General features: G+C 44.9%; 3 protein-coding genes across 10 annotated transcripts; 1 reads left to right on the top strand and 2 right to left on the bottom strand.

Moving 5' to 3' along the window:
- The first annotated feature begins 4502 nt into the window (after positions 1 to 4502).
- On the top strand, positions 4503 to 14566 carry RBM4B (RNA binding motif protein 4B). Of its 5 annotated transcripts, none has more exons than XR_009504731.1 (5): positions 4506 to 4627; positions 5297 to 5720; positions 10780 to 11456; positions 13065 to 13286; positions 13970 to 14566. XR_009504731.1 is itself a non-coding variant. In XM_059932099.1 (4 exons), exons 2-3 carry the CDS (start codon positions 5309 to 5311, stop codon positions 9591 to 9593), a joined length of 444 nt encoding a protein of 147 aa, XP_059788082.1. In that variant the 5' UTR covers positions 4503 to 4627; positions 5297 to 5308; the 3' UTR covers positions 9594 to 9609; positions 10780 to 10866. The 5 variants fall into 5 exon arrangements, 3 of the variants coding, with proteins under 3 accessions (XP_059788082.1, XP_059788081.1, XP_059788080.1); XR_009504730.1 differs by having other exon boundaries at positions 13889 to 14566; XM_059932099.1 differs by lacking the exons at positions 13065 to 13286; positions 13970 to 14566 and adding an exon at positions 9562 to 9609 and having other exon boundaries at positions 4503 to 4627; positions 10780 to 10866.
- Positions 14567 to 33165: 18599 nt separating this feature from the next.
- On the bottom strand, positions 33166 to 40493 carry LOC132371014 (RNA-binding protein 4-like). The gene is given in 5 exon segments (XM_059932096.1): positions 33166 to 33581; positions 35276 to 35657; positions 35659 to 35963; positions 39105 to 39528; positions 39880 to 40493. Coding segments are annotated over 3 exon segments (1098 nt in total). The 5' UTR covers positions 39517 to 39528; positions 39880 to 40493; the 3' UTR covers positions 33166 to 33581; position 35276.
- Positions 40494 to 40638: 145 nt separating this feature from the next.
- Positions 40639 to 56388, bottom strand: RBM14 (RNA binding motif protein 14). 4 transcript variants are annotated; one of them, XM_059932092.1, is made up of 3 exons: positions 55946 to 56388; positions 48971 to 50435; positions 47312 to 48194 (listed from the first exon to the last, which is right to left on the bottom strand). In XM_059932092.1, the coding sequence occupies exons 1-3, from the start codon at positions 56280 to 56282 to the stop codon at positions 47987 to 47989; spliced, it is 2010 nt and encodes a 669-aa protein (XP_059788075.1). In that variant the 5' UTR covers positions 56283 to 56388; the 3' UTR covers positions 47312 to 47986. The 4 variants fall into 4 exon arrangements, with proteins under 4 accessions (XP_059788078.1, XP_059788075.1, XP_059788076.1 ...); XM_059932093.1 differs by having other exon boundaries at positions 56207 to 56388; XM_059932094.1 differs by having other exon boundaries at positions 48077 to 48194; positions 50325 to 50435.
- Between the last annotated feature and the right edge of the window lie 880 nt (positions 56389 to 57268).

Below are 57268 nucleotides of genomic sequence, written 5' to 3'. Positions count from 1 at the left end.
ATTATCCCTTTCTCTTAAGAAGAGCAGATTCAGTATGCCAAAGTAAACATGTGGATAATGTAACTGGAATAATCTGTCGTGGGACTAAATGGAGTACTACATCAGCACTACACAGACACCTTCTTTTGTTCTTCAGGTATAACTGTAAAATCCCCACTGTATGAAGGAAGAGAAAGTCACACATTGCGGCGTGCTCAGGGAATCTGGGTATTTGTACTCCATGGTGGCAAGCCTGGGGGTTGGAGGAGAAAGCAATAACTGGAGATTTTAGAAGGAAATGTATATGGGGGTGAGGAACCAATGGAGAAGTTATCATTTTAACTTGTAAATAGGGCAGCCAAGTGAAGCAGTCCTGCAGAATGCGGTCAGACATTGTGAATGGAGACGTAATAAAAATATGGTTTGAGCATTTATGAACACATGGTAGCTGAAGCTACCTGAGTCCATGAATCCTTAAGGACAGGACATAGAAGAGGATAAGCATAAGCATAAGGTCAGGAAGTAAGTCTTGGGAGACACCTTCGGGAATGAGTGGAAGAAAGGGAAAGTTCCAGGAAAGATGACAGAATGGAATGGAGTGACGGATATGAGGCAGATTAGAGCACAAAAATACAATAATGCGGGTTCCACAAATCAATGGGGAAATAGGGACAGATAAAAATGGATTAATTATTTAGAGAAAAATGTTTGCATTCTTACCTAACCCCACCCCCAAGGGTGAACTCTAGATCTGTGCTATCTGGTATGGTAGCCACAGGCCATACGCGGCTACTAGCCACTTGATACGTGGCTAGTCCAAATTGAGATGTGCTGTAAGTGTAAAATGTTTTCTGGAGTTTGAAGACTGAAGAGGAAAAAAAAGAATTTAAAACATCTCAATAATTTTTATACTGATTATATGTTGAAATAGTTTAGCTATATTGGATTTTGAAAATATTAAAGTTAATTTCAACTGTTTCCTTTTATTTCTTAAATGTGTTTACCAGAAAATTTTGTATATGTCGCTCACATTATATTTCTATTTGGACAGCACTGCTCTAAACGGACTACAGGCCTAAATGTGAAAGGTAAAAACATTAATGTTAATAGAAGAAAATGCAGGAGAACATATTTGTGACTCAGGGGGATGGAAAAGGACATTTTATAAAAAACTTCAAAAGCACAAACTTTAAGACAAAAATTGATTAAATCGATCACATAAAAAAATTAAGGATTTCTGTTCAGTGAAGGAAGGACTCCGTGGACAAAGTTAATAATTTCGTGGAATGAGAGAAGATATTTGAAACCAATAAGAGATTAATATCTAGAACATACAAGAAAATCCTGCAAACAAAAAGGAGACTGTAACCTGACAAGAAACACGGGGAAAAGATACGAATAGGGAAGTTACAGAAGAGTCAACCTCCCACGCTTAAGAGAAATAAGAGATGCTTAGAAGCATTAGTGATCAGAGAAATGCAAATTAAAGCAACAATGATATACCACTTTATAGCTATTATACTGCCCCAAATTAGACAACTGGATAATGGCAAACATTGGCAGAGACACTGAGATGCAGGGCCCCTCAGGTGGGAGGGTAGACTGGTTTCCAGAGGACAACCTGGCACTACTTGGACTAGTTAGTTCCAAGTAGTTAGTTCCAACTAACTTGGACAAGTTAGTTCCAAGTATACCCTACGACCCAGCAACCCAGCAATTCCACCCCTGGGCTTATCTCCCCTCAAATTCTCACACCAAACCATTAGGGCACACAGAATTAACATAAGGATGTCCACTGCAATCTTGTTTATAACAACACTAAGGAGTTGGGAGGCAACCTGAGTGTCCTATGCTGGGAGATGGATAGGCAAAATATGGTGGTTGCACACTGTGGAGTATTACTCAATAGTTAGACACCACAGAGTAACTTAGTGCTTAGTGAAAAGAGTAAGAAACAGTGAGCTACGGTGCTTTGTGACCACCTAGAGGGGTGGGATGGGGAGGGTGGGAGGGAGGGAGATGCAAGAGGGAAGAGAAATGGGAACATATTGTATATGTATAACTGATTCACTTTGTTATAAAGCAGAAGCTAACACACTATTGTAAGGCAATTATACTTCAATAAAGATGTTTAAAAAAAAAAAAAAAAAGAAACAGTGAGCTATACAACACAATTTACATAAACATTTGCAAAATTAATTTACCCAAATGAACAATGGGCGGGCTTTGTCTATATCCATATTAGGAGAAACCAAATGTAAAAGGGGATACTTGGGACAATCTAGGAAAATTTTAAATATAAATATTAGATGAAATTAGCATAGCAAAGAGCTGATGTTTTAGAGGCAGTTAGTGAAAACCTTACAGGCGAAATGACATTATGTCTGGGATTTGCCTTAAAAAAACTCCAGCCCACCCACCCACACACAAATAGAGGGGCTACACAAAATAAGATCAGCAAAATGCTGATAACTGTCAATGCTGAGTAAGGGGTCCATAGGAGTGCATAATATTCTCTATTTGTGCCTTTTTGAAATTTTCCACAATAAAAGTTTTTTTAAAGGGAAAAAGTAAATGTGCACTAAAAAGACATGTTTTGTAGAAAACAAACTTACGGTTACCAAAGGGGAAGGTGGGGGAAGGATAAATTAGGAGTTTGGGATTAGCAGATGCAAACTACTGTATATAAAATAGATAAACAACAAGGTTCTACTGTATAGCACAGGGAACTATATTCAATATCCTGCAATAACCTATAATGGAAAAGAATATGAAAAAGAATATACGTATATATAAAACTGAATCACCTTGCCGTATACCAGAAACTAACACAACATTGTAAATCAACTATACTTCAATTTAAAATAAAGACATGTCTTGCAAGAACACAAACAAACAAAATAATACACACTAAACTCATTTACTGGTTGCCTATGAGGGAAGGGGAAGGGAAGTAACAGGGAATAGATAAGAACAGGGAAATAGATGGGGGGAAGGAGATGTAATGGTATAGTCACAGCTATGAGGAGGAACAGCATAAAAACACAGGAGAAAAGGATGGTGAATGAATGAAAATTTTAGAAGGATGAAAACTGTTAAAAGGACATTCGTTTTGGTGACCTCAGAAAACTTGGGGCATTGGAGAGGAGGACAGAACCCGAAACACAGTGCACGAAGGTGGGCGACAGCAGGTTCAGACTCTGTTTGTGGAAGTCTGTCCTGGAACACAGGGAAGAAACCCAAGTTAAAAAACCGTAACAGTGAAGATGAGTGAAAGCTATTTCAGAAATGGGCAAGGAGGTCCCTATACATGTTTTAAAAGTCTGAGTGTAGAGAGAAAGTGGAAACGACCAAGAGGAGAAGGAAAGGGGAGAGGTAAATAGAAGTAGGTGGGAGACAAGCATGAGTGTTATCAGAATTGGAAGGACAGTGCCTCTTCTGAAATTGCTGGGAAACAAAGAATTCAGTGAAAGAAACATAACAAAGTAGTTGGAGAGGAAGAGGTCAGCCTGCAGAATTTGTGCCTGACAGTATCAGAAAGCATACCAAGGAGGAATGGTGATTGACAACCACCCTGGCATGCTCTACTTGGAGATAAGCTCAGTCCATCAATCTCCATAAACTTCTATTCTTTGTTCAAAGGTGACAGAGTAATCCACCTCAATATCTTCCTTTTTGCCACCAGGAGGTGCCCTTGGACCACAGCTGAATTTTGAAAGCCGGAAAGTGCTCAGGGACTCAAGTTGCCCAGTCCTCCAGCAGCTTGGTGTGGACATGGAGACCTGGCCTACCCCCAAAACAAGAAACCTCTCTGGGCCTCCTTTGGTGTGCTCACCACGGATCAGGAACTGTGAAGGACACACAATTAGAGCTTAATTCTCTAGCTAGGGAGAGAAAACCAGCCTTCATGTATATGTGACAAAACTTGACTGATTAAGTGCAGCTAGGATAGAATGCCTCTTAGAGCTATCTCGGCTCTGCCATCTTTGGTTCTCCTTTTCCTCACCAATGCATAACGTGTTTGCAATTTTAAAATTTTAAATTATGTATAAAAGCTCTACCAAAAAAAGACTAGGTTAGCTTAAAATGTGGCGCGCCTCTATTGCTAAAGTGTTGTCCCAAACTGCCATAGAGGTTGGCAGGCGCAAAGAAAACCCCCTTTTAAGGGACCCAGTTAGATAACCCTTTGTCATCAGCAGCCGCCTTCCACCCCCACCCCCGCTCCCCCACAGGGCCCAATAGCACGATCCATTGTGATGCTTAGTGATTCTCCCGGGTTTCTGATTTCACCAAGTCAGTGGTTGCGTCCAGGGCCCTTCTGACGCTTGAGCGACGACCGCCCACCTTCCAAGGTGGTGATTGGCTAGTCAGGCCAGAGGGCGGGCTGACCTCCGCTCCGCAGCGCCGTCACCAGTCGGCCCCGCCCCCGTATCGGGGCGACTGCGAGCAGAGCCCGGGGGCAGCCATTTGTATGCGGCCGCGGGATTGGTCGTCCGGCTCCCGCGAGGGTGAGGGGGGGGGCAGCGCGCACTCGCGCGTGCGTGAGCTGGCGCGCGAGAAAGGGCCCGGTCGCGCTGAGGCTCGAGCGGCCGTCGCCATTTTGCAGGGTTCTCTCTGACGCGGGAGCCGCCGCCGCCGCCACCCGGAGGTGCGAGGGGTTCTTGTGGGTGTGTGGGGAGCCTAGGAGAGGGCCGGGCCGGGCCTTTGGCGGACGGGGTTGGCCCAGGGTTAGGGTTTCTCCTCTTGCTGCGGGAGGTCCGGGGAAGACACCGGGAGGAGGCGGGGCCGGGTTTCCGGAGGGGGCGGGGCAGAGGTCGGGTCGAGTCTTTGTTGGGGCGAAGGAACTGGAGTTGGGCCGCTGGGGCGCGGGTGTCCCAGGTTGGGGCAAAGGGGGCCTTTTAATTCTTAGAGTATCTTGAAAGGTGATGCCGCACGGAAGAGAGGTACACAGATTTCCCTCCAAAACCTTGTTACCAGGGACAGTAAGATATATGCCTCTTGACCCCTGCTTGGACTCTTCTCTTACCTGCCCCCCAAAGAGAGTATTTTCAGCTAACCCTGTTACTAAAAATGCGCCTCATTTAACGGAGATGATGGGCTGTGCACTGCCTGCTGACACCCGACCTGTTCGCGTGTCACACACAACTCACACTACTCCTTAAGAGTAAACCTTTTCTCCCGCTATTGAAAACATAATGAACGTCTCTGTGAGGATCTTGATGGTGCCAGGAACTTTGGAGGATTAATCCAAAATGCAGTGCACTGAAATTTTTCCCTCCACCCCTAAGTTTTGGAAATCTCCTTTCTTCTTTTCCAGGCTCTTGTCAGGATGGTGAAGCTGTTCATTGGAAACCTGCCCCGGGAGGCCACAGAGCAGGAGATCCGCTCACTCTTCGAGCAGTATGGGAAGGTGCTGGAGTGTGACATCATTAAGAACTACGGCTTTGTGCACATAGAGGACAAGACGGCGGCCGAGGATGCCATACGCAACCTGCACCACTACAAGCTGCACGGGGTGAACATCAACGTGGAAGCCAGCAAGAATAAGAGCAAAGCTTCAACCAAATTGCATGTAGGCAACATCAGTCCTACTTGTACCAACCAAGAGCTTCGGGCCAAGTTTGAGGAGTATGGTCCAGTCATCGAATGTGACATCGTAAAAGATTATGCCTTTGTACACATGGAGCGGGCAGAAGATGCAGTGGAGGCCATCAGGGGCCTTGACAACACAGAGTTTCAAGGTGAACTGCTCTGGGGCCTGGGTGGCAAAACTGAGTGGGGTCTAGCTCTAGACAGAGGCAAGAACACAGGACCATGGGGCTGGCAGGGTGGTTTCTTCCATTCCGTTTTAGCCGGAAGTAATAGAAAGATTGTATGTTTACCACGCTTAAGCACAGCTTACTCTTGGAGAAGCAAACACTTCTCCTTTTCAGATTTGCCGAGGTGTTTCTCAGCAACTTTGTAGAATCACAAACGGTGGGTTACTTTATCCTGCAGGCCATCATTCATTTGGGTGCTGTTGGAAGTTTAATCTGCCTGGGCAAATGAGTATCTCATGGGAGAAGGGAGGATAAAGGTCTGTGGGTTACCTGCTTTTTCTGTTATGACAAGGAAGCTTTATATTTGAGAGTTTAAATGCTTAGGGTTTATACTCTTTACTGCCTTGGGTGATGGGCTGTGGTGGGAAAGAACAACGAAGACATCTCGAAGAATCCCTATATTATAAATCTGGGTGGTGAATCTGGATTTGGGGAGTATCTTTTGAGTACTCAGGTTTGTTCGGTCTGAACTATACAAGCAGAGCCAAAAGCCATGCCATGGACTGTTCTGCCCCACCTACTATTATTTAACCCTAAGGAGAAAAAAGGAAATTTCTAAAAATATTAGGTTGAATGGGAACGATGTTCCTGCTTTTGAGGAGATTCCAGTAAGGGTGTTGTATCGAATTATTTATGTCATTAATAAACGTACATATGTTGTCATTAATACCACAAGAGGTTGACTGAAGACTCTCTAGGACTGTGCTAATATGGTAACCACTAGCCACATGTGGCTATTAAATTGAAATTAAATAAATTTAAAAATTCAGTTTCTCAGTTGTGCTGCACACATTTCAAGCACTCAGAAGTCGTATGAGGCTAGTGGAGAGTGTATTCGTGCAGTTATGGAACGTTTCCATCGTCACAGAAAGTTCTCTTGTACAGCGCTGTTCTACAGGTTTTTTGTTGACACTATCTTGGACCGCACGTTTATAGCCGCTTTTCAGGTTCATAAATTAAGACCATTTTTTCTGAGTGCCACTAAAAGGGTTGTTAAGAAGTACTTAAGGGTCCTCTACTAAACCTAGAAAACAGAAAAGAAATGAGGAAGAGGAAAAATTGACCAGAAAAGGGTAAGAAAGTGTGCAAATAGTAGATTACAAATGGTGCGTCAGATATCTTTGGCCTCAGCCAGTGTTGTCTTGGCCTTTAGCTACTCTTTAAAGCACAGGGCAAAAGTTGTAGATACTTTCTACCGTTAACTTGTCATATGACTTTGGACAAGTGTTTTAACCTCTCAATGCTTCATTCTCCCCACTTATAAAATAGAATTAATGATCCCTGCCATACCTCCTTCACAGGATGGTAGTGAGGCTAGAATGAGGTAATAAGATGTGAAAGTGTTTTGACAGTAAAAGCACTGTATGATGAAAGGTGAGTGGTGTTTGCAACAATGAGTGTTTCTGTTACGGTTAGAAACTTATTTAAAATGTAATAGTCGGCTTTCATTATTAGCTGTTGCACTTCAGACAGCTTTAAAAATATTCTTAATTATTTTCATTTGATGAGAGAGGGGATCATGAATGGACGGTGTTGGGGAAATGGGGGTTCTCTCTTGACAAGTAACAAGCAAAATGTAAAAAGTGCAATTAAAGTCAGGTACAAAGTGCAGAGGTATTCTAGTATAATACTGCATGTTCTTGCCTTTTTAATATGCAATTGAATAAAAGGGTAGGGGCCAAAATAAGTATATGGAAATCAGTTAATTGGGGGGAGTGGACTTGATGAAAGGAATGTTTGTTTTAATATAGTGAGTTTAATTACTTCAGGAAGCAGATATCTGAGTAACGCAATGATCCATGAGATTTTTTTTTTTAATGTCTTTATTGGAAGAAAAGGATCCTTTATTTGGTTTTCATGTTATTAGCCTGGGCCCCTGGAAAAAGCACTCAACGGCGTACGTACGTACAGACATTTTTATAACCAGCTCTGTTTTTTTCCCAGATGACAAGAGAAAGTTTAGCATTGGATAATAAGTTGCAGTTTTACAGAAAATACAATCTAGATACCAATTTGTCACATTTTTCCATAAAGCCTTTTCAGTCATCTAATGAAGGGGGCCTCTTAAGAGTGCCACTTTGGGCATCTTTTGAACCTTTGTGTTAATGGCTGCCATAGGCTTCCTCATTGTATGACTTCTGAAAGAAAGCAGCGGAATCTGAGTTTACCTGGGTCTTTCAGGATGTTTCCTCTCCACAGGCAGCAGTGAACTGAACCACTATTGAGTTAGCAAACAGTTTGCATTGGAAGACCCTAAAGAAGCTATTCCCAAGTAACTACTCAGGCAGCTGAATTGGGAATGATATGTAAGAGTTTAGACGTTTCATTTTTCCCCAATATGTAAACAAGCATTAAATTGGAGTACAGTTGTATATCAGCTATATCCCTAATCTTCTCTGGATCCTGGCACTTGATAGGAGCTCAGCAATGAGGACCCCAAGTTGCCCGCCTCTTTGTTTCAAAACAAAACACTTTTGCGGGGGCTGGTTTTCTGGGAAATGTTGGCGACACATCTCAGTAATTTTTTGGAGATCTCAGAAAATCTTTAAGCTTTTGGCCTCTCCAAGTGTAGTAGAGTGGTAGAATTTAATCTTCTTTCAATTTTATTTGCCCTGGTTCCTTAAGGTAATAGAGAAGCACAGTATATTTCAATTATAAGAACTTTAGGGCAGGGGTCCCCAACCCCCGGGATCTAATGCCTGATGATAGGAGGTGGAGCTGATGTAATAATAACAGAAATAAAGTGCACAATAAATGCAATGAGCTTGAATCATCCAACCCCCACCACCACCACCATCACCCTGGTCTTTGGAAAAATTGTCTTCCACAAAAAACGTCCCTGGTGCCAAAAAGGTTGGGAACCGCTGCTTTAGGGGATTTAAATTAAAAGCCTAGTTACAACCTCTGGAAAGATTATGTGAAAAAAAAACTTGTCACTTCTGTTGCAGATCTTTTAGTTCTGGGTAAAAAATTTTTTTACCTGAATCCTTTTCACAGCTACTACAGGGGTAGATTTCGCCACAGATGTTTATAAACTTCTGAGTTCCGCTCTAAATAAAGCAGTGGTGAAGACTGGATGTATTAATAGAAACATCAAGGTGGGGGCAAAAAAAACTGGGTTTTATTTCTCAAAAAAAATGGACCCATAATCTATAAAGGAGCAAGTTAAATATTCTCCTTAAAAATGTACTTCTAGGTTTCTGGATTGGCTGCTTTTTAGATTGGCATTGTTACACTGACTTCAGAATTGGAGCAGTTTGTGTCTTTCACACAGATTAATGTCACCATGCATGTTTGAAAGCCAAGTTAACATGTAATCCTCCAGTCTAAATTATAGGGAATTCTACATTTGGGATATAAATTGGGGCAAAATCAGTGTGTTTCTGTTCTCAGCACAGTTAGCATTTGGCCCATAATAACTTCTAAGAATGGGAATATCTAAATCTCTGAAAATACTGGGATGGCTAACTGCTGCTTTCAGAGAATTATTGCCATTTAGTATTTGTTGACGGTATCAGCGTTGATGGTGGATGCTGCCTCTCTACTAGCAGCTGGAAGTAACCTTTGAGCACCTTTGTTTCTGCTAAAGAAAGGGTTTTAAGTTTGAGGCGGCAACTGCTAGAAACTGGGGTGGTAGGAGTGTTGGACATTGGGCAGAACTGAGTTTGACTAAAGTGATATTACTGCACTAACCCGCTCCCCTCTCAGGGTCAGTGCATGGCGCTGTTCTGGCTGCCGTCCTGAATCGGGCTGTTTCCAACAGGATGGTGGAGCACGAGGCCTCCTATCGCATAGCTGCATCCAGAACAAGGTCTGTTAAAGAGAGAGCAACTTACTGATCGCGGAGGGGGGATTTGTTCTGAGCCGCCCTTTAGAGTGATGTTCTCTACGTCTGTACTGGCTGCCTTTTGGCTACAATTTGTAAAGCATTGACTTGATCTCCAGAGTCTTAGGCAGTTTGGCACTAAATGCTGCCAAGAATATGCCTTTTCTCAAACTGCTTTTAAAGACCTTGGATGCTTTCATTAGTAAGGGTCCCTTGGCTTGATGGTACACACGGCCAGGGCAAAGATTGTTTCTTCTCTTAGCTGTTCCTCGTTCTGGTCATTTTCTGGAAGTATGGATGTGGCTTGTTTGTATGGGTGCCCAGAAGCCTTTAGGCAAATGCTGCGTTTTTCTAACAAGTAGATAATCCCCTATAAAGAATTGTAAACTACATAGCAGGATGAAATGCCGATCATTGCATTACATGGAAGCACACTGTCCCTGAGAAACCAGTACTGCTTCAAGACCTAATTCTAACTGTTGACAGGCCTAGATCAAGTAGTTTTCTTTTCCACAGTAGGCATGGGTTCACCCTTGCTGAAAAAAGTGGGGGTGGGGTTGAAATGTGGAGGGTCTTATAACTAACTCTTAGAGGTACTAGAGTTGAAGCAGATGATGAGCCAGGTATGATTTGTGTACCCAACATAGCCTTCTGGTGACACCTGGAAAAATGGCTGGAGGAAACAAGATGGACAGCATATTGCTGTGGTTTTTAAGCTACAGTAAATGCTCAGGCCTTATGTGGCCCTGAGTAAATCAGTGAGAGGTAGGATGCTTTCCTCTGTCATAAGTGAGGTTTTGTTGGATATTTGATTCGGAAAAACGGTCAGGTTTTGAATGGTTAGAATTAATAATAGTAGTGAAAAGTGGAAACTTTCTCAATTTCTGTGTTGGAGAAGAAAGTTGTGGAGATGGAAGTAGGAGGGAATCCTGATCTACTGGTGTAAGTAGAAAGTACTGACTGGTTTCTGAGGACTCAAATTTTCTAGCTCTCATCTGTTAAAACTTCAGCTTCTTTTGGAGGGGATTGCTGAAATAGGGTTGCAGGAGTGTGCGTATGTTTGTGTGTCTTTTGCCAACTAGTTCACTTTCATTTTGGGGAGGATAAAGAATGTCAATGAGTTATAATAAATCTTCTTACGTCTATTTCCTCAAGGCAAACGAATGCACGTGCAGTTGTCCACCAGCCGGCTTCGGACTGCCCCTGGGATGGGAGACCAGAGTGGCTGCTATCGGTGTGGGAAAGAGGGGCACTGGTCCAAAGAGTGTCCGGTAGATCGTACGGGTCGCGTGGCGGACTTTACCGAGCAATATAACGAACAGTATGGAGCAGTGCGCACACCTTACACCATGGGCTACGGGGAATCCATGTATTACAACGACGCGTATGGAGCGCTCGACTACTATAAGCGTTACCGAGTCCGTTCTTATGAGGCAGTGGCAGCAGCAGCAGCAGCTTCCGCGTACAACTACGCAGAGCAGACCATGTCCCATCTGCCTCAAGTCCAGAGCACAGCTGTGACCAGTCACCTCAACTCCACTTCTGTTGATCCCTACGACAGACACCTGTTGCCAAACTCAGGCGCTGCTGCCACCTCAGCTGCTATGGCTGCTGCCGCTGCCACCACTTCCTCCTATTATGGAAGGGACAGGAGCCCCCTGCGTCGTGCTGCCGCTGTGCTCCCCACAGTTGGAGAGGGCTACGGTTATGGGCCAGAGAGTGAGCTGTCTCAGGCTTCAGCTGCTGCACGGAATTCTCTGTATGACATGGCCCGGTATGAGCGGGAGCAGTATGTGGACCGAGCACGGTACTCAGCCTTTTAAAAACTGGAGGTGAGAGTGGGGTGGGTGTGGTTAAGAGATTCCGTTTAGTTCCCCAGGAGGGAGACCTGTGCCCCATAGAGGAGGCTAAAGCCACCTGTTTGCTGTCAGGACAGTATCCAAAAGGTATAAATTGCATGTTAGTCTTAAGTATTTCTCTAACTTAGGCCAGGGGTTCATTTGGCCTGTTGAGGTTTTAGTTTGCAACTCGAACCAACCATTTGTTCCTTCTGAGAGAACAACAGCAACTCAGTTTGTTAGTAAGAATATTGTTCTTTAATCAAGTGTAAGCAGATCTGGGTTACAGAGACATAGTTAAGAGAACTAACACTTGTTGAGTGCCCTCTTTATACATTATATCATTTAATCATACAGCTAGCCTTTAAGATATTTTCTTTTATGGAGAAGGGAACTAAGGCTCAGAGGGGTTAAGTACTTTGCCTAAAGTCATTTGGTAACTGAGAGGTAGAGCCAGAATTCAAACTCAGGCGTGCCTGAGTCCAAAACCACTTTCTCTTTGCACCACAAAAGTCACTGTAGTGTATGCTGAAGAGTACAGGTTCAGGAGTTAATAATGAATGTCACCAGTAAGAATTTAAGCTATAACTTCAGGCTTCCAGTTTGCTAATAAAACTACTACTTCGGTCATGAGCCTTTATCAGAGGAAACTCTTCTAATATATCTATAAGCCACATAAAATCCTCTAAATTCTAGGTGTTTAGTTCCAGGATACTTGCCTGAAAGCAGAACGTTTTGATGCCACTGTCCCATGGTGTCCCTTCCTTGTTAGTAATCCAGAGCATCGTGTTCTGTGTGGGCACTTAAGCCGTATTTCTGCATGGCTTATGCTATCATTTAGAGCCTGACACTTCCCATTTCTTCCAGCAAATTTTGTTTTTTTTGTTTTGAGAGGAACATTTAAGGAGCTAGATAAAACAGGTAATTTTCTGATGTGTGTAAGTCCCATTGGTGGTAACCCTGCAGTTTTTCCTACTTCAGAAAATGTATAGCAAAGATGTTCGAATGTCAAGAATAATTAGGAGTATCTAGAGATTGATAAAACTCTTCATCTTAGTGGAAATTGCATCATCTTGTACCTTGAAATTGAGCATCAGTAGAACTGGAGGCCTCGTAGCAAAGTTAAACTGAGTTACCACTGAGTTTTCAGGGTTCCTGAGTACCCCTTTGGTACATGTGTAGAAGAAAACCAAGTGACAGGAATTTGCCCTTTTACGTAGTGGGAAGCAAATATGATGTGAACCTGTGATAAGTTATGTCCTATATGACCATGACAAGACAGATCCCCTGAGACCGCTGTGTAGTGTGTGTTCATGTGCATGAAGAGGATAATCTTAAAACTAGTGTAGTTTGCCATTATTTTTACTTTTATTGCTGCTGGATCTGCCATGAAGTAGGATATGCCTCTAAAGTAAGGTGGTATCTTCTATTGGATAACTTATATTTCTCTCAAATATGTTCCAAAGTTAAATATTAAAGTAGTGTATATTGTGGTCTTTAAAGGGTATTGCTAAGGTATTTTTAAGTGATTTTTGACTGCGAGCAGTGGTTGTTCAACTAACCTCTTTTTAGTGATGACTTTTAAAGAAACTTACCTTCCAGGTGTGAACCTCAAATGGACTGAATAACCTTGAGTTGGTTGCAGTCCCAGGAGCCTGATGTTAATGAGGCTGCCAGGATGAAATACTCCAGAACTGCTGGGGATCCAAATTCGGGTCTCACCCTAGCAGAACTGATTCAAGAACGTCACAACTTTTGAAGTCGATTGGCACAGATCAAGACCAAGATTTGGCCCTTTGTCTGTAATAAGTAGAGGAACTTGGTGTGAGTTAACTTTTTTTTTCCCCCAGCCACTGGTGTCTGGAGTTCCCATCATCAGTGGAAGAATTAGAGAATTTAGGATTTCTTCTTTTGATTTGGTAAGGGAGATTTGGTCAATTAAAGGAACTACTGGAATTATGGCTCTAAATCTGTGACAGTATGATATGCAGATATGTTGGAGGATGAATGAACCACTCCTTGAAACCCTTTGTGATTGTCATTTCTGAAAATTTGTTCACTATGAAAGATTAAAAATGAGACAAATTTAGAAGAGTGCAGTTGGCCATATTTGAGACCTTGGCATCTTCTGATTTTTCTGGATAAATTATGGTTCTTGATAATATCTGTATGCCCTTTGTTGCAGCGACAGTAGCCTTGTATCACAGAAGTAGTCTTGCCTAAAAGATTGGTAAGAAAGTGAGAAAGATATGTTTATCACCAGCACAGCAGTCTTCCAGATAGACTGCTTCTTCTATATATAGCTAAAAGTAAACTCCTGTATATAGCCATAGTAGACTCCTAGGTAATTATATGAGTTGTAAGTTTGATCCGGTCTGACTTGGTTTTGTTTTGTTCTGTTCTTTTTTTTCCCCCCTGGAATACAGGACGGGACCAGGGCCCTTGTACTCGGAGCCAAGCTGCTCTCCAGGCATTGTGTAAGCCTCTTGTGTTGTGCTCTCTTTCAGGTAGGATAATTGCGGACTGAACCCTCGGGCTGCGGTCATATATGAGAACTTGCTCCGCGCGGTCCCCTTTGCCGGGATGTTTCCATTGCTTCATGTTTCAGTAAACAAAGGAGTTTGTGACCAACTATGTTTTCTTTCTTAATTTAATTCTTCTAAGTTGACTTTTCTTTCCTCCTGATACTAGTCTCTGTAGCCTTTCACTCTATTCCTTATGTTCTCAGCCTCTGAGCAGCCCTAGGTAAGGATTATGCTGGCATCCCCTTTTTCCTGTACAGTGGAGTCCCTCTTATCTTGCTTTCCTTAGGAGTTGAACCCTTCTCCCTGTCTACCTGCAACATCTCCTTTCCCTTTAAAATGACCATGTAGTGGCAAGCAGCCTTTTACTCTTCTCTGTTAGCTCTGGACTCTAACGTTGAAGCTAATCTTCTGAAATTGCTAGGACCATTGGGGTTTTGGTTATTGTTTTGTTTTGTTTTGTTTTTTTATGTCTGACCTGTGATCATGGTACAGCATTGGCTGAAATTTAGCCTTGTTTTACTCCACTTCTCCCCCTTTTTTTTTTTTTTTTTAATATTTTGACAAATAAACGTTTCTAACACTTAAGTATCTTTGTATTTGTGTGACTGTTATTTACCACCAATATCTTCTGGTTCTTTCTCAGTTGTGCTCAAACCACAAACTTCAGTGACAGAATAGATATCTGAAATTTAGATGTACAAGGAAGGATTTAGTCAGATAAGTAATATGGCTGCAGCAATAAGTGGAGATAAGTTAGCCAACATCTTGAGACATTGATAAATATGCTATACCTGGTAGTCAGCTGCTTCTCTCTAAATAACCAGAGCTGCTTTTTCCCTTTTATAGGCCAGCAAACCCAGGTTAGTAGTGATAGAAGTAAGCCCCACAGAGAGAACCCTGGATCAGGAAAAGGCTGATCCAGAACAAAGGACCTGTCAGAGTCTCAATTTGACTTCATAGTATATGTTCATTTAAATTCACAATTTAAACTAGGATTAGACTTTGGCTAAAGTGAATACAATAGTTATGATGATATGGGGAAACGTGTCAGTATTTTGAGCAGAAAAGCAAGTAGGGTATTCATAACTGGCAGTGATAATATTCTGCAATAAAATGTGTCCTCTAGAAATTTTTTTTAAGGATTTATGGACATATTTTCTTATTGCTTAGATCCTCATAAAACAAGTTTAATGATGGACTCAACCCCACTTAAGCTTTATTGTATCCTGTATCACATGGTGATATAAATTCTGTGAACCTTTATCTAACAATTATACAGTACTTTCCCCACATATTTTGTATTTAAAATACTTTTGACATAGGTGAAGCAAAACTTTTCCTTGATTTTTGAGGGTAGGATACAACAATCTAGAGAGGTTAATCTCGCTATGCACACACTCCAACTAGTGATGATGTACATCCAGTACCTACGTTAGCTCCAATATTCCCCAAGGAGGCGGGATTGTCCTTGTTTTACAAAAAAGAAGGCAAAGATACTGAGATTTCCTTGTGATTGATCTGCAAGGCATCGGACAGAGCAAAGAAATAAAATATGTACAGCTTTTGTTAGCCTCACCAAAATCTCTGGTCCTTTGTGCTAAGTTAACATAGAAATTTAACATATCTTGATTTCCATATCACTGGCAGGACAAGCTAGAAAAAAAATTGGATTCTGCAAAACAGTTTTACATCAGCACTGTCCAGTAAAACTTTTGGCAGTGTTGGAAGTGTTCTATATCTGTCCTGTCCAATTTGTAGCTACTAGCCACATGTGCCTGTTAAGTACTTGAAATGTACCTAGTGAAGCTGAGAAACTGAAGTTTTTATTTTAATTAGCCACATGTGGCTAGTGGTTACTGTATTGCACAGCACAGTTTAAATGGTAAAGTAGGGACTTGCGGTGGTACAGCGGTTAAGATTCTGCACTTCCACTGCAGGGGGGCACGGGCTTGATCCCTGGTCGGGGAACTAAGATCCTGAATGCTGTGTGGTGTGGCCAAAAAAATAATTTAGAAAATAATAAATGGTAAAGTAAGTTTCTTAGGAGGAGAAAAGCCTTGAAGAATCATATAAAATATTTCTCCCTTAGAAAATCCTTTCACTCTACCCAAAATAGATGACACTGGGAAAGGGGTTAGTTTTCAGCCAGCGTAAGAGGACTGTTGAATAGGAACAAATAGGTTTATTTCTAAACCTCCGTTTAGAAATTGCATGTTGTGGGTAAAAAATTCCTTTTATTCACCAAGACCAAGTTCTTCATTATAGACCATTTTAGAGTCCCACGAGGCCTCTCACACTAAAAGCTCTGGAATTCATTCATCAGTGATTTGAATTCCTTCTGGGCCAAGATTTGGGTGATGAATGAGACATATGTGATTCCTAGTTGAGAAGCAAACTTTGACCACGTCTCTCATAAGCACAACAGAGAGACAAGTACAGGGTGCCTTGAAAACGTAAATAGTGACTGACTTTGGGGGACAGGTGGAGGGGGGCAGTTGCTATTCCAGGTTGAAACAGCATATGTGAAGGATCCTGATCAAGGAAGAGTGTGGTGCCCATTAGGAACCAGAAAGGGAGCTCTGTGGCAGGAGAAATCTGTGTGGCAGAAATCTGAAGAGGTAAGTTCCAGCACAGTTGACGAGAGCCTTGTGGGCTGTGTTAAGGAATTTCATCTTTAAGACTAACGGGGGGGCTTCCCTGGTGGCGCAGTGGTTGAGGATCTGCCTGCCAATGCAGGGGACACGGGTTCGAGTCCTGGTCTGGGAAGATCCCACATGCCGCGGAACAACTGGGCCCGTGAGCCACAGCTACTGAGCCTGCGTGTCTGGAGCCTGTGCTCCACAACAGGAGAGGCCGCAACAGTGAGAGGCCTGCGACAGTGAGAGGCCCGCGCACCGCGATGAAGAGTGGCCCCCGCACCGCGATGAAGAGTGGCCCCCACACCACGATGAAGAGCGGCCCCCGCTTGCCACAACTAGAGAAAGCCCTCGCACAGAAACGAGGACCCAACACAGCCAAAAATAAATAATTTTAAAAAAGAAAGTATTTCATTTAAAAAACAAAAAAAAAGACTAACTGGGGGACTTCCCTGGTGGCGCAGTGGTTAAGAATCCACTGCCAGTGCAGGGGACACGGGTTCCAGCCCTGGTCCGGGAAGATCCCACATGCCGCGAAGCAACTAAGCCCGTGCGCCACAACTACTGAGCCTGCGCTCTAGAGCCCGCGAGCCACAACTGAGCCTGCATGCCACAACTACTGAAGCCCACGTGCCTAGAGCCCGTGCTCCTTGACAAGAGAGGCCGCCACGGTGAGAAGCCCGCGCACAGCAATGAACAGTAGACCCCGCTTGCTGCAACTAGAGAAAGCCCGCGAGCGGCAATTAAGACCCAATGCAGCCATAAATAAATAAATAAATAAGACTTAAATGGAAGCTATTAAAGGGTTTTAAGTTTGAAGGTAACAGGATCAGATTCATTTTTCCTGAAAGATCATTGTGATTGGACAGAACAAAAGTGAATAGCATTACACTCCAATGTTCATAGCAGCATTATTTACAATTGCCAAGGTGTGGAAACAACCTAAATGTCCATCAACAGATGAATGGATAAAGAAGATGTGGTATATAAATATATATAATAGAATACCACTCAGCCATTAAAAATGAAATTTTGCCGTTTGCAGCAACATGGATGGACTTGGAGGGTGTTATGCTAAGTGAAATAAGACAAAGACAAATACTGTATGATACCACTTATATGTGGAATCTAAAAAATACAAATAGTGAATAAAACAAAAAAGAAGCAGACAGCGATACAGAGAAACCAACTTGTGGTTACCAGTGGGGAGAGGGAAGGGAGAGGGGCAGTACAGGGGTGGGGGGGGGGAAGTGTTATTATAGGATTATATGAAATCGTGTGAAACTTCTGAAAATTGTAAAGCACTATTGAATTTAAAGAATTCAATTTTTTTTTTTTTTAAAGATTTATTTATTTAATTGATTGATTGGTTGCTATGTTGGGTCTTCGCTTCTGTGCTAGGGCTGTCTCCAGCTGCGGCAAGCGGGGGCCACTCCTCATCGCGGTGCGCGGGCCTCTCAGTATCGCGGCCTCTCTTGTTGCGGAGCACAGGCTCCAGACGCGCAGGCTCAGCAGTTGTGGCTCACGGGCCCAGTCGCTCCGCGGCACGTGGGATCCTCCCAGACCAGGGCTCGAACCCGTGTCCCCTGCATTCGCAGGCAGATTCTCAACCACTGCGCCACCAGGGAAGCCCAAGAATTCAATTTTTTAATTTAAATTTTTTAAACTTTTTAAAAGTTTAAAAGAAGTGAATAGCAAGATTTGCCTGACATATAACAGAGGTCTCTCCCCTAATCATGAAGCTGATAGAGTTGATGTTTTGTTTTAAAGGAAGAAAAAAATACCTCAAAGACAGGAAAAGAACCATGCATAAGGAAATGTGATTCAAGGGGGCACGGTTTAAATCCTGAGGCTGACTGATCTAGCCTTTACAGGGATGGGTTGTGCCTCTCCCACTCTAACATTGCTAAGCACCTGTTGCGGGCCAGGCCCTACCTAAGGGTTTTACACTAGGCACCACTGAATGCTGAAGGGCGAAGGAGATGAGATAGATCTCAGAGATCTTAAGAGATGAGAAAGTATGACCAAAGCAGTAACTGCTATAAGAAATGTAAGGCTTCCCTGGTGGTGCAGTGGTTAAGAATCCGCCTGTCAATGCAGGGGACACGGGTTCGAGCCCTGGACCAGGAAGATCCCACATGCCGTGAAGCAACTAAGCCCGTGCGCCACAACTACTGAGCCTGCGCTCTAGAGCCCACGGGCCACAACTACTGAAGCCCATGCGCCTAGAGCCTTGCTCCGCAACAAGAGAAGCCACCGCAATGAGAAGCCCGCGCACCACAACGAAGAGTAGCCCCCGCTCGCCGCAACTAGAGAAAGCCCGCATGCAGCAACAAAGACCCAACACAGCCAAAAATAAAATAAATTTATATATAAAAAAAGAAAAAATGTAAAAGCATTGTGAGAGTTCAGAGGACAATTATTTATGCAATCCTACCAAAACTCTACAGCTTATTCTTGGTGCCTTAAGATTAAAACTTTTTTTAATATTTCTCTCCTTTGAAATGAGAATACTTACCAGTAGTCCACAAAGAGGGTGAAATGTTTGCGAGGGGTGAAGGCCGAGAGGACATCCCTGGCCCAGTTTGGAGAAAAGAAAAAGCTAGAATAATACCCGAGGCCTTCCATCTCCATGAATTTCTTCCTGAGCCCTCAGCTATCTGAGGTGGGGTTCTGGGCACCACTCAAGCAAGGCCCAGCCACAGCAGCAGCACTCTGAGGTACTTCGGGTACAAGGCAAAAGAAACCGCAGACTGATTCAAACACTGCAGCTGGGAGAAAAGCATCCAGATTCCCCCAGGTGGTGTCTCTGAACTCCTGGCTGTTACTCAACACCTTCCTTAGGGCGGTGGGGGAGACAAACAGCTGCGGAGCCACAGCTCCAACCTGGCAAACGCTGAGACCACTGCAGCCCGAACCCTGCCTCTTAGGCCTGTGGCGGACTCCAATCTCCCCTTACCTCCAATCTCCCGCCACACGAAGAAGTTAGACAGTGTGGCACAGAGAGATAAGAGGCCCTCAGGGCACTCAATGCACTGCACAGAGCTTGTCCAAAGGGCAGGAAAGGGTTTGCTGGCTGCAAGGTAGCCCAGGAAAGGGAAGCAACGTGCCTAAGATTGGCTTCATGGCTTGTCAAAATTTGGCTCACAAATCTGGGCCTAAGAGTTGAAGTCTCTGGCATACCTGGGAGGAGGAAGGAGGAAATAAAAATACATTCCTAGGAAGAGCTGTCAGCTTTGTCAGAGGAATCCACCTCAAGGCTTTCTTAAGATCAGGGCTATGCTCTATTGCCAAGGAGAACCGAAGTGCAAGAAATGACAGTTCAGTCCCAGGAACCCACAAAGGAAGAGGGAAAGGTCTGGAAAGATGATTTCAGTCAGCAGTGTCTTAGGTTTGCAGGCTCTCTGAGGATCCAGGCCAAATTTAAACCGCACAGCAGCCCTACGGATTTAATGACACCCATTATCTCTAATCCACAAGAACCCAAAGAGGTAGCATCCTTTGTCTCCCCTGGTAATTAAAGCAACTGAGGTTTAGAAAGGTTAAATAATTTGGCCACCCTCCCCACACACAAACAGTGGTGAAGAAAAAAGACCCCCGATTCCTACTGCCTATTCACCACAGCAGAAAGCCAAAGAAAGAAGCTACTGAAATGGAGACGAACAGCTGGCAAAGGCACCCAGCAGTCCTAAGGCTAGACTCTATCTACCCTACTCAGGGGCGGGGTAAGCCTCTGCATTTGGCAAGGTGAACTAGACTTCCACTGACAGTGTCCCTGGCCCACCCTTGGCTCTGGTATCTCAGAGGCAGGACAGTTATTATGAGAATTAGGAAAATGAGTGGTTAGGGAAAAGGCCCTCCCCACCCTAAGTACCATTATATTCCCTCCACGTTGGGGCATGGCCAGTACGCTTCAGTGGCTGTGTTTGTGAATCATACCTCACCTCTCCATAGGGACACAAAGAGGTATTTGGGCCAAGACCACCTAAGCTGAGTAAGTGGCCAACACTCCAGAGACCATGCCACTGCTGCCACACGCCCACCCCACCCCCCCACCCGGAACCACACTGCACTGAACCGGACAAGGTGAGTCAAGCTCAAGATGGGCCGGCGCAGGTCTGGCTGGAGGAAGCTCGGAGGTCCGGACCCTGCAGGGAAGTCAGAACCCCGAGTGCGACTGGGAGTGGAGCTCGCACTGCCACATGTCTCAGGACACTCACTAGACTAATCGATGAAATTCAGGCTCTGGAGCTGGACTTAAATTAAGCCAGAACTTAAATCCAAGCCCTTTCTGTGGTCTTAGACATGCAATTTAACCTTTCAGAACCTGTTTCCTCATCGTAAACTTCCTCTTAGAGTTGTAAACTTCCTCTTAGAGTTGTTCGGAGTAAATGCAAAGCACTCAACTGGCCATCATTATCACAGATGAACTGTGATGTGTGCAAGCAAAAGAGAGGGTTCCACCCTATCCATGTAGGGAGCTGGAGGGAGGAGAGCTGTCATCACTCCCTCTTCAGTCTTCAAAGATTCCAGCTCCCCCTCCTTTCTTTCCCAGCTGTGGGACCTAGACACAAACCCACTCAAACTCTGCCCTTAGGGATCACCAAATCTCAAAGCTGAAGGGCCCTCCTAGGTTATCAGTTCTGCCACCTCTGTCTTTCTTGACTGCTGACTTATGGGATGGGGCACAACACCAACCCTAACAGGGGCCATCCAGGAATCCTCCGGTCCCACCCCCGGGTCTGGTCCTATGCTGGCACTCAGTTTCCTGAATGACTGGTAACTGCTAGGGCAATGAATGGATGAGGGCAAAGGCAGAGGGTAGTATGTTCCCAGGAGGAGCACATCATTCAAATGATAGCTTACATATATACATATTTATTATTAAATGCCTGTTACATGTCAGGCACTGTTGCCAGGCACTGGGGCAGTTTCCTATCCCCCTAACTACAATTCTGTGAGGAAAATATTCACTAAATGAGTAAGCAAAGAAATTGAGATAAGTACCACAAAATACAAAAACTGGGCAAAATGGTAGGGAAGAATAAGGGGGCATCTCTTAGAGGCTGTCAAGGAGGGCGCTCCGATGCTTGATCCTGAAGCTATGACCTGAAGGTAAGAAATTAGTCTTAAAGTGGTCAAGGGGAAAGTCCTTCCAGGTAGAAAGAAGGCCCTGAGGCAAGAAAGTTTTTGGTGAACAGGTTCTGAAAGGAGGGCCAGTGTGGTTAGAGAAAGGCAGGTGGGGAGCCTGCTGATGACACTGGAGTGCAGGGTAGAGGCCAGATATTTCAAGGCCTAAGGACTGGCGTCTTAAACACAATAGGAAGCTGGAGTTATGGAGTGACAATCTAATTTATATCTAACAACACCATCTCAGCTACTGAATGGAGATTAAATTGAAGGATGACCAGAGGAAAAAAAGGAAGGAGGAAAAGAGAGGCCAGAATGCCACTGCAATAGTCCTGGTGGGACTGTATGGTCTCCACTGTGGTGTGGCAAAGACATGGACAGAAGTGGCAACATTTGATATAAAATATGCTAAGGGACAGACAAGGGGGATAAGAAATGAGGGAAGAATCAAGGATGACTACCAGGAATCTGGCTGGAGCGGCTACGTGGACGGTAACACCATTTAAAGAAATAGGGAAGGTTGGAGGAGAAATTATTTTGGAGTGGGGAGACTCAGGAGTTCCATTTCACACGCATCAAGTTTGAGATATTCTGTTAAGACAACCAAGGAGAATGCTCAAGCAGGTCTTTGGATTCCTGAACTTTGAGCAAAAAGAGATTTGGGAGAAGAGATGTAAATTTGAGTCTTCAGCATCTAGATCTGCATTATACAACAGAAATATAAAGTGAGCTGCAAAAGCCACATGCGTAATCATTGAAAACGACTAATAGCCACGTTTTTTAAAGTGGAAAGAAACAGGTGAAATTGTATTATTTTTAATAATGTATTGTATTTCACCTAATATATCCAAAATATTATTTCAACATATGATCATTAAAAAATGAGTATTTTTACATTCTTTTCCATACGAAGCTTTTGAAATCCCATGGGTATTATATACTCACAGCACCATATGTGCCTGTGGCTCTTATACGGGACAGCACAACTTTAGATGGTACACAAAGCCAAGGCGGCTAATGAAATCACTTGGAGCAGGGTTTCCACCTCGGCACTGCTGCTCTTTGGGGCGGGGTAGTTCTCAGTGCGCGAGGGGGCTGTCCTGCGCATCGCAGGCCGTTTAGCAGCATCCCTGGCCTTCACCCAGTAGATGCCAGTAGCATCCTCCCAACTTTGACAATTAAAAAGGACTTCAGACATTGTCAACTGTCCTAGGCAAAGGGTGAGGAGTGAAGAGGGGAAATCACCAGTGGTTGAGAACCACTGACCTAGACAGAGAGAGAGTGTAGAGAGAAGAGGGCCTAGGGAGAACGCTGGGAACTCCAGCCTTACCATCTGCCTTAGGTAGTGTGCATGGGGAATTAAAAGGTTCAATTCTCTGGTTCAATTTTTCTAGGACTGTAGGCCCTAGGGAATTGAAAGGAAGGGGTGGGGTGATTTCATGTGAAAACTGCAGAGGTCCAGTTTCTAGCACATGAAAACACCCAACCAATGTCGGTAACAGCAACAGTAAGAGGTCCTCCCCCACTGTCACTTCTTATATAATCAAGTTTTCCTCTCCTCATCTGATCCCTTCCTCTTGACAAGCGGTAGCATTTACCAAGGACCACTGTCCCCAAAGAGAAACTCCATATAACTATTTGGAGAGATTGGGGGTTATCCAAATTGGAGGAAACCATGGGTAGAGATTCAGTATCAAGCTTCTATGGCCTCGTATGTAGACACACAGCTTGCTTGAGCATAGAGGAGAAAGTTTGGGACTGGAATCTAGATGGTGGGTAAAGCCAAGGAAATTGGTGATAATAGAGGGGCCCTAGCCTAATTGTTAACAGTCCTGAAAACTTATCAGCTTCCTTTCCACCTTGAAAACCCAAATCTGTTTTTAAAACAAACAAACCAGGCCTTTAAGGAACATCTAGAGGACTAGCTGGTGCAAATACTAAGGGAGGAAGGGCCCTGGCATTGACTAAGATGTATAAAAAGTCCGGCGTACAGTGTGGCTGAAGCCAAGTGAGCAAAGGAGAGTAGGACAAAGTCAGCTAAGAGGAGGAGGGGGCAGATCATGTAGGGCTTTACAGACCTTGGCATGGACTCTTACTCTGAATGAAATGAAAAGCCCCTGGGAGGAGGGGGGGTTTGAGTGTTTTGTGATGTTATCTGATTTCCGTTTTAAAAGGATCACTCTGGTGTAGACAATGTAGAAGCAGGGACATTAATTAGTAAAGAATTTAGGAAATCCAGGTGAGAAATGCTGGTGGCTCTGACTAGAGTATTAACAGGGGGATTCTAAGAAGTAGAGCCCATAAGATTTCCTAACGGACTGAATGTGGGTATAACCATCATTTTCAGCCAGAGTGCATCACATCATGATACTCCTCTGCTTAAAAACAATGCAAGACAAAAAAAAAAAAAAAACAATGCAAGACTATTTCATTCAGAGTAAAGACCAAAAGTACCCCAGATGATCATTTAACTACCTGACCTCTTCTACCTACCCCACCCTCCCCCATCACTCCACTCTTGCCTCTGGCCTCCTTACTTTGAGAACTGGCCAGCTACAATCCCATCTCCAGGCCCTTGCTCAAGCTGTTCTCTCTACTTGGAATACTAGAGGGCTGTAATGGCCAACTTCCACCTCATTCAAGTCTATTTAAATCTCAATTTCTCAGTAATCTACACCCACATACATTGCTCTAGCTCTCCCAGTCCTCCTTACGCAACTCTACCCTTTTTAATACAAAGCTCTTATTTCCTAACACACAGTTTACTTATTTACTATGTTCACTGTCTGTCTTGGGTTGGAGTGGAAGTTTCAGATGGTGGAGCTTCCATAGTTTGGGTGATGAGACTAACAAAGAGGAGAAACCACCAGCATGTCAACCATAATAGACATGTGGCATGAACAAGAAATAAGCCCTGACCTTTTTTACGTTTAAGAAAAGATCATTTCACGATTTAGCATGAAATCACTAGCAACATTCCTGTGGAATGGCAGGGGTAAAAGCCTGATTAAAGAGGGTTTAAGAAAAAATGGAAAGCAATCATTAGAGAAAGAAACCATATAAAACACTTTTGAGTTTTGTACAAAAGGAAGTGAAGAAATAAAGTGGTAATAACCGGCAGGGGAAACAGAGTCAAGACATTTGTAAAATGGGAATGAGAGAATGTCTGTAATGCTAACAAGATTGATTTAATAAGAAGGAAAAATGGATGACATGAGAGGAAAAGAACTACAGGAACAAGAAGGGCCCTAATGCATAAGTAGAGCAACTAGCCTTAGATAAATGCACAGTTAATTGGGATGCTGGAAGGTGAATACGTGTGCTGAGAATGCTAATTCTCTTCTGATTGCTTCAGTTTCTTCTGCAAGGTGGGAAGCACGTTATTCATTAGGTAAATAAGCACGAGAGGAGAGGAAGTGAATGGGAGGGCAAATGGACCAAGGACCTATTCTCTAATTCTGCCTAGCAGAATTATGGGTCTACACCAGATATAACGTTTGTAATAATTTATTTAAAGTGAGAGCAGTCACTGAGATTGTTTTTCTCCAGCAACCTTCAGCCTCATCAGTCAGACAAATGAATAGATGAACTGCATTTAATCTGGGTTGTGGTTTTGCCAAGTATGATAAAGCTGGGGACTGGGTAGGCTTTGGGCTTGCAAGAAAAATGATGGTGTAGCAAAGGAATGACAGTGATTGGTTATGGTTTTCAAGTTGGATAAGGAGGTGATAATATTAGAGAGGGTGAGGGACAATGAAAAGTAAAATCAATGAATTGGAAGTTTCAATGGGATCAAAAGGATTGGAGTATTAAAGAAAGCAATCTGGAATGACAGAAGATGGCTGAGTTGAAGATAAAAAATAAATTTCAAAAGACTAAGAGGATGGCATTTTTGAAGGATTGTCTCCAAACCAAAAAAACAAAACACACTTCTACATCAACTGGTGTTTAAGAATGGTGCACCACCGAGGTGATTTACCCATTCCCCCTTGTTGAAGGGGGAAAACACTGCCAACCAGATTTCTTACCCATCTGCTATCTTAAGAGACATTCAAGGGCTTCCCTGGTGGTGCAGTGGTTGAGAATCCGCCTGTCAATGAAGGGGACACAGGTTCGAGCCCTGGACCAGGAAGATGCCACATGCCGCGAAGCAACTAAGCCCGTGCGCCACAACTACTGAGCCTGCTCTCTAGAGCCCACGGGCCACAACTACTGAAGCCCACGTGCCTAGAGCCCGTGCTCCGCAACAAGAGAAGCCACCGCAATAAGAAACCCACGCACTGCAACGAAGAGAAGCCCCCGCTCGCCACAACTAGAGAAAGCCCGTGCGCAGCAAAGACCCAACACAGCCAAAAATAAAATAAATAAATTTATTTAAAAAAAAAGAGAGACATTCAACACCAAAACCTAAAGGAAATTTGTTTAAAGAAATTGTTTAATGACTAAGTTAATTTATGACTGACTTTGGAGGATGCCCAGGTACTGTTTATTATTTCATTCTTTACTTTGGTAAAGCAAATCAGTATGGTTCTAACATGACTCTTTCTAAATCCAAAGGTATATTAACTATATAAGAAATTAATCTCTGATGAAGAATTGGACCAAACAGTAAGAATGCTGGTCTATATACTCCAAGTCAGTCAAATACTTTAGTGAAATTGTGGGGGGGGGGGGGTTGTTAAAAAAAATTAAAAAGGCTGTTCTTGTTGCAGCACAAGAATGTAGGCGAACAGGACACCAAGAGGGGAAAATAAAAACAAAAAACCCATGGCTTTGGGCACCAAGAAAGTAAGATATCTGCTAATAAGCTGTAGCTTGACCTACACAACCATTGCAGAAAACCAGTTGGGTAAAGTCTTCCACCCAGTAGGAAATCTGGGGGATAAGATCTCCACTTAGGCCAACATAATGGCCCATAATTTGATAAGTCTAAAGTATGTCTTCCAGCCAGATAACTTACATATTGTAAAAGGCTACCAATAGTCTTAAAGCCTAATTCAAGAAAAAGGCCATGGGATATAAGTAAACTCCAAAATAGCAAACATAAGAACAGGCCAAATATGGCAATGCACCTATATGAAACTGGAACAGATTTATTGCCAATCAAGTAGAAGAGCTCCTTCACCAAATATGAGGTGGTTCTAAAAACATCAGATAAGGACTCCCCTGGTGGTCCAGCGATTAAGACTCCACACTCCCAATGCAGGGGGCCGGGTTCGATAGGGAACTAGATCCCACATCCATGCCACAACTAAGAGCCCACCTGCCACAACTAAAAGATCCTGCATGCTGCAACGAAGATCCCACGTGCGACAACGAAGATCCCACGTGCCACAACGAAGATCCCACATGCCACAACTAAGACCTGGCGCAGCCAAATAAATAAATATTAAAAAAAAAAAAAAAGCAACCCTCAAATAAGCTTTGTTTTGGATTGCCAAGGGGGGATAACTTGACAAAGAAAAAATTTTCAAAAGTTAAGGGATTAAAATTTATGTATCTACCCCCAACTGTTCTGCATGCTGTCCACCAGAGGTGGAAACAGTGTATGACAGAGAAGGAATAGGTGAGGAGAGAAATGTCATTCTCATCCATCTTGACAAATAGAGGCAGATTGGGTCCCTGTAGGTTCAATCCTATTAGAGAAGTCCTGGGCATTGTCACAATTGGATTGGGGAGCACTACTGGTTGGTTGGTATGTTCTGTAGGTTGACTCCTACAGATTGAATCCCTGGAGGACAGGCATGCCAAACCACAACAAATCTGATTTATACTCTATAAAGCCTAAATACATTATTCAAAGCACTCTAGGCACAGATTTACAACCAGGGTTGACTTTTCCCCCAACGCCAACCCCTACAGACTGTGATTTAATGGGTCTAAGGCAGTGGTTCCCCCTGGATAAGCAGGCTTTGTTCGAGTAGGTAGGACGCATCTGTATCCTGTTCATTCCAGTCTTTCATGAAAAGTGCTAAAATTTCTGCTTCTTATAATCAGAAGAGGAAATATGATGTTCTAACATTATTTTCATTCCTTTAGTTCTACTGCAATTAAATTGAGATTTCTTTCAATTTGGTCCCCAGCTGAGTGGCCACCTAGAAAGCAAAGTCAGGTATCTACCTCATACTCTATATCAAATAAATTCCAAATCGATTAAATTTTTAGTTAAAAAATGAAACCATTAAAGTATCAGGAAAAAAGTAAGAATTTTCTTATGTTCTTCAAGTGCAGAAATCCCAAATATGATGCAAATCCTGAAGTCCTAAGAATAAAGGCTGGAAATTCAACTACCATACATTTTATTTTCTTGCATGGCAAAAACATCATGAATAAAATGACAAACTGGAAAAAACACTAGCAACTCCTACCACAAAGAGCTAATTTCCTAAACATATACATTGCTTCCACAAGTTAGTTAACATGAAGACCGAATTTTTTTAAAAAGGTAAGGACTAAGGATATGAAGAGACAAAAATGAAATACAAATGGCTCTTAAAAATATAGAGATGATCAACCTCATTCATTGTAAAAATAGACGCTAAGTATAACTATAATAAGATACCATTTAACCCATCAGGTTGGGAAAGATCAACAAATACATTGATGAGGGTTTAAAGAAACATTTGAAAAACTGGAATAAATTCTGAGAACAATCTGACATGTAGCAAAATGTAAAATGCCATTCCATCTCTAGGAATATAACTTAGAGATACACTTGCACTCATGCAAAGTAACCATATTTCATCTAATCCAAATGCCACTGATTCTAAGGTCATCATTGATTTTAAGATGCATAATTATTTTATGTACCACTAAAATCAAAACACTGCCAATTAAACTATGGATATTAAGATACATTCAAATTTCTGATATTAAAAAATGTGGGGGAAATTAAGGAATATATATATATATCCTATAACCTCATTAATTTCATTCCGTAATTTTTTAAATTGAGGTAAATATTCAAAATCTGGTTCCCTATCTTTGCTGGGCATCCTGAATTTTACAAGATGTGCCATGCTGAAGTTCTACAGGAAACCTTTTTGGGCATCTTAGCTCCCAGGCTGCTTCTCTGGCTCTCCAAGAAAAACTTTTCATCATTTACTACGAAAGTCTGCTCTTCAAACCATTTCAAGTCTATAAATAAAATCAGAATGTCCTAGTCCAGCTCAAGCTAGTGGGTAAAAACTATCCTCCTTCCCCTTGCAATAGCCTAGATGGAACAGATCAGGTTGGATGGTCTATACCATCGGTCCCCAACCTTTATGGCACCAGGGAGTGGTTTCGTGGAAGACAATTTTTCCATGAACGGGGGCAGGGGATTCAGGTGGTAATGCGAGTGATGGGGAGCGGCAGATGAAACTTCGCTCACTCCCTCGCCTGCCACTCACCTGCTGCTGTGCGGACCAGTTCATAACGCAGATCAGTACCGGTCCGCAGCCTGGGGGTTGGGGACCCCAGGTACTAAGGAAGCTCCAAACTCAATCTGGTTTCAATATTCCTTACATAGTGAAAATGAGAGGTCCCATCTCGTAGCTTAACTGAGTACAAACAATTCAGCATGTTAAATAGAGGTACTCTACTGAACCAGCAGGCTTAGCCCTTAAAAGAACCAGCCCCAGTGGACTAAGAGCGTAGTACTCAGTTTCCCTATTGGCCTTGACAAGTTAGAGAAAACATGAGCAGTAGTAACATACTCAATTCAACTTTAAGATTTACTATCATTAGCTAAGCCCCTTCCTTCTTTGGTGTCTTATCTCCTTGACAAACTGCTAGCACCACCCCTATCCTGTATCTCAGGGGTGTTATTTACCTGCCAGTGAATAATACTAGGCCCTACTCATGTCAGAAAATTTTCATTTGGTGAGAAGTTGGAAGGTTTCCCAAGTTAAGCCATCATCTCAGGCTTAGGTCAGAAAAAAGCCATTAGCATAAAACTTATTTTTATCAAAATTATCCATGAACATGATTTAGCAAAGCAAATTTAACAAGGCTTTCAAAAAGTCTCTTGCCCCATCCTCCCCAAAAGCAACAGATCTTAGCTCTTTTCAGCGTTCCTTACCTTTGTGTCTGAATAAGATGCTCATTGTTCTCCATTTACCACTTTTAAGAAATTATCTATTAATTTTTTTGGGTAATATTTATTTGGCTGCGCCAGGTCTCAGTTGAGGCACGTGGGATCTTCATTGCCGTGTACGGGATCTTCGTTGTGGCGTGCAGGATTTTTTTTTTTTTAGTTGTGTCGTGCAGGATCTAGTTCCCTGACCATGGATCGAACCCAGGACCCCCGCGCTGGAAGCCAGGAAAGTCCCTTTCGATTTCTATTATGAAATTTTGAGTTTTGCTCTTACACACCCCATTACTTACCCACCCACACTTCCCTATTCTCCCAATTTAGTTAGATGACAATTATTTTATTAAATATATAAATCATGCTGCCATGATTATGACTCCGTAGAGCCCCTAATTGTATTTTATGAGTTTTTGTTTACTCTGGAATTAGCATTTACATTTTTTCATTTATTTTCTATTTTCTTATCAGCAATTGAGCTAACTCTTCAAATGAACCAAAATTTCCTCAAGATACTCAAATATGGTAAGTTTTAAAATCAGTCTTTGAGTCATTCTAGAACTCAACTTCCCCTTGCTGCAACCTAGAGTACTGTTCTCCAAGCCAAAGTAGAAAAGTAGTCCTGGGACTTCCCATTGCCATCATTTCTGGGAATTCCATTTGCCTCAGCATGAGACCACATGGAGAATTCCAGTACTAAGCGAACGAACTTTACTGGTAATTTGCACCATCATTTAATACCACAATGCAAACAGTCTACCTCTCGCTACTCCATCCCCCTAGCGTCTAGCTTATTGCTGATGTAGCTCTGGGATAAGAAGCCTGGTTTAATTCAGCATTCCAAGTCAACCCCAATTTTGAGGGTGTCTGGATGACTTTTAAGTGAAAGTTAATCTAACACCAAATCAGTATCATCCTGAAAACTGCCCTCCTAAGTCCTCTGACTCATCCAGAATCGGGCCGGGCTAGACGCCATCACAACAGAATGGTGTAACCATTCCTATCTCCACCTAACATATATACCAGTTATTTGCACACCCAAATTGCCTACACAGAAAGCTGCCTGTGTAGGCAAAGTAAGGACAGGCACCTAATCATCTTTATTCTCCACAAGGTACTTAACATGTAGTAGGTAACCAGTGAGTACTTCACGATGTGCAAAGCAAGCTCTCAGGTGGATGCTAAGCACAGTTTACTCAACGGAATGAGAAGTGGAAGGCTACATGGGAATTCCCTGGCCGTCCGGTGGTTAGGACTCAGTGCTTTCACTGCTGAGGGCCCGGGTTCAATCCCCTGGTGCAGAACTAAGATCCCACAAGACATGCAGCGCAGCCAAAAACAAAAGTGGAAGGCTACAGAAAGCTAGTGTATTAAAGCATCACTCTTAAAAAGCTACCGTACAACTCCTGAGGCTAAGTGTTAGCAGTATAACTTTGTCAGTGACACAGGGCAGACTATGTGGCCTCAACTCGAGATACATTTGATTGGAAACTCACACAAAAATAATTTCAAAAAATGTAATGTTTAAATATCAGAGAATTCAATCATTTCAAAACACCTTTCTAAAGTTTTAGAACTATTTTTCCACTGTTCTTAACAGCGTTTTTCCTTTCAACAATAATTTAAAAAATCAAAAACAAAAAAACACTATAGTAGAAATACAGCATTAAACCAGCCCAGATTCTGGCAGTCATGAAAAACTCATGTTGTCTGTTACAGGGAGATCATGCTCTCAGAGGGAGAAAGAATGCTTTATAATGCAAAAATATATTACCCTCATATTTAATCCACTGTGACATGTCACCACCTTCATTGACCATTCCCATCTAAATGCTCTACTTGACATCATGTAGTTTCCCTCTCTTAGAATATAAGCTCCAGATCTAGACCTAAAACAGTACCTTGCGGAATATCACTCAAAATTTTTGTTGAATCAATGAACACTGCTAGTCCCCATCTTTTGAAACTTGCCAACCCCACCCATTGGACCAAGGGGTACGTTCATCAGTGCTGATCAGTAATGGGTCCATCTTTGGCGGAAAAAGGAACCAAAGCAGGAAAACCCTCTAAGAAGTGGCAGTGGCAGAAAACCAAGCCAGCCAGGGGAGATAAAGACAAATCCAAGGACCTAGCCTAGATATTAGTCATAATTTTCTTTGTTGATCACTTCTTATCTGTAGGAGCTAATAACTCTCCCCGCCCCTAATCCCAACTCCACCAACAGTTTTCCCAGAACTGTTGTCTTTACCACTCGACCTCTCACGAAACACAACTTCCATATTCAGTAAAATGGTGGCTGGGAGATTAACACATAAAACACCTCTCACAGGGTTTCAGAGAGCAAATATCCAATAAATTACAAGTTGTACTCATAGTTATCCCCATCTCAGCCATCTATGAATGACAGAAACATTAAGTAGGAAAATCTGAGACTACCCAACTAAAAACCAGCTCCTTCTTATCTCCCATTACCACAACCCACCTTTCCTAAAAAGCATAATGCCTGGCATACAGTAAGTGCTGAGTATTTGTTGAATGATGCTGGGAAATGCCCTAACCAGACACAACCCCACTATATATATGTTAAAACTGGAGCAAGAAGGTACAGACAAAAAACATCTGCAAGACAGTCTGTTTTGATAAAAGCATGGAACTAAGACGCAGACGCAGTGGCTCTTCCTTGTACTCACCCCCATCCTTGTTGTTAAATAATCTAAAGCTCACTTCTGGGTCCTTCTTCTATGCCTATCATTCTAAAGGAAATGAGGTACTAGTGGGGCCACAGAGGAATTCTTTGGATTTTGGCAGAACTGTACAAATAGATGGTGAAAGCTATCAAAAAATGTTGCTTACTGGCCTAGGAAAATAGCAGAATGCTGTTGGAGCCACAACTTAATTTTCCATATGGCACGAAGTGAAAGCTGACCTCCTGTTCCCTCAAACCCTTCCTTATTCTAGACCTCTTCCTTGGAAAGTAAGTCAAACTAGATGTACTGATTGACTGGGTGGTTGGAATGGTAGTAGTGAGGGGTGGGTGACAATTGTTTCTCAAGCAGGGAAAAGTCCCACATCTCAAAACTCCCAGTAAGTTGATGGTTTTATAACAAAGGTGTATCAGAGACAAAGTCTTTAATGGAATAAGCCTGCTTGCCTGGGTTCTTCTATATAAGCCCTCTTTTACCTTTGGCACCTATAAATCCTATCTACAATAAAGAAAATAACTGCAGTGATGTTCACCCAGAACTGAATGTCAAACCTTACACCCTCCCCTTCTCTTCCAGGGACAAATAAAGAACCCAGACACAAGCCCAAGTAAGAACTCTCTCAAAGCACACATTCCCTAAGTTGAAAAACCATTTATTTCACCGGAAAGAAAAAAGTGATCCAACTCTATGTGTCTACCTGCCATAAGCCTTTGGGTCAAAAAGACTCAGGAGCAGTGACACTCTCACAACACCCACTGGAAGCAGGAGGTGGGGATACAGCACAACCCCCACCAGTTTCTGCACGCAATGAGGCCTGCTGGGAGAACAGAACATGATGGGAAGCTACAGAAGTATTGAAGGACAGAAAGAACAGGGAAATGGGCAGGAGAGAGGAAAGAAGAGGTGGTCTGAACTTAACAAGGTAAATTAAGGTCCATGGTTCCTGGGGGACTGAACGCACAGAGCTGAGAACGTCCCGGAGATGGGGTACCACGAAGGGTGTATTCTCATGCACAACCGCAGCTCGGAATTTCAGCCCACACACATCCCACCTGAAAGAGAGCACAATACAGGGGCTTTACAGCAAAACTCACAAGGGCTTTCCCACTTACACTTCAAAGAACATCTTTACAAAGTACGGTAACTTGACACTCCTTTTAAGTTTACTTGTATCCATCCATAGTATCATAATAATCTCTAAAGTGAAAAGAGCTTGAAGGCCAGACAGTAACTGGGAAGGGTTCAAGCAATCCCAGACTGGCCTTTCTCTAAACTAAATAGCAAATTTTCTTTCACGAGAGTAGACAGACATTGCATTTCTCTTGATGTTAGCACATTAGCATTCCTCAGAGAAGGCAATTCCACATTTACAAACTGTCATTGGAGGGCAGGAAAAAGGGAAAGGTTCCAATTAGCTCTTAGCTCTCCGGGAGTAAAAAGTATGTTTGAATCTTGGAGTTCCAAGTTAAAAACCGTTTAAGGTCTAGGAAAAAGTGGCGTTAACTGAACAAGCTGTAAGACCTGAGGGCGTCCAACTCTGCCTAGGGAAGAAAATAAAATAAAAGAACATACTGGAGGGCATGTGTAAGCTACACATCAGGTCACTCAAGTTTCTTCTCCAGCCCTATCAGTGATTTCCTATCCAATAACCCTGGGCAAGTCACATACCTTCTGCCCTAACGGAAAAGATGACAGTATCACCCACCCTGTTACTACAGGATTACAGACCAATGGTAATGTCTGGGACACAATGGGAGCTACTCAAGACAAAGGGTGTTGTGAGACACCCTTTAATACAACAGCAATCTCAAACACCTGGAGCCCAAAGCTGGCAAGCATCAGAAGAGAATACACTCAAGTAGAGCCAAATGGATCATTAGGCTCAAAATGTATAGGAAAAAGCCAGAGGACTCAAGGTAGAGCTGGTGGTTCAAGAGTGTTACATGCTCATAGCTGGTGGGAAGATGAAGGGAGTGATGTGCTTAAGGCAAAGCTCCCAACCTTGGATTTCAACATTACTGAAGAAGAGTAGAATTAACAGGGTGCATACATATTTACGTTATTATATACCTTAAAGAAGTGGAGAGAATGTCAAATCTAATACTGTGGGGACAGTTTAAAAACAAAACTGAACAAAGTAAATGGGCTCTTACAGGACAGATTCAAAGATAAAGCAATGGGGTAGGCATTCTATTCAGCTCAGGGAATGAATGTGAACTGAGCAGAGAAGTTGAATTTGAGCCTATGCCCCAGACTCCTTGTTGAAATCAACTTTATAAGTTGAAAGATATCTTTTTCTACTCCTCTCTGCCCCAACTTACCATCAGACCTTTCACACAGCATGAAGAACAGGAACCTTGCAGACCTTAGTAATGTCACACACCTAGGAATTTCAACGAAGGCTCTGAGAAACAGCACACCTGGGTCTGAATGTCTGGTTTCCAGGTTTGGGTCAATTACAGCACACAGGTGTGACCCAAGATTCATCACACCACTGTTTGCTTTTCCAGGCACAAATGGAATCAGATTGACTCCCAGGACTAGGAGCCCTGGAAAAACAGCCATGAGGAATAAGGATGTTTATTTATGTATTTCAGAAAGTAGTTAGGACTTCTCCCTATCCTCTGAACCATTAGCAACCTTACCCTAACCCTGCAAAAGCAAGCAAGCAGGGCAGCCTAACTAGAGCCTTTAGGCTGCAGGAGTGATGGCAAAACCAGAACAAGGGACACCCCACCGCTCTCACCTCAAGCTTTAAAAGGCTGAATACCGCGCCCGATCCGCATACTGCTCCCGCTCATACCGGGCCATGTCGTACAGGGAATTCCGCGCGGCCGCCGAAGCTTGGGACAACTCACTCTCATGCCCGTAACCGTAGCCCTCTCCAACAGTGGGGACTGGGCCGCGACGCAGGGGGCTCCGATCGCGCCCGTAATATGAAGTGGAAGCTGCAGTAACAGCAGCAGCGGCTGCTGCAGCAGCAGCAGCTGTAGCAGCAGCAGCTCCTGAAGTCGGCAACAGGTGTCTATCGTAGGGATCGAGAGAGGTGGAGGTGAGGTGACTGGCCATGGCTGTGTTCTGGACTTGTGGCAGCTGGGACAGGGTCTGCTCTGCGTAATTATACGCAGAGGCAGCTGCAGCAGCCACTGCCTCATAGGACCGGGCAGCACGGCAGCGCTTGTAGTAGGCATCGAGCGCTCCGTACGCGTTGTTGTAATACAATGAATCCCCATAGCTCATGGCGTAAGGTGTACGCACTGCTCCATATTGCTCATTATATTGCTCGGTAAAGTCTGCCACTCGGCCCGAACGATCTACCGGACACTCTTTGGACCAGTGCCCCTCTTTCCCGCACCGATAGCAGCCGCTCTGGTCTCCCATCCCGGGCGCAGTCCTAAGCCGGCTGGTGGACAACTGCACGTGCATTCGTTTGCCTTGAAGAAACAGACGCAAGAAGGGTTGCTATCACTCTTAGTCATAGCCCCAGCCCCTACCCCAGACACTGGTCATAGCAATGGCTTTACCTAGACAACTCTAATGCAGGATTCATCGCCATTTTAAAGATTTTTTTTTTTAAAGGTCCAGTATAAATTCAGTATAATGACCTGATTTCAAGCAAAGATCAATTAAATGAAGAAATGTTTCACCTCTAACACCAGTTTAATGCTTAAGAAAGAAACTACGCTCGCTCAAAAATAGGCATTTCATCCTTTGCCAAGTAACTGTGGACAAAAACTACTCTGAACAGTGGCCCAATGTCAAAAGAAACCACAATAATAGTGCTCCACAACATTCTGACACCTCCAATCTTCACTATTCAGACTCCTGAATTCAGTACGCAGGAGAATGCAAAGGCAAGTCACCCACACCACCCCAAAATCAAACAGAATAGAGTAGGACTCTAAAGTTACCATTGATAGTAATCCAGACTTGATCCGTGGCTGAGTGCAGTAGGCAAGTTTCAAGACTTTTGGGAAAAACACTCATGAATGGGGGAAGAGGGGTGAAATACGAGTTGAAGGACTGCCTTCCCCCTAAACTGGGTCCTTTAAATTGTTAGTTCTGATATTCATTCTAACAGGGATTCTTTACAATATTTAGTGACCCCTTATAACAGGCGGTCAAACAAAACAGGGCAGGCAGTTCACAAGATGCCTGAATTTTCAGAAAGAGTATTATGAAAAATGTGGAAGAAAAGGGGGGATGAAAAAAGTGGAGAATGACCAATAATGTTAGTGTATCAAACTGTTCATGTTCGCAAGATTAAAGTACTTTTCCTCCTTTAGAGATCTAAGATCCTAAGAACATGCACTTCATACTAGTTTTTGCTGAAAATTACAATTTGTATTCTGGAAATGAAAAAGTTTAAGTTTTTAAACCTTTTCACAGAAGCAGTTTCCACCTAACATGATCTACCATTTTAATAGTAAGCAAAACTCCTGCAAAACCTTTCCAATATAAATGGCTATCATGCACCCAAGCATGCAGATGGCGAAGAAGTGAATGCTTAGAACCAGGGGAGTTAACAGATAGGTCATCTACTCAACTAACATCATAGAAAATGGTAAATATACAATTTCACCTACAAAATTAAAGTTAGGTTCTAGAAGACTAAAAAAGGGAAAAGGACCAAAACATCAAAAAAAAGTCCCGGTTTAAACATTTTATCTGATAAGTGTAGGTTGCCAGTTAAAAGCTAAGATGTGCAATTAAGTACTTAAGTGCTTTAAGTGCTAACCCGTGTCCCTCGCATTTGTCCAAGTGGCCACTCTGGCACCTAACAAAACCAGAGAAAGTAAGGGCAACCAAGGAACCAACCATGTCCCTTCAAGACATAAAGGTCATTAATAAATGTCCTGACCTAAAGATTTGCCAGAAAAAATTCCAAAGTCAGAAAAAGAAGCTAAGTCTTTAAAAATATCTAAAATGGATGTTCCTTAAATGGGTGAACAATAAAAAGAATATCCCCAACACTGAGAAACTGAAAGGGAAAAAGACCACCATAATAAATACCGCTACTCTATATACACATAGAACTGTACTAGACAGTGCTAAGGAGAATGACTAATAGTAAGGAAAACAGAGCAAAAATAACTAAACATCAAAGAGCCTAGAGTTCAGATACCAAGAGTTATGCTCTAAGTATGATGTGTCCTGTATCAGTTCACAATATCCTTCCCTCCCTTACACGTGTTAACTGTTACAAGGAGAAACCACCACCTCTTCTATGACTTGGTTAAAGTGTAGAAGAGTATCCAAAAATTAGATATCATAAACCCTCCACCAGAGCAGCCTTTGCTCCCAATTAAGTTGTTGACACAAAATAATTCTCAACTTACCAATTAAAAAAGGAAAACCAGACCTGAGAGACCTGTGACATTTTTCTTTAATAACGCACAGCAATACCCATGACACAGGGCACCATTAACTTGGGGGAAATGATGATCAGACTTCCAGGTCTAAGAAGGTCCAATTTAAGTAAACATCAAAGAGAGCTGAAATGACTCTTAAGAAGAGGAGTGCTCAGGAGAAGCAGCAGCCACTACCTTGTTCCGGCTGAAAAAAGTTGGAATATAGATTAAAAATGTTAACAAGGAGTTGTGGGAATACTCCATAATTTAGAAGTAGTTACACTGAAGGGGAAAGGCTCTTTTCTGGCTTTGACACTGGGAACCCAAAGTGGGTGGACGAAGAATAAGAGTTAGCAACTCACCATGGTTACCACCCCCTCCACAACTGCCACCCTTGCCACAGGAGCTTAGATCTTAAACCAAGAAAATAAAATGTCTATCCACAGCATCACTCATGCTGCCTTCCAGGCACACTATTAATCTGGTCAAGGCTCCAAGGTTAACACCCATCTAAACGCTCTATTCACCAAGGATGTTAGAGCTCACTCCTCAAACCAGTGAAACGGCTTTGCCGTTATCGCCCCCCAAATCCCAGTACCTTCTCCTCAGAAACTCCTGAAATTAGCCTTCAGTTCTAGAGTGTCCTCGTCCTCCAAACCGAACCTCTTGGTGCAAGCATAACAGAAAAGCAGTAAGAGCTATAGCAATTTAAAAACACTAGTTCTCTAAAGACCTGTTTAACGACAAATTATATTTACTGAGAAGCCATGAATTGGGATGAGGTGGGAGAGCTTCACAGATATTTTGCTCCTAAACATGTGGCTTAAGCCAGCTTTTGCCAGGTCCTTCCACATACAAAATAACACATGGGGTGCTGAGGCAATAAATTTCAGAGTGAAACACTGTTAGGTGCTGTACTACCCCCGCCCCAAAAAAGACAAAACAACTGAAAAAATCTTCAGAGAAAAGGATTTCTGCACTAATAGGCAAAAAAGCCTAGGAGTTCCAAACTAAAACCAAGTGGTTGTTCTCCCAGACTTGATTTGCCTAAGGTAACGCCTCTAAATCCCATGCATTCTCCATTTAAGCCCATCACCCACACACAATCCTCACCATCAGCCATCCAACAGCTGTATCTCTATCTCTATCCCAGACCCCTCCTATCCAGCCTATTTTCTACACAAAACCTTGTGTTCAGCCCTCTTCCCAAAGAGGGTGGTTCACCTTGAAACTCTGTGTTGTCAAGGCCCCTGATGGCCTCCACTGCATCCTCTGCCCGCTCCATGTGTACAAAGGCATAATCTTTCACGATGTCACATTCAATGACTGGACCATACTCCTCAAACTTGGCCCGAAGCTCCTTGTTGGTACAAGTAGGACTGATATTGCCTACATGCAACTTTGTGGATGTTTTGCTCTTATTCTTGCTGGCTTCCACGTTGATGTTCACCCCGTGCAGCTTGTAGTGATGCAGGTTGCGTATGGCATCCTCGGCCGCCGTCTTGTCCTCTATGTGCACAAAGCCGTAGTTCTTAATGATGTCACACTCCAGCACCTTCCCATATTGCTCGAAGAGTGAGCGGATCTCCTGCTCTGTGGCCTCCCGGGGCAGGTTTCCAATGAACAGCTTCACCATCTCGGACACAGTCTGGGAGAGAAAAAATGAAATTTCTAACAAAAGATCTCAGGCCCACGTCAGTTAAAAAAAAAAAAAAAAAAAAAATCAATGCTGCCATCTCCTTTGGGTCTGGCAAATATTTCCATTTCCCCCCCTCTCAGACGCCCCACACGCACACCCCCAGATAATAATCAAAGGGAAGTGGGAATAAGGAGGCCCGCTACAATTCCAGCTACAGAACCTACAGAAAGGAGAAAGCATCTGTGATACAGATCCTTAGCAGACACAGACAAAGGATTTGGTAAGAGCTGAATAGTTTTAAACGGGAACGCAAATGAAAGCGGGGCATAAATGCAGCCCTGGGGGTACTGGGCTTTTTACCTACTAAATAGACGGCAAATTTCCTGGAGGTCCGGTTAGGACTCCACGCTTTCACTGCTGAGGGCCCGGGTTCAATCCCTGGTCGGGGAACTAAGATTCCGCAAGCCAGGCGGCGGCTCCGTCGCCAAAAACAAAAAAAGACAGAAAACAAAGGTCTAACTACTTGGCTGACCGAACTGACTGAAATTATGAATTGGCTCTTCTTCTCGTAACCGAAGAATTAGCCATTTCCTGAAAAAAGGACCTTATAATAGCTACGTTTTAGGGTTTCCTTTGGAAGCAGTGAACCCGTGACTTAAGCTGGACAGCGAGGCGTTCGGAGAGTACAGAAGTGCTGGAGCGGGGAACGCCTCTCTCGGGGTGCCGTCCTACGAGCTCCTGGAGAACTGGAGAAATGCATGGTCGGAGAAGGGGCCTTGAACCTCATCGGCCAGACGAGTGTCTTGGGGCTTGAAAAATTCTCGAAACGGGGTTGTAATTCCTAAGTCTAAGGGAAGCGCGGTTATCTCGGTAAAAGCCTCGACGCAGTTAAGCCGAGCAAAGTCGGGTAGAGGGCAAGGTGGGGAGAAAGCAAGGTATTCTCGGGGGAGGTCGTGGGGGAAGGGCTGCTTGAGGCTTACCGCGCAACGCCGAGCACCGAGGTCGGCTCTCAGTGACGGGTGCGGAGGCCAGGACCACCCTAGAATACCCCTAAAGCCCAAGTCGTGAGATTTAACAGGGCAAAAAAAAAAGACAGTGAAGGGGCTCGGAGTCTCTCACCCGCACGAAAAGCAGCAGGGGCTCTTCCTCGCGGCGCGGACGCTTCTGACAAAACGCTAAAATGGCGGCGGCTGCAGCAGTGACTCTGGGTAGAGAGGGGGAGGTGAACCTACCACCGGATTGGCCGTTCAATAAAATAAAAGGCAGGCGTTCCCGTAGATCCTCTTCCTGATTGGTTACCACGAACGCCAATTACCTGAGGCCTGGAAGAGGTGGAAACGTCAGTAACCCCAAAGAGTTTATACGAAAGCCAATGAGCACCTCTCTCGACAAACTGAGGTCACTGATTGGATGGAAGGTCGGCGTGAGGGAAGAACTACCAACGTGGGCTTCGCTGGCGGGGTTCCGCCCGCCATTAGGCGGAGCGAGGTAGGGATCCGGTGTGGTGGTGTTTAGCTGCATGGCGCCAACTTTGTTAAGCTTCCACATTTCGCCACTCCACGTGCGCTCCATTTTGCCTTCTACTCCACACTTCTCCCTCTAATGTCCCAAACGCCATCCCCCTCGCAGCCAGGGTGCTGCGGGCGGTAGCTTACGCAGACCCAGAAGCCAGGTAAGAAAAACAGCAAAGCTTCCCACCTGAAGAAACCAACCTCCTCCTTTGGCCAAGAATCCGCACTGCCGCCCTGGGAGTCCCGGAGCTACCCCCCCCCCCATTGAAACTACTTTCATAGGTGGTGAAAGGAACTCTGAAAACGGTTAATGGGCTCAGCTTCAATTAGGGTATAAAGGCCCCGACGTCGGCTCGGTTGAGGGCTGCATTACTCAGGAGGCGCCGAAGAGACAAGTTCCTTCGAGGAACCACCCTCCCGGGGTCCAAGATGAAGAAAAGGCTTCTCTGTGTGACCGTGGAGATTGCGCATACACCCCCACCCCGCCCTGATAAAAAACTAGAGCAGCAAAGTTTTTTGTTTTATTTTATTGGGCGCCATCAGCCAGAGCTGTTAAGTTTAAACTCCTAGAACCGACCTTAGAGGGAAGAGCCTAAGTCACAACCAGCTATAAGCAAAATACAATCAAAACAGCATTCTCCAGAGGGTCCGGCTTCCCTCATCACATTTTTTTATCATCCTTTGGCTTCTTCACATAATCCCATAATTCACTGAACAACCCTTCTGCAAGGCAGCTTTTGAAGAGGGAATTTAAAAAGGGGGATGGAAGAACTTAAAACATGATAAAAGCAGTGAGGAAAGGGATCATCAGGAGTGAAGATGACAAAAGCAGAACATACTACCGTTCAAAGCAGCCCCTCCAAAAGGGGTGGGGATCATAAAGAGAAAGGTGAAGTCAAAGTTATGGAAATAGATTTTAAAACCTGACGTGACTCAGAAATCAAACGGTGGGTAATTGGTCAAGAATTTATTCTAGGGTGGGAAAAGGTAGGAATCTAAAAATGTCAAAATGTCACATTTACAAATGTAGTGGTCACTAATCTTGGTCCGTTTTCATTGTGGATCCTGATGCTGACACTGCGGCTCTGAATAAAGGCCAAAGGATCAGTGATGAAGAAAACCAACTGCATGTTAGCTCCAAGTGTGCCCTCTGGAGGGGCCCTGCATCATCGGGAGGTGGTCACAACTCCATGTGCGCAGAGAAACACATCTGGTATAGAAATCCTTTCAGCTCCTTTGTTTGATCTTCCAAAATTTCTGTCCTAATAGCCTTGGAGATAAAACTTTCTTCCAAAATACCAAAGCATATGAGATCAGCTTACTCTATGAAACTAGGAATCTCTCCAAGTCCAAAGGGGAAAAACTGGGAATAGAAATCTTCTCGGGATAACAGTTCAGGCCAGTTTGCAGACCACCACCCACACCCACCCCCTGATCTAATTATATTCTTGATTTACCTTCTGAAAGCCCTCTAGGTCCAGTTATATTTGTTTCATTTTGCAAGCTCACCCAACTGAGTAAACCACATTAAATCATTCCCCTGCTTTTTAAATTAAAACCCATGGCAACTGGAAAAGTTTCAATTCACACTACCCAATCTGGTTGTTGCCAGAATCTCCCAATCTCTGTAACAATTCTCCTACCCCCATCCCTAACACACCCCACCCCAACTATGCTCCAGCACACTGGCCCCTTTGTCCCAAGCTCATTCAGACTGAAATATTCTTTCTCCAGGTCCTTCGCTGGCCACCCCATCTAAACACAGCCCCCCACTCCAACGCTACACCTTGGAACTCTATCCCATGACTCCATGTTGTTTTTCCAAATACTTACCACCACTTGAAATCCTATTTGTTCATTCATTTTCTGACTCCCTCCCACCCACTGCCCCCAGCAAATACTTGTTCTACAGGGGCAAGGACCTTTTCTTGTTGTCTACTATTATCCTATGTTAAAATTGCCCCTGGCACATGGTAAGCACTCAAATATTTGTTGACTAACTTAACAAATAGATAACGCATGAATTAAATTCTTCATAACCAAGAGGAGAGAAATGACTTTGGATTTGCAGTGTCAGCTTAAGAACGTGGACACTAAAAAAAAAAAAAAAAAAAAAAAGAACATGGACACTTAGTACTAAAAACAAGCCCTTTTGCTCTTATCACCTAGTATACTTTCCAGTCTCCCTCAAACATAAAAAGCCCAAAAGCCAGGGGTAACTTATGCTACAGCTTCTGATCACCAGGATTACGTTTGACAAATGCTGCAAAATGAAGCTTTAGGTAGGGAGATTTGTAGCTCCAGTGTCTCCATACTGATGTTCATTTTCCCAACTGTATTTTACCAAAATACTTAAAAATTAAGCGTTTTTAAGTTAAGGATATCTGGTCCAAATCCTCTACCTTACCACGCCAACTACAGAGAATCGGATGTTTTAAAAGCACCTTGTCTGGAACACTGCAAATGGCCACTCTGGTGATTCTTCTGATCAGGTTAACAAGCCTCTAAATTAAAAGATAAAGCAACTTGTCCAAAGTCATCTAGCCTTTCTCTCAGACCCAAGCATAAATATGTTCTGGCTCCACATCTTGAAGAGATGAAAGAGGCTGGAGCCCGGACTCTTGAAAGGGAAATGAGAAACAAATCCAAATTCAGGGGGAAACACTGTTGTCTGTGTAGACCACTCAAATGTGAATAAGCAATCTATTTGTTTCACACTCTTAGGAATGTATACAACTTATATACCTAATAACTCTGGCTCCTAATCCAGAAATGAGTTACTGGTATAATAAGGGCTCAAATTAAAAACCAGTAATCTCCAGGGATGTTCAGAGGGAGCCACTAGGCCAGTCAGCAAGCTTCCTAAGCCTCCAATCCCACTTCCAGCTACACACTCTTAAGCCTCCCCTTAATGTCTGTGCAGGTCCCCTACTCCATACCTTTCTTCTCCATACCTAGGAGAATCTGACCCCCAGGACACAAGTGTTGTCTGACACTGGAGGTGGCCAAAACTGGTATGGTCCAGTGGCCTACATCACACCTAGGTACCACTCATTACAGAAATTCCCCTCCTTCACTGTTACTCATACTTGCTGTACTCACACCTACACCCAAAGTCCTTTGCTCAGCTGTGTGCTCCCCTACGCAATCCCAATCTCCCCAGAATGTTCTAACTCCTTATTTCTGAGATGGCTAGCATTTAATGAGCAGTGACTATATATGAGGCTCTACACTTGCTACATGTTATTTGCTCCAACAGTCCTGGATGGTTCAAAATGGCTGGTTCAATTCCTTGATCCACGACTTTCTAGCCATGTGATCTTCAGAAGTTACTTAACCTACAGCCTCAATTTCCAAAATAGGTTTAAAAGTACCTAGTACATTTGAGTTGCAATAAAGGTAAAATGAAATATATGAAAAGCACTTTTAACAATGCTTAGCATGTGTTCAATAAATGTTAACTATTTTCCCTACCTTATAGATGAAAAAACTTAGGTAGAATTCCTGACGTGTTCAAGATCACCCAGATAAGCGGCAGAACCGGGATTCAAACTCGGGAAGCCTGATTTTAGAGCCAGCACCCTCAGTAGTTCTCTGTGCCAAGTCAGTTTTCAAATCAAACAAATCCCATCTCCACAGTTTTCTCTAGTGGGGCTGCCCCATCCTCTCCTTCCTTACCTGTCACTTCCCTAGCATTGCTCATTAACTGTAACTAGTTCATCGAGGTAGGTCCTGCCCCCTCCCCCTGGACTATCGATTTCCCTAGGTCAGCCCAAGGGCTCAGCTACCTGAACACTGTATTTCCAGCACTACAGACACGCAATATTTCTAATGATTTACAGCTAGACTTGAAATCATTTATTAATAACTTGTTCTTCCTGGAAAACTAGATTCTACCCTTTATGATCTTTTTAAAGGTTCCTATAGAATTTAGGTGAATAAGAATTTTCCACCTATCATATCCATCTTATCTTCTTTATTACCCAAACTCCTATTACATTACATACTAGTCCATTAATCTAGGAAATTAATTTTCATTATGACCTTAGTCATCCCACATTATAGTCAACTGACTTGGCTTGATAGGATAAAACGACTGCAGAACCAAGAGTCTGTGCACAGACTCTGGCAGAGCTTAACTGATGGGCAGGACTAGAAAGGCAGCCTACCCATGGAGGCTGACCACTCAGTGATAGTCCCGTTACCTCCAGTACAAGGGATGGGGCCCCAGGCCTACCCCAGACAGAATATGAAACAAGGTCCAAACCGCAGAAGAGAAGAGGCTGAAGAGGGGAGAAGCCTTTACATAGTCTTGTTCCAGGAATAAACCATCTAAAGCTTCTCCAATGAAGGTCAAGTTATAGAGGCGACAGATCAGAAGAGCAAAGATCTGAAGGACACTGGGAGTGCATATTCCCACCCACCTCTCCCAAAACACACATTAAATGTCTATCCTCCCATTCATTCAACCCAACCGTCTCCAAGTTGTAGGACCCTGGAAATCAGAAATCCACAAAAAACAAAGTATGAAGAGTGGGCTATAGGATTAACAGGTGGCATAATTTAAAGAGGGAGGGAATTTTAAAACAATCTGCAAGAAAGAAGAAAATGACAAATGATTTAGCTTTAGCTCCTTCTAGCTTAAATGAGAAGCCTGGCAGCAGAGGCCACAAGAGCATCAGGACCTAAAGATAATAAGCAGAGTGATCATCTAGGCCAGGTCACTCTGAAGAACTTGGGCTGCAATAAAGAAATATCAGCACTGGCCCCGAGAGCACATTAGGCTATTTTTCATAGGAACCATGGGATTGGGACAGTGGCAGAACCCTCACTGGAGAGAAAGATGACAGAAAGCCACTGACAAAGAAAGAAGTAATTACAAATACACAGGCCACAATCACAGCACTACAATTAACCAACCCTTGATTTTCCGGGGAAATAACCAGAGCTAAGCCTGTTAGCTTGGCCCTGAGATTACCCCACCCTCACTGCAGAAAAGTGACAAAAAACCTATCAAATTTCCCCTCCTCCCAGTCCTGCAAACAAATGAAAAGGAGCAGCAAAGCACCTGAAGGCAAAGAAGTGAGCAGAAAGAAAAGCAAGGAGGCGGCTATGGCCTCAGTATCCCTGAGATTACCCCCCGTTTGCATCCACAAATAGGAGCTCACAGTTAAACAAAGACCATATACTTTTGCCCACTGGGCAGAGGGAAGAGAACACCTGGGGCAAACTACTCTGTCACAGGGAAGTTCACAAGAAACCAGTGAAGGAAGCAGAAGAGAACCCACCTGAACTCCATTTGACTGACACCCCCCCCCCCAAAATCACCTTGCCCCAACAGACTCCCAAATCAAATTTCTAAAGCCCCCTTTCCGAAAGGAATGTCAGTCAGTTTCCTGTCACCACCCTACCCAACCAGTCTTTCATTCACCCATCATAGAGCCCAAGCCTCCGTCTTGTCCATGGCTGGAATTGTCTTATTTTGTGCTCAGGTCCTCTGAACCCCTAGTCCCAGAATGAAAGTATAAACAATCAATTCCTCAGCGTATCGCAGCATCCCTATTTGGTTATGCTTGCACCTCACCCCCTTCCCGGAGTCTATCATAACACTTTCAAATATAAACCCAACAAGAAAGGGAATTTGAGTCTCAGGTGACTATGATGACAGGGGTTGGCAGGACGCAGGAAGGACGCTCTGTGCTGTTGTTCGACATGCGAAATACCAGTTCTACAGCCAGAATCCCCCATACCGGCTTCCAACTGTCCCAACCACAGGGCATTACCAGACAGTGACATGACCCCCACACCCCAACTACTGGCTCCTTCCCAGGTCCCAGCCCCAGTACTCACTGGAGCCCACTGCCTGGAAGACCTACTAGCCTCATAAGCACCAAAGCCACCCATTCCCACTTCTCACCTGAGAAGCCAAACCCCAGAACCACCCTGCTGGAGCCCAGGTTTTTCCTGAACTGGAGACAAGTCAAGGAAAATAGCCAAGCACAGGCGAGGAAAATGGGCAGTAAATTTACTGCATTTTGGTGTGATTAACTCAAGCTGAAGCAACCTGGGCCGGACTCTCCAGTCCTAAAGATGGCAGACTAGCAGAACGACGATGGGTTAAATCCCTCTGGCAGCAGGGAAATCATTCTAATTCCTACATTCAAACCCCTTTCCTCATCTGCCCTGGGTTCTCTGGCCACCCTCCCTTTAGTTGTCATGTCCTCCTGGATGTCAAATTGGCTTCTCTGAAACTGAGTGCAATCAAGACAATGACAACCAGGTTTCCAAACTGCAAATCGCCCCAAGTTTTATTTGTAGTCCATACAAAAGGGAAAAAAAATTAAGGTTTTCTAACACCACCTACTTGGGGAGATGGGGAAGTGGACCGTGCCGCACAGCATCAGCTAGAACATCAGGGGTCAGTAGGGATCTGGACATATACCAACCAACTGTCCCAACAGGAACTCAGTCTCAACACAGTCTATAGAGGGACAAAGTCAGGGCCCCCTGGACAACTGGCACAGCTTGGCGCATAGGAAATGGTCAAGCTAACCCTTTCCTGGCCTCCCTCACATCTAAAAAGAAAAAGGCGCCGCCGACCTCAGCTGCAGGTTGCTTCCCCATCCAGACGACCTTAAATATCGCGCACAAAAATAAAAGGGAGCCAGGAAAAAAATAAAAACATAAAAGAAATTCCCATCCTGGGGAGACGGGAGGCAGGGGAGAGGGGAACCGCAGATCTAGAGCCAGTAGCAAGATTTGCTGCTGAGGCGAAGGAATAAAGTAGGTTACTGCCGAACACTCAAAAGGATCGTCTCCTGGGGAAGGCCCACATGGTAGAGGGGATGAAAAACCGCAAACAGGAGAGGTATGGGCCAGTGGTTATAACCTGCGTCTGCACCCTACCCCACCTCTCCTCTCCTTCCCTCCCTGTGGAGCCCTGTCCCAGGATGGCCCTACATGCGGCGCTGGTAGCCAGAGTGCATCTGAGCTGCCCGCAGGTAATCATTATAGGAGCCCGAATAGCGTGCGTAATCGGAATGGGCATCGGGCAGGCGACGGTAATCCAGCGAGGACTTTGTCGGCGAGCGGCGGAACGAAAGCTGCGACTCTGATAAACGGCGGTAATCAGAGAGCTCGGCTAAACGCCGGTCGGAACCATACCTAGTCGAGAGAAGAAGACAGTTGGTGAATGAGACAATTGAGGGGAGGGCTCCAGGTGGGCACGGGGGAGATGCCAATGGGGATAGGGAGGGTGTAATCAGATTGGTCTCCAACAAACAAGATTTTGTCAGAAGGCTCAACACCCTATCCAGGGCAAGAAATCAAGCCTGGTCCAACTCAGTGGGAAACCAAGCCCACCACTGAAGACCTCCCCTTCTGAACTGGCCAAGGTGGATTCTGGTCCGCATTCCCAAACCACAAACAAACTACCCCACCCTTGGGCCCTGCAGAGAAAGACCTTGGTTGTTTACCAACAGAACGGCGGACGAAAGCAAGGTCCCCAACTTCCCAAAGAGTGGACGCACCACATACACCCTGCCTTCAGCCAGTGACTGCCAAAGGGACTACTCTTTCAAACCCACCCCCACCAAAGGCCAGGACAACCACGTAACAGGCTTAAGGATCCTTCAGACAGTGGGAAAGACTATGGGCCACAATCTTGCAGGCAGCAGCTCCAATAGCACTTGGGCCAGCCTTGACAGGTGACACTTTTCCCAGCCTGACTAGCTGGTACCACCCCAGTCTGAGCACTATGCTCCACTTGAACCCTGGTGACCAGGAAAGTTCACAGACATCACCCCCCTCAGCTTCTGGACATCCCACAGGAGTAGAGAAGACCAAGGGAGGGGCCGATGGCTCCAGTTTCCCTCCCATGCCAACCTCAGCCCCTTGCCCTGAGCCCCAGCTGGGGGCAGAGGCGGGGGGGCATACAGTACCTTTTCGACATGGCGACAGCCTTTTTGTACGGATCGTCGTAGCTGGCCCGGGGTGGGGAGAGGCGCGTACGCTCATAGGGCGGCGGGGTGCTGTTGGCGTTGGCAACGGCCCCCTGGGACATGGACAGGTAGGCTGCAGACGGCTGACCTGCCCCATCGTAGGCATTGCCCGGCTGGCCACGGTAGGAGGCAGCAGCCTGAGGATGCTGCTGTGCAGCATAGGAAGCAGCCAATGAGGCTGACGACTGAGTGCGGTAAGGAGCTGCCAGGGTGGCAGAAGGTTGGGCCCCGTAAGCAGCTGCAGCACCATAGGAGCCAGTGGCCGCAGCAGCTGACTGAGCCCCATACGAGCCTGAAAGGCCCATTGATGCTTGAGCCCCGTAACTATTCAGCTGGGTCTGAACAACTGGCTGGGCCCCATAGGAGCCAGCCATTGGGGTAGCGGCTTGCGCAGCATACGCAGCTGGCTGGCTAGCATAAGCAGCAGCTGTAGCTGGTTGCGCCACATAGGCAGCAGGTTGGGAAGAATAGGAAGCAGCCTGTTGTGCAGCGTATGGGGCAGACTGGGCATTATAAGAGGCCGAAGGCTGGGCACTGTAAGAAGCTGCCTGGGCCCCATAAGCTAGTGAAGAGGCTGCAGACTGGGCCCCATAGGAGGCTGCCTGGGCCCCATAGGAGCCTAGGGAGGAAGCTGCTCCCTGGGTGTTGTAGGAGGAGGCAGCCGCACGAACCCCATAGGAAGAGGCAGCCTGCGCCCCATAAGAGGATGGCTGGTTACCATAGGAGGCAAGGGAGGAGCCCTGAGCCCCATAGGAGTTGAGCGAAGAAGCCGCAGCTGGCTGACCCCCATAGGAGGAGAGGGCCGAGGCCGAGGGCTGGGCTCCACCATATGGACCAAGCGAGGAAGCTGCGGCAGACTGGGAGCTAGGACTAGCCAGCTGGCCCCTGTATGGGGCCCCAAGGGAAACAGAGGGCTGAGCGCGGTAAGAGGCTGCCTGGGCTGTCATGGGCTGAGTCCGATAACCGACACCCAAAGAGGCAGAAGGCTGGGCCCTGTAGGCAGCGCCCAGTGACACTGAGGGCTGGGCCCGGTAGGTGGCTGGCTGGGCCGTCAGAGGAGCCACATACGAGGCTCGGGGAGGTGAACGGCGCAGGGGGCTGCGGTCGCGACCAAAGAAGGGTGGTGTAGGCTGACGGGCTTGCCCATCAAAGCCACCAGTGCTGTTGCCAAAAGCCTGCTGGTAGTCGAAGGTGGCAGAGAAGCCACCAGTTCCGGGGAATGCCGTATCCCCAGCCCCTGGTTTCTTGGTCTTGTCCCCAGACTGGATAGCCAGGCCAGGCCCCTTCTTCTGACCCTTGGTTGAGAGTTCCACGTTGATGCGCTTGCCCTTCACTTCTTTGCCGTTGAGCTGCGCGATGGCGGCTTTGGCATCTGCTTCCTTCTCCATGTGAACAAACGCGTAGTCTGATAAAGCAGCAGACAGAGGGTTAGCAATTAGGGGGGCAGGGCATGCTACCTGATGGGTCCCAAACTGGACACACCAACAGCACCCAGCTGTTGCCAGCTACCTCCAGGCCTCCAAACCCTCCTCTCCAGGAGTAGGTCATAAAATGTGGCTCCCATATAACAAAGCTTCTGACTGTCACAAGCAGGCAGCTTTGTCTATGGCTTTCTTCCCATTCTCCCCGTTCCCCCTGCCACCTCACCCAACTTCCTGGTGAGAGAAGAAAGAGCAAAGATGAACAGCAACACAGGATAAAAATCTTCACATCTCCTGTAAGTATAAACGAGCAGACAAAAAGCAGAAAGCATTCCTGGATCACTCAATTACTCAGTATTGTCTATCCCAAGATCACCAAACACTACTGTTCACCTTTGAGGCTTAACTCTCAAACACTGGAAATGACCACTTATGTCTTGGAATGACCCGTGTCTCAGCCCAGGGTCCAATTAAGGCAGGAGAGCTACACTGCGATGCACAGTCCATGAAATTCCTCCAGTATGATCTCCCCTTTTCCCACAGTACTTCCCTGTTTTCAAAGCACTTCCATGCACAGGACCTCATTTGGGCCTCACAACAATCCCAGGAGGCAGGCAGAGCAAAGGATCATTATCCCATTTTACAGGTGGGCAAACACACTCAGAGAATTTATATGGCTTGCCGCAAAACCATGTGTCAGACCCAGGAACAGAATCCCAGCTCTCCATGCCTCTTCACTACACCAGTCTACCCCGAGAAGTCAACGTGTAAGGCAGGATTGTGTATTAAGACTAGACATTTAAGCTGAGAAGGGGAGAAGCTGGACCCCACGTAAGCCAATAAGATGTGGGAATGGAAACTGAGCCTCCTGGCTGAGTTCAGGCTCAAGGCACACACACACGCCCCCCACCCCCAGGCTACATTACATCAGAGGTTACTCATCAAGAGACAGAAGTATTCCTTACCCCTTGGGCTTCTGTTCACAGAAAAGATTTGGTTTCTCAGCTTCATAGCAAGAAGCTGCAATTACCACAGCTAGCAGGCTCTGCTAAGCAGGTTACCCCTCAGGTCCTCATTCAGTCCTAAATGAGCTGTGGTAGGAAAGCCTCTAAGACAGGATGTTGATCTCAAAGTCCTACTCATCTACCATACAGAACAAGAAAACTTTAGGAAAGGAAGTAATAGGAAGAAATTCTTGTTCACATCCAAATTCACAAACCACAATGGTGCAAGCAGAATCTGAAGAACAATGAAAAAGGTCATGCTGGTGTTAAGTAAGGCCATGCACTTAACCCCATCTGAACCTGTGGCTACTTTTAAAGTCCAAGCACCAGGACCCCATCTCTCTCACATCACTTTAGGAAATGAATTACCTAGATGAAATTACTAAGGTTCCATTCTTGATAAGAAATCCTTTTAAATGGCCTCTAAACAAGTGTCCTAATTTCTAGAAACTTTCATATTGGGATGCCCTCTCTAGCTGTTCCTATAAAGCAAGCCATTTTCCTGGATGTACGGCAATGCCACCAATGTGACTCTCATACAAATAAGAATAAAAATAATCAACAGGTAGAAGTCAGAAGTGCGGTATAGCAAAAGGAATCCTGGGGCTAGGCGCTAAAATGCCTCAGCTGAAGATCCAGTTCACTGACTTGCTGTAAGTTCTTACGGAACTTACAATTTATTTCTCCATCTGACAATCTGTCCTACCCACCTCAGAGTTAGAAGATTCAAATGAGATAAAAATGCCTTGTAGAAAGGCCGCGATAGTGAGAGGCCTGCACACCGCGATGAAGAGTGGCCCCCGCTTGCCACAACTAGAGAAAGCCCTCGCACAGAAACGAACACCCAACACAGCCATAAATAAATAAATAAATAAAAATTTTTTTAAATGCCTTGTAAAGTATAAATAGCTATATAATGATAAAAATCATGATAATCATTCAAGCCTAGGAATAACCACAGGCTTTGTTCCCTACAGATATGATCTTTCATCTCTAATAAAACACAAGAGATACAGTATCATCTGTAAATGCAAATTTGGAACTAGTCAGAGACGATAAAGGAAAAAAATGAAGTATCATAACTGTGTCTTCACACCCCTATGGCCAGAACCTGATTCTTCATCTACCAATTGCAAAAAGCGAAAAGTGTTCCTTTCGGCCTAGCCACAGGGCACCAGAACTGTCCTCTCATCTCTCACCTCCAGTTTGGGTACAGTGAGCTAAAAATCAATGCTGGTGGTCCCAGATCTCGTTAAAAGCAAAGGCTGAGCTGACCCTACCACCAGAAGAATGCAATGGCCAGCAGAAAGCAAGAGTGTAGGCAGATTAAAGGGAATTAAAAAAAAAACTTTCAGGCACTATGAGAGAATATTAAGGAACCATACTACATTCCTGGTTAACTTATCCACAAATTCCTAGGACTGGAATAAGCTAGGAAAAAACACCCAACAAAAACTTTCAGTGGGTTTACAAGAGCAATAGGACGTCACGTTATCTACTCCCTACGCCCTACTTGGCTGGGTTTTATTAAGAGACCAACTTGTGAAACTTGAAAATTGAGATTTCATGTGTACAATTCAATTGACCACACAGATAAGCTATATAGCTGATAAAAAGAAAACCATCAGATACAATTATATCCAATTTATATCAGAGAGTTTCTAAGCCTGATACTGGAGGGAAGTGCGAATAAGTTGTCCAGCTGACTCCATCACATGAGGGCTAACTAATCCTTATCACAGTGAGCAGCTAAACCCAGACCTAGCCCTACCGAAGATGCCCGGGAACCTAACTACTCCTAGGACAATAAAGAAAAACCAAAGATCTAGCAAACTCCAGGGACCCACCTGCCTAGAGAGGTAGTTCAGGGAAACAGTGACCCCCGAAGGAAATCCATCGCATTTAAAGAGACTAGCAGGCAATGATTTACAGAGCTATCCTAATGGTCTGGTGACATCACAATTCCTCCAGTACCAAAGTTAAGAGAATCCAGAAAAATGAGTCTTCCTTTTCTCAGAAGAGTAAAAAATTCTAATTTGAAACTACAGAGCTGTATGTAGGAGGAAAGAATGGCCACCCACAACAAAGGAAAGGAAACAGTTTCCTATTCTGCCTTTCAGACTTCTCATGAAATCTAAATGGTTCCTAAAGCTGTCAGCAACTCTCAGACTTCATCCTTGAACACCCAACAGAATGTAGCTGTGGAGAGTGGTTACAATCTGCTGTTGCTATGGAAATTTTTACTCTACAAATCATATCTAAGCTCCTGGAACCAAGCAACTACGTTATTCCCCCTGTGAAATAAAACGGAACTGGCTGTCCTGTGCAGTGCCAAGCTTCTGTGCTTTTCAAAAACCTGACAACCAACACAAGATGACTCAGTCAAGTGCCCATTCCCAGACCAAGAAATAAGTAAGCTATTTATAGAACCAGAGCCAGTCTCTTCTACTACATTCCCAACTTAAAAACTTCATTTTCCTTCACTCCAAATAGAAAGGCATCAGTGGAGAATATGATCCTCAAATCTTTACCACAGTCCCTTACATCAAAGTATTATCAGGCACTCTCTTACATATCAGCATAACTACAAACAACAACTAACCACCACTCCCTAAGGAAGTCAGTGCATCTCTGCCAATCAAATGTTCGCAAAGGGACAAAATGCGCAAAACTTTCACTCTAACTTTCACAAGAAAACAGCCAGGAGTTCTAAAAACCACATGCAGTTACACACTTCACCCCACCCCCCCACTGTCACTTGGTGTCAGTCCCAAGCAAATTCAGGCAAATTTTTAGCTTTCTCTACCAACCCAAAGGAGGCTTCTCGACCAATGAGTTCCATAGAGACTGTCCCCTCAGATGCAAGTTTCTAGACTCCCAATCTAGTAGCCACCCTGTCTAAGAACCACACCAAAAAATGTAATAGGTCAATCAAACACAGAACTCTCATAATGAGTCATATACATTTCCTGGCCAGGCCCCAATCTGATGCCCTTCCCACTCTTTCACTCTAAATAAAAGCAAAAATTCATGCACCATACAGCCTGCCTCATCAGAGCACCCAGCAGGAAAGCCTGATTCCAGATAGTCATGAATTTGCATAGCCTGAGTTGAGGAAAACAAAATGCAGTATTAACGCAGAAGAAGGAATTACTCCTAGTGGTGGAGACTGCAACCCTCACACTTCCCCCAGTTACGGAAAGGATAAGGAATGATCCAAACGATGTATCTTGGTGGAAATGAATAAGCACCTGCTCCCAAATTTATTTACTATCCTCAAAACTTCTCACACAGGGTATGAGCAGCTATGAATCCAACACCAGGAGCAAGGGATCAGATACTCACTCCCAGGTTGCGTCCCTGAAGACAGCAAGGCAAAGTTAACTCTGATCTGTTCCCAAGTGGAACAGAAACTGGCCACATACACAAGGGCTATACCTCCAAATCTTGCCAACAAAAAAGAAAAAGAGCTTAGGGATAAGAACCCAGACTATGGAAAAAGTCAACTAAGTCCCAAAAAGGAGGTCAGGCCTAAATTATGGTGATATATTCTTCTCGAAGGCAAAGTAGGGATCTACCCTGACAATTAGACTACTCAAGCAAAGATGACTATTAAGTCCCCACGTCCCGCTCAGAGTGTGCCCCCTTGCAAAATCACCAAGTTTCTAAAAGGATACTGCCCTAGGGCACCGCCTTGACCAGTTAGTTGCTCAGAAGAGGCCGTTTCATAAAACAAGCCTTCGTCCACATGCGAAAAGTCGGGGTTTCTAGTTTATAGATGTAAAATCGATCCCAAAGGGAAAAAAAAAGTTTGAGGGAGTTGGAAAGCACAGAATTGCCACACCTAACAATACTGAAAGGCCAAAGTGGTTAGGAAGGGGCCCCTCCTGTACCCACGAGTAACTATACCCATCAGCAGACCCACGCCACACAATACTAAAAGATCCCAGCCCAAGAAACTTCCAAGGGCCCCGTTACCTTCCGCTCGGGAGCATTCATCGAGAGGGAACACGACGGTGGCCTTGGGTGGGGGGGAGGGGGGTTCAGCCCCCACCTTTTCCCTTTTCCCTTGCTCTGACAGACTTCTGGAGAGGAAGTGGGGAAGTGGCGAAATCTTCCCCGCTCCATGATCCGGCTTGTGCCCGTCACTTCCCAATTTCCGCTCGGTGCCAGGCCCAGGAGCCCAGTGGAAGGCGCGCCCCCGGTACCCTCCCAAGTCTCTCAGGCGCGTCCCCGGCCCCGTAGCTCGGCTCACAGTGGCCGCCGCACCCACCCAGAGCCGCTTCCTCCCACTTGGTTAATGGTGCCTGGACCGCACGGGAGGAGGGTGGCTCTACCCAACGCGCCCCCAACACCTCCGGCCTCACTCCCGCGGACTTCCCCCCGCCCCCACCGCCAACCGCGCAGTGACCGACCCCCGGGAAAGGGGCGTGGCTAACAAGCAGAGTGCCCCGAGCGCGCCCGCGCCCGCGCGCCCGCCTCCACATTACCTTTCACCACGTCACACTCGATGACGCGTCCGCGGCGCTCGAAGAGGCTGCGCAATTCCTGGCTCGTGCACGCAGCCGATACATTGCCCACGAATATCTTCCAAGTGTTAAGAGGCCGTGGGCGCGACATCTCCACCACGAGCGCGCGCCCCGGCCGCAGCTCGTGGCCATGCAGGGCCTCGATGGCGCGCAGCGCGCCCGCGTTCTCGCGCATGTGCACGAAGGCGAACTGTTTCATGACGGCGCAGCTCATGACCGTACCGTAGGGCGCAAAGAGAGCTGCCAGCTCCTCCGGCGTCGTATCCGCCCCATCGACGTTTCCCACGAATATCTTCATTTTTCCGCCGCAGCCGCCTTCCCGGAGAGCCTGGACCTCTCCTCCAGCGACAGGCGAAACGTCTGACCCGCCGGCAGTCCTCCCCAGGAATGGCTGGCGACCGAGAACCCCGCCGCGCAGGCGCTCTGACCTAGCCAATCGGAGCCCAGATCCCGCGTGCCCTGCAGCCAATCAGAGAGGCTGAGAGAAAATGCACTCAGGCGCAGCCAATCCCAGAGGGCCTGGAGCCCGCTCGTTAGCGGAGGGGGTGGGAGAGGGACGACTGCGCGCGACCAACCGCCACTGCCCGGGGGAGGGGGAAGAAGGGCTGGAGAGGGGGATCCGCGTGCGAGGAGTGCAGTGGCTGCTGAGAGGCCTAGTCAGTGAGGCGGCCTCTGGCCTGGGTGGGGCCGGGATCGGCGGGCCCCAAGAAAAAACTTTGTTCAGTCGGAAGTCAGAGCCCCTCCCATTCTGGCAACCTAGGCCAAACCCGCGCCTAGAGGTGGCGGCGAGTGTCCACGGGAAGGCCCGGCCTGGCGGGAGAAAACAGGACAGACGCCTTCCTTCAGCAAACGACTTCCAGGACTGCCGCCTGTGGTCTGAGGGGACCCTGAGAGGCATCTGCCCTGGAGAAACCCTCGTGCCATTAATTTATTCTTTGGAAACACATTCCCTGAGGTTGCTGAGGTCCTGGCAGACGCTGGAGACGCTGAAAAATCAATAAGAGCCCGCCTCTCCCTTTTATGGACTTTGCAAACGAGGAATGAAATATATATCTCTGGTGTATGTTTGAAATTTTCCACAGTAGAAAGTTTAATAAAATAGGAAATTAAGTCAAAAGAACGGTCCTTGAGAGGGTAAAAATTGAGCCTTTAAATAAAAGAGGAAAAACCTCAAAACTGATGGTTGTACGTATGTAAATAAAAAGATTTCGCATGGCAGAAGACGTCAAAAACAAGAACATGTGACAAGTTCAGGGAAATGTTTGCTTACAAGTTCATTCTACA

This window comes from Balaenoptera ricei, chromosome 8 (genome assembly GCF_028023285.1).
Source record: "Balaenoptera ricei isolate mBalRic1 chromosome 8, mBalRic1.hap2, whole genome shotgun sequence".
Classification (NCBI taxonomy): domain Eukaryota; kingdom Metazoa; phylum Chordata; class Mammalia; order Artiodactyla; family Balaenopteridae; genus Balaenoptera; species Balaenoptera ricei.
Note: the sequence above shows the minus strand (reverse complement) of the source record. Positions and strands in the feature narration are given on the sequence as shown.

Excerpts from the sequence above, each read along its gene's own strand:
- RBM14 (XM_059932092.1), bottom strand. The coding sequence starts at position 56,282 with ATGAAGATATTCGTGGGAAACGTCGATGGGGCGGATACGACGCCGGAG. Across the intron at positions 50,436-55,945 it reads CGAGTGTGACGTGGTGAAAG|ACTACGCGTTTGTTCACATG; the intron begins GTAATGTGGAGG and ends CTGCTTTATCAG. Across the intron at positions 48,195-48,970 it reads GCTGTCGCCATGTCGAAAAG|GTATGGTTCCGACCGGCGTT; the intron begins GTACTGTATGCC and ends TCTCTCGACTAG.
- RBM4B (XM_059932098.1), top strand. The coding sequence starts at position 5,309 with ATGGTGAAGCTGTTCATTGGAAACCTGCCCCGGGAGGCCACAGAGCAG. Across the intron at positions 5,721-10,779 it reads TGACAACACAGAGTTTCAAG|GCAAACGAATGCACGTGCAG; the intron begins GTGAACTGCTCT and ends TATTTCCTCAAG.